We start from the raw sequence: 71,519 nt of genomic DNA, 5'->3' as shown, positions 1-71,519 counted from the left end.
GACTGTGGGAGGAAACCGGAGCACACGGAGGAAACCCACGCAGGCACGGGGAGAACGTGCAGACTCCACGCAGTCACCCGAGGCCGGGAATCGAACCCTGACACAGTCAGTGACCCCCAAAGTGAATCTGTGAAACTCCTCAGAGAGCAGTGGACCCAGGGTTAATGACTCCCTTGGCCATCCAGAATCGAAGGTTAGCAAGGAGAGAAAAGTGGAGTTCAGGCCACACTCCTACTCCTCGGCCTACTTCCGGGCCTTATTTGTATGTTTGAAACACAGACATCGCATCATAGGAGGTTTACAGCATGGAAACAGGCCCTTCGGCCCAACTTAGAATCATAGAAACCCTACAGTACAAAAAGAGGCCATTTGGCCCATCGAGTCTGCACCGACCACAATCCCACCCAGGCCCTACACCCATATCCCTACATATTTACCCAATAATCCTTCTAACCTATGCATCTCAGGACACTAAGGGGCAATTTTAACATAGCCAATCAACCTAACCTGCACATCTTTGGACTATGGGAGGAAACCGGAGCACCCGGAGGAAACCCATGCAGACATGAGGAGAACGTGCAAACTCCACACAGACAGTGACCCGAGCCGGGAATCGAACCTGGGTCCCTGGCGCTGTGAAGCAGCAGTGCGAACCACTGTGCCGCCCCCACGCGGCACTTGTCCATGCCACTCTTTTTTTTTAAAGCCACTAAGCTAGTCCCAATTGCCTGCATTTGGCCCATATCCCTCTATACCCATCTTACCCATGTAACTATCTAAACGCTTTTTAAAAGACAAAATTGTCCCTGACCCTACTACTGCCTCTGGCAGCTCGTTCCAGACACACCACTGTTGTCCCCATGTCTGCGTGGGTTTCCTCCGGGTGGTCCAGTTTCTTCCCACAGTCCAAAGATGTGCGGTTTAGGTGGATTGGCCATGCTAAATTGCCCCTTAGTGTCAGGGGGACTAGCAGGGTAAGTATGTGGGGTTATGGGGATAGGGCCTGGTTGGGATTGTTGTCGGTGCAGGCTCGATGGGCTGAATGGCCTCCTTCTGCACTGTTGGGATTCTATGACCCTCTGTGAAAAGATTGCCCCTCTGGACCCTTTTGTATCTCTCCCCTCTCACCTTAAACCTATGCCCTCTAGTTTTAGACTCCCCTACCTTTGGGAAAAGATATTGACTATCTAGCTGATCTGTGCCCCTCATTATTTTATAGACCTCTATAAGATCACCCCTCAGCCTCCTACGCTCCAGAGAAAAAAGTCCCAGTCTACCCAGCCTCTCCTTATAACTCAAACCATCAAGTCCCAGTAGCATCCTAGTCAATCTTTTCTGAACTCTTAAAATAAAACTGAAAAATAGGAATTCAACTTTGTACAAACTTTATTTTATATATTTATATACAAAATAGCACAAATAACCAACATCATGTGTTAACAGTAGCGAATACTTCAGAATGTGCAAGCAGTTTTGGTTTATTAACCAGAGGAACCACAGTTTCAGCCTGCCTCTCTCAAAGCGATTTTTCCCACCCGCTTATCAGAAGCAGTTCATTAGCAACAATCACTTCCCTTTCACAGCTCAGCTCCACTCAAAGCTGACCGGCTCGCGGTCAAATCACTGATAGCATGCACCCTCGATAAAAGGTCGAGAGAGAGAGAGAGAAAGAGGAGAGAGAGGAGGAAGAAAGTAAAGGGTCCTCTCTTTAGCTGGCTGTCCACCCAAAACCCTGGGCCTTCACATGTCCTCTTTCTGAAGGTGGTGTCCAGTCGCTCACCATCGGACGATGGCCGGGGGGGGGGTAACGCTCTTGGTGCCAGCTACACGCCAGTGCCAAAATCAAAGAGAGAAGGGCAAGTGCAGGTGATTTCTGACTGAAGTGATCTACTCACCCGCAGCCTCCACGCGAGGAAACCAGACAACCCGCAAGCACATCGGCGAAAGGGGCTCGAATCGAGAAAGGTGCGACCTCCAGATCTCACACCTCACCTCCCCCCCCCTTCCTACTCACTCAGTGCGAGGGCGGGAGCCACCTATCCGCACTGGAGACACCCTCTCCCACAATTCCCCCCCCCTCAAACCAGTGGCCATGCCAACAAGTCCAGGCAATAGAACAACCCCTCCGGTCATGGGGGTAGCACAGCCCACCCTCGGCCTAACCTCAACCGGTGTTTAAAAACCTACTGATAGCCAAGACTGCACGATCCCCATCTAAGAATCTTCAATATGAAGAAGTCGCTGACGGACACAGGAAGAGCGATCACCGACTCAGCCCGACCATTCCCGACAGGCTGCCCTGCAGGCTTCAAGGTGTGGGGTAGGCCCCACCACCGCAGAGGTGCACCTGTTGCTATGGGAACCGCAGCACCATTCGACCCGTATCTGCAATAATCACTTCAATTCAACTGCCATCAATTCTCCCAGTTTCATCGGCAACACTTGCATCGCCGTTGGGAAGGGGGGGGGGGGTGGAAAACACCTTACGCGGACATTCACAAGATTAAAGCATCCGTCAAAGCTCAGGGATAGAACTCAATCGAAGGATGCGTGTGTTAAAGCGAGGGATGGGGGGAAAATAAAGCTCAGGACTCTCCCCTGCCCTCAAATACTGGGCCAAAAAAAAAAAATCAGACAACTGAGGACATCTCAGTGACTGGCAATAAAAACCCCTGCCCGTGCTTGGCATGGGATGGGGGAAGATTTCAGAGAGAGATGTCAAGGCCCGGTCAGAATGAGATGAAAACCAACGTGGGGCAGTGGAGGGACACAAAAGAGATGGGGAAAACAAAACTCTTGATTTCCTTTTTCAAGTAACGTCTTGCACATCAGACAGGGCAACAAACGGAGAGATGGAGACCTCTCAAAAGGTGTGGGTGGGGCCTGTGATAAAGTGGTGGTCCCGGAGTACTGGAACGGAGGGGGAAAAAAAACTAAAACAACCTCCAAGCTGACAACCGTCATCGACTGACGGTTCCAAACGCCACCAGCTGTTGTGAAAATCTCCCAAGCTTTGTGTTGGGAAGTGCAGTGTGGCAATGGGAAGGGAGAAAGAAAACGTGATTCTCACAAGCAACGCGCACTCAGATGCACAAAACACCATTTATTTCCAAATACACGCGCCCAATTTTGGCTTGTGGGTCTATAAGTAGGCGACCTGCGCGTGCAAATCGAGTTCCGTTTGTGGCGACGCTTACACGTGTTGGAGGGGAGAAAGAAGGTGAAGGATTAGCCCGGATACATTTTCTGTTGTGGAATATCGCACCTATTCCAATTGTCCCCTTCTCTCCCGAGTGCAAACCGCGAGTGAACAATCTCTTCTCCTTCCTCAGACAGGGCGGTCGGACGGGCTCCTTCAACCCTTGGCTTTGAGGTGACGTGAAGCAGCGGGAGGACGGCGGCCATCTTGAAAATGGGAAAGCGCTTGTACATCGCTTTCCCAAAGTGGCAAAATCGTATCGTGTCGGCCTCCGGTCGATGACGAGCACAGCGGTGGGTGCTTTAACGGACACCGTCGTGGTAAAACAGTCAAAACGGCCTATTTAAAAAAAGAAACGCACACACCAGGCGGTCGGAAATATTTACCAATGTCCGCCATTGTCAAACCTGCCCCAGCTTTGCCACTGGGAGAATATGACATTGACCGATCTGGGACTGCCGAACTGCTCCAGCTCTCCATCCTGGGCCTTGCCTCGGAAGTGATAGGGGGAGGAATCGTCAGACGGGGACTCTGCCCCGCTCCCGGATTTCCCGCAAGAGATCCGATAGTTGGCCTCGCCGTTGTTGTCCCAGAAGGTGAGTGGGCCGCACTGGAAGGAGACGCACAGCTCGATCCCGTCCCGGGGCCGGGGGCCCTTGGGCAGGTCCGTCCGGAAGGAGAAGGTGTCCGTATCCGGGCAGCCGTACACCTGGTTGGAGTAGGCGCACTCCACGTCGCGGTGACTCTTCCAGCCGTTGAAGGTGATCCGCACCGCCACCTTCTTCTCGTAGCCCAGGTTCTTGACCTTGACGGTGCCGGAGATGGAGGCCTCCTGCACCAGGCAGCTCTCGAGACAGACGGAGTTCTTGTGCAGACGCGACCGGAAGTTTAAATAATCGGCCGAGGGCTGGGGGAAGTCGAGGGTGAACTTCGCGGCGTGGGCAGACTGGGACGCGCAGTCCGCCAGGTCCGACAGCTCGAACTGGAGATCCAACAAGTCTTCCTCAAACTCGGAGAACACCCGCACGGCCGTGAGCGAGAAGCCTTTGGCATCGGCAAACACCACTTTCTTTTTCTTCACGCCACCGCCATTGGCGCCGCACTCCACGCGTGGCTTGCTGGACGGGCGCAGGTGGTGGCTTCTGGGATTCAGGCAGGGCCGCAGCGGCTGGAGGCGGGAAACGTTCACGGCCCGCAGTTCCGGATAGCTCAGGAAGCTGCGGATGGGCGGCGAGTGGCTGAGGCAAAGGCGCATGGCAATGTCAACCGGCATGGCTGCAGGAGGCCAGAGATAAATCCAACACTTATCGGCAAGATCCTGAGAGGCGGGAAGACGGGGAGGGGAAGGTGGGAAGAGAGAGAGAGAGAGAATTAATTATAAGAATCATACAATCCCAACAGTGCAGAGGAGGCCATATGGCCCATCATATCTGCATCGATTCTCGACATATATCCTAGCCAGACCCTCTCACCTTAACCCCACACATTTCCCAAGGCTAATCAATCGAACCTACACATCTCGGGACAACTTAACATGGCCCATTCCCCCCTAACCCGCACATCTTTGGACACTAAGGGACAATTTAGCATGGCCAATTCCCCCCTAACCCGCACATCTTTGGACACGAAGGGGCAATTTAGCATGACCAGTCCACCTAACCCGCACATCTTTGGACACCAAGGGACAATTTAGCATGGCCAATTCCCCCCTAACCCGCACATCTTTGGACATGAAGGGGCAATTTAGCATGACCAGTCCACCTAACCCGCACATCTTTGGACACCAAGGGACAATTTAGCGTGGCCAATCCACCTAACCTGCACATCTTTGGACACTAAGGGACAATTTAGCATGGCCAATCCACCTAACCCGCACATCCTTGGAGTGTGGGAGGAAACCGGAGCACCCGGAGGAAACCCCACGCAGACACGGGGAGAATGTGCAAACTCTGCACAGACAGTGACCCTAACCGGGAATCGAACCCGGGTCCCCGGCGCTGTGAGGCAGCAGTGCTAACCACTGTGCCAGCCCCAAGGGCTTCTCAAATTGTCAATGAATGTCCCAAATGAGAATCTTTTGGAGCCCTCCCAACGTTGAGAGCCACGCACATCTAGAGTAAAAATAACAGGAGAAGATTAGCCCAAGTCACTGATTCTCAGACATGTTTGTGCACTGCAGTAACGTCCCAGCAGTGGTACAGTGCGCTGGTCAGATTGAGGCTGCCTGCGGTGACTGGGATGACTGGTATCCCGCCAAACGTCACGGGGCTCGAGAAGTAGAACAGCTAAGCCCCAATGGACCTCCCTTATATTAAGTTAATCTCTCTCTCCACCCTAGCTATGACTCACAGAATCATAGAAACCCTACAGTACAGAAAGAGGCCATTCGGCCCATCGAGTCTGCACCGACCACCATCCCACCCAGGCCCTATCCCCACATCCCTATATATTTACCCACTAATCCCTCTAACCTACACATCTCAGGACTCTAAGGGGCAATTTCTTTTTTTAAGCATGGCCAATCAACCTAACCCGCACATCTTTGGACTGTGGGAGGAAACCGGAGCACCCGGAGGAAACCCACGCAGACACGAGGAGAATGTGCAAACTCCACACAGACAGTGACCAAAGCCGGGAATCGAACCCGGGTCCCTGGAGCTGTGAAGCAGCAGTGCTAACCACTGCGCTACCGTGCCGCCCACAATGTAGTGACTGTAACACTACATTCTGCACACTCTCCTTTCCTTCTCTATGAACGGTATGCTTTGTCTGTATAGTGTACAAGAAACAATACTTTTCACTGTATCCCAATACATGTGACAATGGTGACACAGTGGGTTAGCACTGCTGCCTCAGCGCCAGGGACCCGGGTTCGATTCCCGGCTTGGGTCACTGTCTGTGTGGAGTCTGCACATTCCGCCCCCGTGTCTGCGTGGGTTTCCTCCGGGTGCTCCGGTTTCCTCCCACATCCGAAAGATGGGCTGGTTAGGTGCTAAATTCTCCCTCAGTGAACCCAAACAGTGTGGCGACTCGGGGATTTGCACAGTAACTTCATTGCAGTGTTAATGTAAGCCTACTTGTGACACTAATAAATAAACCTTAAAACACACCGAGACTGGGTTATCAATCTGTGGCAGTGCCACGCATCATTGGCAACAATGCATCTTCACTTTGATCCCAGTGGTCTAAACCAAAGCAACATCTGGGGCACTGAGGTAAAACAGTTCACTCCCGAGTTCAGATTAACCGCTGCACGTTCATCTGGGAGTGAGAAACCGTGTCAAGGTTCATAGAAACCCTACGGTGCAGAAGGAGGCCATTCAGCCCATCGAGTCTGCACCGACCACAATCCCACCCAGGCCCTATCCCCGTAACCCCATACATTTACCCCAGCTAGTTCCCCTGACACAAAGGGGCAATTTAGCATGGCCAATCCACCTAACCCGCACATCTTTCGTACTGTGGGAGGAAGCCGGAGCACCCGGAGGAAACCCACGCAGACACGGGGAGAACATGCAGACTCCGCACAGACGGGAATCGAACCCGGGTCCCCAGCGCTGAGAGACAGCAGCGCTAACCAGTGCTGCTCCCAATGCAAGGTCAAATCTGCTGACGCTCCCTCCACTGGAGGTGTGGGAGGGGGTGGGGGGGGTGGGGGGGTGGGGGGGTCCCGTGGATACCCCCCAAACGGAGGAAAGGGGGTAAGCGATTAGCCCAAGTCCCGAACAGCGACCAGACTGGAAAATGCCCATATTTGGAGGTCAGGTGAGAGAGGAAGAGAGAAAGAAAGTGTAGAGAGAGAGAGAAAGGGAGAGAGTGTAGAGAGAGAAAGAAAGAATATAGATAGAGAGAGAGAGAATAAGGAAGTGGAGAGAGAAAGCGTATAGAGAGAGAGAGAGAGAGAGGAAAGAGAGGTCTTACTGGGCCTGAGATGACGCACTGGTTTAATTTCTGCTGTCTGGCCCAGATGCCTGCAGTCCACAATCCTGACCGACAAGCAGAGAGGAGACCTTGTGCCAACTCCGCCTCCGAATGGTGCCAATGGAATTGTGGCCATTTCAACACTCCGTGCCTGGCCCACTGCCCGAACGCGACGGTGACCCACCTCCCCACCGACGGCAAGCAGTTCAATATCCCCATCGAGATGCACAAACACAACTTTGCCCTCAACCCTCACAGCCTTTTAAAAATAGCAACAATTCAAATATAGGTCACATGTGGGGAGAGAGAGAGGGGGGGGCGGGGGGAGTTCAAGTTACAACACGTAACCCAGCTCAGCACTCTGTCCCAGATGCACACTCACCCCCCCCCGCATCCCCAGCTACACTTGGTCTTATATTTCAGTGAATAATTCATTACTTTGATTGATTCCACAGAGAGCCGCCCAGATATAAATAGCTCCATGTTCATTGCAGGGACGATCCCAATACCACCACCCCCTCATTCAATTGTTTAATTTGATCGCATTCTGCTTTATTCAAAATATTATAACCCAGCTGGCCTGCTGCCCAATCGCCCTTCACACTTCCTGGATTAGATACTCAGCGAACCGTGCGATCAAAGAGTCCCTGCAGTGCCGAAGGAGGCCATTCGGCCCATCGAGTCTGTACTAACTCTCCAAAAGAGCATCCTACCCAGGCACACCACTCCACCCTATCCTGAGAACCCCAAGCATTCAGCATGGCCAATCCCCCTAACCTACACATCTTTGGACACTAAGGGGCAATTTAACATGGCCAATCCACCTAACCTGCACATCTTTGGACACTAAGGGGCAATTTAGCATGGCCAATTCACCTAACCCGCACATCTTTGGACACTAAGGGGCAATTTAACATGGCCAATCCACCTAACCTACACATCTTTGGACTGTGGGAGGAAACCGGAGCACCCGGAGGAAACCCATGCAGACGCGGGGAGAATGTGCAAACTCCACACAGACAGTGACCCAAACCGGGAATTGAACCCGGGTCCCTGGCGCTGTGAGGCAGCAGTGCCAAGCCACTGTGCCACCGTCAGAAATGGGAAGTTGGGGACCATGATCCTGGGGTTTGTGCGCTCAGAGGACAGAGGAATTCCCACGGGGTGTTCTGGGAAAAATGGGCACAGATTGGGGAGAGGTTGACAGCATATTTGAGGATTTTTAAGGTTGGGGATGGTAGGGTGGGGTTAGGGTATATTTATGAAGCGAGGGGTGATGGGGACAGGACAGGAGGAGAGACAACTGTTCCCCACATCAGCAAACACTGGAGATACTGGGGAGGTCTGGCAGAAACGGAGTTAGTGCTTCAGGTCCTAAAACCTTTCATTAGGGCAGAGGGAAAGTCTGAAAAGTAACAGGCTTTGAGCAAGTGAAAGGGGCGGCTTGGGAATACAAAAAGAAGATGCCTGTGATAGGTTTTAAGTTTATTTATTGGTGTCACAAGTGGGCTTACATTAACACCGCAATGAAGTTACTGTGAAAATCCCCCCAGTCGCCACACTCCTGTTCGGGTGACACTGAGGGAGAATTCAGCACCTAACCAGCACGTCTTTCGAACTGTGGGAGGAAACCGGAGCACCCGGAGGAAGCCCACACAGACACGGGGGAGAACGTGCAGACTCTGCACAGACAGTGACCCACGGCTGGGAATCGAACCCGGGTCCCTGGGAGGCAGCAGTGCTAACCCACTGTGCCACTCCAAAGTGCGTTTGGGGCCTTGGACAGCGGGAGGGGAGAACTGAAAAGATGTTGCGTCACTTGGGTGGAAATGGACAGCGTGTTGGGGAGGCGACTGAGGCACGGACCGAGGCGTTGGAGGGAACGATCCCTCCAGAATGTTGCAAGGGGAAAGTGGTGTTGGGGGGGGGGTTTGCGAAAATGGCAGATCCATTGAGGGGTGGGAGGGGAGGGGGGGGGGGAGAGGGGGGGGGGGAGTAGAGGCCGATCGTGGCTCTGGAAGAGAAGGCAAGGGATAGGAGCAGAAATACGCGAATTGGATTCGACTCAAAGGCCCCGCTGGTTGAATTGGCAATGGAGGGCAAAGGCAGACATCTGGGAAGCGCTGCCCAGGAAGGTGGCATCCATTGGTACACTGGCGTCTAATGGTAACCATTGTGCCATCGTGTCGCCCCGGGCGACAATGAGAAGGCACTCTCCCGCCAACCCAATACGACTGAAACAAGGAATGTTTCTCCACAGAAAGCCAGATGTCGTGAGGACCTCCCCTTTGCATGTTTCCATCACAGCATCTCACTCAGGAGGGAGCAGTTGGAGTTGGGGGGGGCGGGCGGGGGGGGGGGAGTTGGTGCTCTCAATGGGGCCTGTTCCACTTTGGGGGAGGCCAATCACAGACTGGCTTGCTCCTTCGCCCCATCGGGTCAGGCCGCAAGTGTGACGTCCAGTCTCCCGCCATCTTAATTCTCCCACAGACTTCCCACTCTGACCTCCTCTCTCTGTCCTTGGCCTGTTTCCCAGCAAGCTTTAACGATGGAGGCCTCATCTTCGATGGGGCACTTAACAGCTCACCAGACTCAACACAGAGTTCGACAACCAGAGATCATAACCTCTGCTGATCATTTTATTGCTGTCTTGTTTTTCTCCCCCCACCCCCTCTCACTTTCAGAGAGCAGTTACTCAAGCCTGTCCATTCACATCTCCTTCATTACTTACCCACGACACTCACCTCAGGCTTGCAATGTTAATCCTTTTGTTTTTTAATCTCCCCTGCACCCCTCCCCTCAACTCACACAATCATTGCACCCTCCAACTCTCTGTTGCAGCTTTATAGACCCTTAGTCAAGCCGCACTTGGAATATGGTGTTCAATTCTGGTCGCCACACTACCAGAAGGATGTGGAGGCTTTGGAGAGGGTACAGAAAAGATTTCCCAGGATGTTGCCTGGTATGGAGGGCATTAGCTATGGGGAGAGGTTGGAGAAACTTGGTTTGTTCTCACTGGAACGACAGGGGTTGAGGGGCGACCTGATAGAAGTCTACAAGATTATAACAGGCATGGACCCATGTCCCACAAATGAATAATAAAAAAGTGACTGAATGAAGGATTGAGTAGGCAACATGACTAGAATCGAACCATGGGCAGCATGGTGGCACAGTGCTTAGTGCTGCTGCCACACACAGTGCCAGGGACCCAGGTTGGGTCACTGTCTGTGTGGAGTTTGCGCGTTCTCCCAGTGTCTGTGTGGGTTTCCTCTGGGTGCTCTGGTTTCCTCCCACAGTCCAAAGATGTGCAGGTTAGGTTGATTGGCCATGCTAAGTTGCCTGCCACAGCAACCTCTGCAAGACGTGCCGGATCACCGACACGGATGCCATAATCTCACACGAGAACACCATCCACCAGGTACACGGTACATACTCTTGCTACTCGGCCAACGTTGTCTACCTGATACGCTGCAGGAAAGGATGTCCCGAGGCATGGTACATTGGGGAGACCATGCAGACGCCATGACAATGGATGAATGAACACCGCTTGACAATCACCAGGCAGCAGTGTTCTCTCCCTGTTGGGGAACACTTCAGCAGTCACGGGCATTCAGCCTCTGATCTTCGGGTAAGCGTTCTCCAAGGCGGCCTTCACAACACACGACAGCGCAGAGTCACTGAGCAGAAACTGATAGCCAAGTTCCGCACACATGAGGACGGCCTAAACCGGGATATTGGGTTCATGTCACACTATCTGTAACCCCCACGACTGTCCTGGCTGGAGACAATACACATCTCTTTAACCTGTGTTTTACCCTCTCTCCACTCACATTGTCTGTACCTTTAAGACTTGATTACCTGGAAAGACTCGCATTCCAACCACTATCTTGTAATTGAGTTTGTGTCTATATATGCCCTGTTTGTGAACCCAACTCCCACTCACCTGATGAAGGGGCAGTGCTCTGAAAACTCATGCTACCAGATAAACCTGTTGGACTTTAACCTCATGTTGTGAGACTACTGACTATGCTAAATTGACCCTTAGTGTCAGGGGGATTAGCTAGGGTAAATGCATATAGTTATAGGGATAGGGCCTGGGTGGAACTGCAGTCGGTGCAAACCCGATGGGCCGGATGGCCTCCTTCTGCACTGTAGGATTCTATGACAGAGTGGATAGTCAGAAGCTTTTTCCCAGGGTGGAAGAGTCAATTACTCGGGGGCACAGGTTTAAGGTGCGAGGGGCAAGGTTTAAAGGAGATGTACGAGGGTGGTGGGTGGTGGGTGCCTGGAACTTGCTGCCGGGGGAGGTAGTGGAAGTGGATACGATAGTGACTTTCAAGGGGCATCTGGACAAATACATGAATAGGATGGGAATAGAGGGATATGGTTCCCAGAAGGGTAGAGGGTTTTAGTTCAGACGGGCAGCATGGTCGGTGCAGGCTTGGAGGGCCGAAGGGCCTGTTCCTGTGCTGTAATTTTCCTTGTTCTTTGCCTTATCACAGCCCACTCACTGGCTGAAAACATTTCTAGCTCCTTGCTCAACTCTGTTGAGGACCACAGAGCTAAAAGGCTAACTCCGATTCCCTCTCCGACAGACAGACACTCGACCTGCTGAATGTTTCCAGAATATCCTGCCTACATTTCAGATTTGCAAAGTTTTGCTTTCGTGTGAGAGGCAGAGAGGGGAGCTGAGGGGGTAGGGGAGAGGACTGGGAGGGTGGCCAGGGGCAGGAGGGATGGAGGGGGATTTGAGGGAATGAGGGAGGTAGTCAGGGGAGGGGAAGAGGAGGAGAGTGGGTCCTTTGCAGAGATACATATGATCAATATTCACAGCAGTGTAACGACGGAAGCACAGATCCAGAGGCAAATCTTCGTCAGACAGGAGGGTGAACCCCCTGCCACCCTCGAACCAGACAATCCCACTCCCCAACAAACCTGGTCTATAAACATTCCCAGTTACACAGGTTACACACACACACACTGGGAAGGAGCAGGTTACACACACACACACTGGGAAGGGACAGGTTACACACACACTATAAAGATGCAATGACATGTATATTTCTCTATATATATACATGTACACAGAGATTGGGAAGCAGGCTATAGATTGATATCTAAAACATATCTGTACAGATACAGTGAGCCAGTGCTCCTCTTACCTGTTCAGTTACAGCGCTGCTGCTTTCTCCGCTCCCGCAGCTCCGGACTCTCCGCACTGAGTCACCCAGTCCCACCCCCAGCTCCAGCTCCAGCCCCGCCTCTGCTGCCAGCACCGCACCAATGGCAAGAGGCAAACCTGACCCCCCCCCTCCAGCCAATCACTGCCCTGACCCCCCTCCAGCCAATCACTGCCCCTCCTCCACCTCCAGCCAATCACTGTCCTCCTCCCCCCCCCAGCCAATCCACTGCCTTCCTCCCCCCTCCCTCCAACCAACCAGCACCTTCTGCAAATCTTTGGCCAGATGTTCAGTTGCTCAGGTGTGTGTCCACCTATCCCAGATGTGTGGGTCCACCCACAGGTAAGGCAGACAAGACCCTCCCCACCTCTCCCAGATGTATGTGTCCAACACAGGTCAGGTAGACAAGACCCTCCCCACCTCTCCCAGATGTGTGGGTCCACCACAGGTAAGGCAGACAAGACCCTCCCCACCTCTCCCAGATGTGTGGGTCCACCACAGGTCAGGCAGACAAGACCCTCCCCACCTCTCCCAGATGTGTGGGTCCACCACAGGTCAGGCAGACAAGACCCTCCCCACCTCTCCCAGATGTGTGGGTCCACCACAGGTAAGGCAGACAAGACCCTCCCCACCTCTCCCAGATGTGTGTGTCCACCACAGGTCAGGCAGACAAGACCCCCCCCCCACCTCTCCCAGATGTGTGTGTCCACCACAGGTCAGGCAGACAAGACCCTCCCCACCTCTCCCAGGTATTTGCCTCAGGCCCAGCGGGCCAGTTTAAAAAGAATTGAGTCCAAACCCATTTCAACTGCACTTTAGTCATTTTTTCCTCCATTCCCTGAGCCATTCCAAAATGCATCAGGAAACAGTTCACACAGCCAGTAAACCAAGAGTCACTCATTTGTTTCATTCTTTAACAGGGAATGTCTGCGTGGGTTTCCTCCAGGTGCTCTGGTCTCCTCCCACACTCCCAAGATATGTAGGTTAGGTGGATTGGCCATGCTAAATTGCCCCTTAGTGTCCAAAGATGTGCAGGTTAGGTGGATTGGCCATGCTAAATTGCCCCTTAGTGTCCAAGGATGTGCAGGTTAGGTGGATTGGCCATGCTAAACTGTCCCTTAGCGTCCAAAGATGTGTAGGTTAGGTGGATTGGTCATGCTAAACTGTCCCTTAGTGTCCAAAGATGTGCAGGTTAGGTGGATTGGCCATGCTAAATTGTCCCTTAGTGTCCAAAGATGTGCAGGTTAGGTGGATTGGCCATGCTAAATTGTCCCTTAGTGTCCAAAGATGTGCAGGTTAGGTGGATTGGCCATGCTAAATTGTCCCTTAGTGTCCAAGGATGTCCAGGTTAGGTGGATTGGCCATGCTAAACTGTCCCTTAGCGTCCAAAGATGTGTAGGTTAGGTGGATTGGCCATGCTAAATTGTCCCTTAGCGTCCAAAGATGTGTAGGTTAGGTGGATTGGTCATGCTAAACTGTCCCTTAGTGTCCAAAGATGTGCAGGTTAGGTGGATTGGCCATGCTAAATTGTCCCTTAGTGTCCAAAGATGTGCAGGTTAGGTGGATTGGCCATGCTAAATTGTCCCTTAGTGTCCAAGGATGTCCAGGTTAGGTGGATTGGCCATGCTAAACTGTCCCTTAGCGTCCAAAGATGTGTAGGTTAGGTGGATTGGCCATGCTAAATTGTCCCTTAGCGTCCAAAGATGTGTAGGTTAGGTGGATTGGTCATGCTAAACTGTCCCTTAGTGTCCAAAGATGTGCAGGTTAGGTGGATTGGCCATGCTAAATTGCCACTTAGTGTGATGTGGGCATCGCTGGCTGGGACAACATTTGCTGTCCAACCCTACTTGCCCCTTGAGAAGGTGGCAGTGCTTCTTGAAGCCCTGCCGTGCATTACGGAACTCTTGCTGGATGCTCTTCAGTGGCTGTCCAAGCACTGAGCTCTTCGTAAATCGGATTGAGACCCTGACACTTGTCTTCTACAACCGAGGGGTGGTGAGATTTAATGTAGCATTGCTCATGGCAACAACAGAGACCAAGAGGAATCTTCTGAGGTTTACAGTTTCACGTTACACTGGGCAGACACTGCATTAACCAACAGAGTTTTAGGAGTGTTCCCAACAGATCCATTTGGGAATAATCACTCCAGAATTGTCTGTGCTTCTCTAACCTAGATGTCCAGGTCACCAACAACCTGTCCTGGTCCCCCCATGCCGACACTATAGTTAAGAAAGCCCCACCAACGCCTCTATTTTCTCAGAAGACTAAGGAAATTTGGCATGTCAGCTACGACTCTCACCAACCTTTACAGATGCACCATAGAAAGCATTCTTTCCGGATGTATCACAGCTTGGTATGGGCTCCTGCTCTGCCCAAGACTGCAAGGAACTGCAAGAATGTAGCCCAGTCCATCACGCAAAATGTAGCCCAGCCTCCCATCATTAGACTTCACCTGCACTTCCCGCTGCTTCGGAAAAGCAGCCAGCATAATCAAGGACCCCACGCACCCCGGACATTCTCTCTTCCACCTTCTTCCGTCGGGAAAAAGATACAAAAGTCTGAGGTCACGTACCAACTGACTCAAGAACAGCTTCTTCCCTGCTATCATCAGACTTTTGAATGGACCTAGCATATATTAAGCTGATCTTTCTCTACACCCGAGCTATGACTGGGGTGGCACTGTGGTCGTCATGATGTGGAGATGCCGGCGTTGGACTGGGGTAAACACAGTGGGTGGGAGCTCCCACCCACCTGACGAAGGAACAGCCTGTTCCGAAAGCTCGTGGCTTTTGCTACCAAATAAACCTGTTGGACTTTAACCTGGCGTTGTTAGACTTCTTACTGTGGCACAGTGGTTAGTACTGCTGCCTCCCAGCGCCAGGGACCCAGGTTTAATTCCGGCCTTGGGTGACTGTCTGCGTGCACACAGTAAGTAGTCTCACAACACCAGGTTAAAGTCCAACAGGTTTATTTGGTAGCATGAGCTTTCGGAGTGCTGCTCCTTCATCAGGTGAGTGGGAGTTGGGTTCACAAACAGGGCATATATAGACACAAACTCAATTACAAGATAGTGGTTGGAATACGAGTCTTTACAGGTAGTCAAGTCTTAAAGGTACAGACAATGTGAGTGGAGAGAGGGTTAAGCACTGGTTAAAGAGATGTGTACTGTCTCCAGACAGGACAGTTAGTGAGATTTTGCAAGCCCAGGCAAGTCGTGGGGGTTACAGCTCATGCTATCAAATAAACCAGTTGGATTTTAACCTGGTGTTGTGCGACTACTTACCGTGCCTCGCCCAGTCCAACGCCGGCAACTCCACATCATGCCTGTGTGGAGTTTGCACGTTCTCCCCTAGTCTGTGTGGGTTTCCTCCGGGTGCTCCGGTTTCCTCCCACAGTCCAAAGATGTGCAGATTAGGTGTATTGGCCGTGCTAAATTGCCCCTTAGCGTCAGGGGGATTAGAAGGGTAAATGCATGGGGTTACAGGGATCGGGCCTGGGTGGGATTGTGGTCTGTGCAGACTCGATGGGGGGATTCTATGGATTTCATGTATCACTATATTCTGCGCCCTCTCCTTTCCTTCTCCCCTATGTACTCTATGAACGGTGTGCTTTGTCTGTATAGTGCGCAAGAAACAATACATGTGACAATAATAAATAAAATCAGATAACCTGCTCTGCCTTGCTTTGAGACTACACACACATTCCTGCTGAAATGCACCCTCTCTGTTACAAAATCCAGCCCAATTGTCCCACTTTCTCCGAGCAGCTTCTGAATGTTACAGCTTCCTTTATTGAACGCGACTCCCCTAGGAGGCAGCTAACTGCGTAGACTAAGCAGAGGGCTCCTCCACATTGACTGGCCTGTGTGAAAGGTTGCTGCCAGCAGCCATGTGACAATGATCCTCCATCTGTCCAGTCTTGGTAGTTGTTACCGGGATTTGATGGAGAGGCTGGATAGGCTGGGACTTTTCTCTCTGGAGTGTAGGAGGCTAAGGGGTGATCTTATAGAGGTCTATAAAATAATGAGGGGCACAGATCAGTTCGATAGTCAACATCTTTTCCCAAAGGTAGGGGAGTCTAAAACGAGAGGGCATGGGTTTGAAGTGAGAGGGGAGAGATACAAAAGTGTCCAGAGGGACAATTTTTTCACACAGAGGGTGGTGAGTGTCTGGAACAAGCTGCCAGAGGTAGCAGTAGAGGCGGGTACAATTTTGGCTTTTAAAAAGCATTTAGACAGTTACATGGGTAAGATGGGTATAGAGGGATATGGGCCAAATGCGGGCAATTGGGACTAGTTTAGTCGTCTGCACCGACTCTCTGACAGAGAATCTTATCCAGGCCTACTCCCTGCTCTATCCATGTAACCCCACACATTTACCCCGCTAATCCACCTAACCTGCAAATCTTTGGACACAAAAGGGCAATTCAACATCGCTAATCCACCTAACCTATACATCTTTGGACACGAAGGGGCAATTTAGCATGGCTAATCTGTCTGACCTACAGGTATTTGGACACTAAGGGGCAATTTAGCATGGCCAATCCACCTAACCTACACATCTTTGGACACTAAGGGGCAATTTAGCATGGCCAATCCACCTAACCTGCACATCTTTGGACTGTGAGGGGAAACCGGAGCACCCGGAGGAAACCCACGCAGACACGGGGAGAACGTGCAGACTCCACACAGACAGTGACCCAAGCCGGGAATCGAACCCGGGTCCCTGGCGCTGTGAGGCAGCAGTGCTAACCACTGTGCCACTGTAAGGGTGGGAGATGGTGACCTGTAATTGGAGGATCTGGAGTTGATATCCTGGATGTCAAAGCTAACATGCTGGAATGTGGAACTTTGACATTCTCCAGGGACCGAGAGAAGAAAGGGGAAAGGAAATGGGTATGGAGGACATAGTTTAAAACTCCGTCACACGACCGTCACTGAGAATGGTGGGGAAAAACCAGCATCTAGAAGGCCCACCCCATTTTAATTGTCCTTTATTGCCTGAAGAGAAATTAGTGATGGCCCAGTGGTATTGTCACTGGGCTAGTAATCGAGAGACCCAGCCAGGGTGATGCCCTGGTTCAAATCCCACCCTGGCATATCTACTTCAATAAAAATCCAGAATTATACATGACAAGAACAAAGAAAATTACAGCACAGGAACAGGCCCTTCGGCCCTCCAAGCCTGCACCGACCATGCTGCCCATCTGAACTAAAACCCCCTACCCTTCCGGGGACCATATCCATCTACTCCCATCCTATTCATGTATTTGTCAAGACGCCACTTAAAAGTCACTATCGTATCCGCTGCCACTCCCTCCCCCGGCAGCGAGTTCCAGGCACCCACCACCCTCTGGCTAAAAAACGTGCCTCGTACATCTCCTTTAAACCTTGCCCCTTAAACGTATGCCCCCGAGTAATTGACTCTTCCACCCTGGGAAAAAGCTTCTGACTATCCACTCTGTCCATGTCTCTCATGATCTTATATCAGGTCGCCCCTCAACCTCCGCCGTTCCAGTGAGAACAAACCGAGTTTCTCCAACCTCACCTCATAGCTAATGCCCTCCATACCAGGCAACATCCTGGTAAATCTTTTCTGTACCCTCTCCAAAGCCTCCACATCCTTCTGGTAGTGTAGCGACCAGAATTGAACACTGTATTCCAAGTGCGGCCTAACTAAGGTCCTATAAAGCTGCAACATGACTTGTCAATTTTTAAACTCAATGCCCCGGCTGATGAAGGCAAGCATGCCGTATGCCTTCTTGTCTACCTTGAAACCATTGCAATCCGACAGTGAAGAAAGAGGCCATTCGGCCCATCGAGTCTGCACCGACTACAATCCCACCCAGGCCCGATCCCCATAACCCCATGCATTTACCCTAGCTGGTCCCCCCTGACACCAAGGGGCAATAAAGATCTATCTGGTTGACTAATGTCCTTTTAGGGAAGGAAATCTGCCTTCCTTACCTGGCATGGCCTACATGTGACTCCAGCCCCCACAGCTGACTCTTAAATGACCTCGCAAACCACACAGTTCAAAATGTGAGGCAATTCAGGATGGACTGGCCCAGCCACATCCCACGTAAAAATACATAAAGTAAGATTTAGAAGAACAATTGTTATTATTACACCACAACATTGGGTATTGCGCATAACAACCTTCTGCCCATAAATACGGTGACGTAACTTCAACGCATTATTGCAGAACGCTTCTGCTTTCCTCTGATTTCGAGTCATAGAGGTTTACAGCATGGAACCAGGCCCAACTTGTCCATGCGGCCCAGTTTTTACCACTCAGCTCATCCCAATTGCCCGCATTTGGCCCTCTTGTATCAGGAATAATTGCCATCGCGAATTCTCAACCAGTTCTTCAGGTCTGACCCCCCCGAGTGGAGAGCACCATCAAATGTAAGAATGTAGATAACAGGACCACAAATATAGCCCCTCAGGTCTGCTCCGCCAATGGCCAATCCAAATTTGATTGATTTAATCCAAAATGGCCGCCCTTCCTTATCCTGAGCCTAAACTATGTAGTCGCAGACTCCCAGCCAGGAGAAACAGCCTCCTCGCATTGATCTGGTCAAACCCGCTCAGTCTTACATGTTTCAGTAAGTCAACTCTGACCCTGTGCTGAACTGACGTAGACAGACGTAGACTCTTCTGGGATAGGATTCAAAAACTGCTCTCTAACCCAACAACCACTTGCATCTATTCATAGAAATTCATAGAATTCATAGAAACCCTACAGTACAGAAAGAGGCCATTCGGCCCATCGAGTCTGCACCGACCACAATCCCACCCAGGCCCTACCCCCATAATCCCTACATATTTTACCCGCTCATCCCTCTCATCTACGCATCCCAGGACACTAAGGGGCAATTTTAGCATGGCCAATCAACCTAACCCGCATATCTTTGGACTGTGGGTGGAAACCGGAGCACCCGGAGGAAACCCACGCAGACACGAGGAGAATGTGCAAACTCCACACAGACAGTGACCCAAGCCGGGAATCGAACCCAGGTCCCTGGAGCTATGAAGCAGCAGTGCTAACCACTGTGCTACCGTGCCGCCTTTTTTGCCGCCTTTAAGGCCCAGCATCCTTTAAATTCTACATGGCCTTGTGGGATTTGAACCCTTGTCCCCAGAGCATTAGCCTGGGCCTCTGGATTACTAGTCCAGGGCAGTTGTCAAAGTGATAAGAGTTTAAAAGTTTTTTGGGGCTAGCATTGCTGCCTCAGAGCGCTAGGGATCTGGGTTTGATTCCCAGCTTGGGTTACTGTGTGTGCAGAGTCTGCACGTTCTCCCCGTGTCTGCGTGGGTTTCCTCCGGGTGCTCCGGTTTCCTCCCACAGTCTGAAAGACTTTGATTTGATTTATTGTTGTCACATGTATTAAGATACAGTGAAAAGTATTGCTTCCCGCACGCTATAAAGACGTGTTGGTTGGGTACAATAATCTGACTACAATAATCCCATGGGTGGCACAGTGGTCAGCACTGCTGCCTCACAGCGCCAGGGACCCGGGTTCGATTCCCGGCTTGGGGTCACTGTCTGTGTGGAGTTTGCACATTCTCTCCGTGTCTGCGTGGGTTTCCTCCGGGTGCTCCGGTTTCCTCCCACAGTCCGAAAGACGTGCTGGTTAGGTGCTAAATTCTCCCTCAGTGTAACCCGAAAGGCGCCAGAGTGTGGCGATGGGGGGATTTTCACAGTAACTTCATTGCAGTGTTAATGTAAGCCTACCTGTGACACTAATAAATAAACTTTAAATGATAAGTGTCTTTTTATGCTTTTGTTTTTGAGTCAATCAACTAAGCTAATTAACCGATGAAGCATCCCTGGAAAACGTACTTTAAGAAAACTCAAAAGGTACAGCACGGTGGCGCAGTGGTTAGCACTGCTGCCTCACAGCGTCAGGGACACATGTTCGATTCCCGGCTCGGGTCGCTGTCAAGTGTGGAGTCTGCACGTTCTCCCCCGTGTCTGCGTGGGTTTCCTCCGGGTGCTCCAGTTTCCTCCCACAGTCTGAAAGACGTGCTGGTTAGGTGCTAAATTCTCCCTCAGTGTAACCCGAAAAGGCGCTGGAGTGTGGCGGCTCGGGGAATTTCACAGTAACTTCATTGCAGTGTCAATGTAAGCCTACTCGTGACTAATGAATAAACTTTAAAAGAAAAGGAAGCTGATCAAATCAAAATAACGTTTCCCAAGGCTGATAATGAATTCCAGCCCCTACGACGGTCTCTCTTTACATGTGCTCAATATACTTACTCAATCAATGCTCTCTACCTGGGCTGATTTAACCTTGCTCGCACAGTGACTGAGACATGAGCAACAAAGACTGCAGGATCAGATTCTAGCAGAAGTAGGCACGATCCGGGAAGCAGGCAAGACCACAGAGGAGGAAGTATTGTAATGACCTTTCGAACTGGGCAGCAGGGTCAATGATGCCACACCGACAAACCGATGACCACAATACTGTAAGATTGGTGCTGAAAGTGGTGTAGTTGCCATCATTTCTCAAACGAGTACTTGGGGGAATTTTCACTAAACCGCTTGCGTCATCATTCCATCGTCAATTTTCTTTTTTTTTAGCAGAAGTCCTTCTTGGTGCTGCTTCTGAGAAAGTTACCAGAGATCTTTATCAGCTTTTATCTTGCCAGGATGCAGCAACGCAATTTGAGTTTCCTCGATTTGGTAATACCCGCCGACATTTTGTCAGTCTGTGGGACACGGATTGTAAACATACTGGGGAACCCATTCCAGGAATTATTAATAAAACAGCGTGGTGGGAGATTTCACCCATTGCTTAATGCTTCACTTCTTTAAGACACTCCTTAAAACCTACCTCTTTGCCCACGCTTTTGGTCATCTGACCTAAGATCGCCCTCTGCGACTTCATAGAATCCCTACAGTGCAGAAGTTTTAAACTTTATTTGTTAGTGTCACAAGTAGGTTTACATTAACACGGCAATAAGTTCATAAGTTCATCCGGTATAGGAGCAGAATTAGGCCCATCGAGTCCGCTCCGCCATTCGATCATGGCTGATATGTTCCTCATCCCCATTTTCCCACCTTCTCCCCATAACCCTTCAACCCATTACCAATTAAAAATCTGTCTAACCCCTCCTTAAATTTACTCACTGTCCCAGCATCCACCGCACTTTGGGGCAGCGAATTCCACAGATTCACAACCCTTTGGGAGAAGTAGTTTCTTCTCAACTCTGTTTTAAATTTGCTGCCCCTTATCCTAAGACTATGACCTCTCGTCCTAGAATGCCCTACAAGAGGAAGCATCCGCTCCACGTCTACTTTATCCACATCTTTTATCATCTTGTATACCTCAATTTGATCTCCCCTCGTTCTTCTAAATTCCAGAGAGTATCGGCCTAAACTGTTCAATCTCTCTTCATGATGTGGAGATGCCGGCGTTGGACTGGGATGGGCACAGTAAGAAGTCTCACAACATCAGGTTAAAGTCCAACAGGTTTATTTGGTAGAGTCACCTGATGAAGGGGCCACGCTCCGAAAGCTCATGCTACCAAATACACCTGTTGGACTTTAACCTGGTGTTGTGAGACTTCTTACAATCTCTCTTCAAACGACAAACCCTTCAATCAATAAGGATAGGCAACAACACCTCCTCCATGATCATCCTCAACACCGGTGCCCCACAAGTCTATGTTCTCAGCCCCCTACTATACTCCTTATACACCTATCACTGTGTGGCCAAATTCCCCTCCAATTCGATTTTCAAGTTTGCTGATGACACCACCATAGTGGGTCAGATCTCAAACAATGACGAGACAGAGTACAGGAATGAGATAGAGAATCTGGTGAATTGGTGCGGCAACAATAATCTCTCCCTCAATGTCAACAAAATGAAGGAGATTGTCATCGACTTCAAAAAGCGTAGTGGAGAACATGCCCCTGTCTATATCAATGGGGACGAAGTAGAAAGGGTCGAGAGCTTCAAGTTTTTAGGTGTCCAGATCACCAACAACCTGTCCTGGTTCCCCCCATGTCGACACTATAGTTAAGAAAACCCACCAACATCTCTACTTTCTCAGGAGACTAAGGAAATTTGGCATGTCAGCTACGACTCTCACCAACATTTACAGATGCACCATAGAAAGCATTCTTTCTGGTTGTATCACAGCTTGGTATGGATCCTGCTCTGCCCAAGACCGCAAGAAACTACAAAGGGTCGTGAATGTAGCCCAATCCATCACGCAAACCATCCATTGACTCTGTCTACACTTCCCGCTGCCTCGGCAAAGCAGCCAGCATAATTAAGGACCCTACGCACCCCGGACATTCTCTCTTCCACCTTCCTTCAGGAAAAAGATACAAAAGTCTGAGGTCACGTACCAACCGACCCAAGAACAGCTTCTTCCCTGCTGCTGTCAGACTTTTGAATGGACCAACCTCGCATTAAGTTGATCTTTCTCTACACCCCAGCTATGACTGTAACACTACATTCTGCACTCTCTCCTTTCCTTCTCTGTGAACGGTATGTTTTGTCTGTATAGCACGCAAGAAACAATACTTTTCACTGTATCCCAATATATGTGACAATAATAAATCAAATCAAATCAAAAATCAAAATCTCTGGAATCAATCTAGTGAACCTCCTCTGAACTGCCTCCAATGCCACTGCATCCTTCCTCAACTACGGAGACCAATGAAGTTACTGTGAAAATCACCTAGTCGCCACACTCCGGCGCCTGTTCGGGGACACTGAGGGAGAATTTAGCACCTAACCGGCACAACATCGAGGGCTGAAGGGCCTGTACTGCGTTGTAATGTTCTATGTTCTAACCGGCGCATCTTTCGGACTATGGGAGGAAACCGGAGCACCCGGAAGAAACCCACGCAGACACGGGGAGAACGTGCAAACTCCACACAGACAGTGACCCAAGCTGGGAATCGAACCCGGGTCCCTGGCGCTGTGAGGCAGCAGCGCTAACCACTGTGCCACTGAAATGCCCTCCAAGGGCAACTAGGGATGGGCAATAAATGTTGGGCAGCCAGCGATGCCCATGTCCCATGAAAGTTTCCTGTTTGGGGTCTGCGCTGACCAGCGGCTGTTAGCGTTGCTGCTCCTCACCACTGGTCCCGTAACCTGATCGGTCGGTGATTTGAACTGACTGACCTCCAAAGAGTTGACGGAGGTTACCGCGTACCCTGTGAGGGGAGATGAGCGTTGGGCGTCTTGGAGCTCTGGGACAGCTGTTAGTCACAGTTGTTTCCAATCGCTATGGCAGCAGTCACGGCTGAGGGTGCACACAAAGGGCAAGAACTCAAGGTCGACGCCTGTCCCAAAATTGCTGAACAACCGAGCCAGTTCCGGTGTTAACACAGATCAATGGCTGTCCCCTCTCCTGAAAACCAGCCATTGCACAGTGGGTTAGCACTGCTGCCTCACAGCACCAGGAACCCAGGTTCCATTCCCGCCCTGGGTCACGTGGAGTTTGCACGTTCTCCCCGTGTCTGCGTGAGTTTCCTCCGGGTGCTTCGGTTTCAAAGAACAAAGAAAATGACAGCACAGGAACAGGCCCTTTGGCCCTCCAAGCCTGCACCGACCATGCTGCCCGATTGAACTAAAACCCCCTCCCCTTCCGGGGACCATATCCCTCTATTCCCATCCTATTCATGTATTTGTCCAGACGCCCCTTAAAGGTCACTACCGTATCTGCTTCCACTACCTCCCCCGGCAGCGAGTTCCAGGCACCCACCACCCTCTGTGTAAAAAAACCTGCCTCGTACATCTCCTTTAAACCTTGCCCCTCGCACCTTAAACCTGTGCCCCCTAGTAATTGATTCTTCCACCCACAGGCCGAAAGACGTGCTGGTTAGTGCATTGGGCCATGCTAATCGGTGTTACCTGGGCACAGCTAAAGGGATCAAGGGGTATGGGGAGAAAGTGGGAGTGGGATACTGGAAATGCATGATCAGCCATGATCACATTGAATGATGGTGTGGGCTCAAAGGACCGAATGGCCTACTCCTGCATCTGTTTCCTATGAGACTGGTTATCAGAATGAGGGCAGACAGGGTGAAGTGGGCAGTGGCAGCACAAGTATAAATCCAGCTCTCTGCCCAGAGGCAGGTCTGACCCACAGTGCCACAACTGCCGGCGGGTAAGGAGGCCGATGCAGAATCCGCCCCAACCAGGACCAGGGTCGAACCCAGTGCTATTGATACCGATCTGATCCACACCGACCCTCTAGCCAACCCAAGCCGACCACCCCAGCACCCCCACCGCAAATGGATGGGGGATACATTCAGTAGCAGCCTTCAGTAGGAATTGGTTAAATACTTTGCAAGACTCGGCAGGGATAAGACTGGGTCTAACCGAACTGTTCTGTGAAAGAGCAGGGCTGAATAGCCTTTTTCTGTGTCATACTATCCTATCATTCGATAGGATTTTCTCTCGCTTCTTGTTCTTCCCTTGGCCTCCACTCCACAAGTGACAATGTGACCAAGTTGAATCAGGGATGTGGCAAAGAATCACTGCATGGCGATTCATTCCACAACTCTTGATACTCTCGTCACAAAAGCTCAGTCTGGCTTCCCTTATGCTTCCTGATTTCCTGAGAGCTTGAAGTTTTTCGGTGTCCAGATCACCAACAACCTGTCCTGGTCCCTCCATGCCGACACTTTAGTTAAGAAAGCCCACCAACGCCTCTACTTTCTCAGGAGGCTAAGGGAATTTGGCATGCCCGCTACGACTCTCACCAATTTTTACAGATGCACCGTAGAAAGCATCCTTTCCTACCCCAACATCTCTCTGACCAAGACCGCAAGAAACTACAAAGGGTCATGAATGTAGCCCAGTCCATCACGCAAACCAGCCTCCCATCCATTGACTCTGTCTGCACTTCCCGCTGTCTCGACAAAGCAGCCAGCATAATTAAGGACCCCACGCACCCCGGACATTCTCTCTTCCACCTTCTTCTGTCGGGAAAAAGATACAAAAATCTGAGGTCACATACCAACCGACTCAAGAACAGCTTCTTCCCTGCTGCCATCAGACTTTTGAACGGACCTACCTTGCATTAAGTTGATCTTTCTCTTCACCCTATTGTTTGTACGTTCTCTCCGTGTCTGCGTGGGTTTCCTCCGGGTGCTCTGGTTTCCTCCCACAGCCTAAAGATGTGCGGGTTAGGTTGATTAGATATGGTAAATTGCCCCTTAATGTCAGGGGGACTAGCAGGGTGGGGTTTCAGGGATAGGACCTGGGTGGGATTGTGGTCGGTGCAGGCTCGATTTAAGTGCAAAGGTACAGCAGGCAGTAAAGAAGGCAAATGGTATGTTGGCCTTCATAGTGAGAGGACTTGAGTATCGGGATAGAGATGTTTCGCTGCAATTGTATAGGGCGTTGGTGAGGCCACACCTGGAGTATTGTGTTCAGTTTTGGTCTCCTTATCTGAGGAAGGATGTCCTTGCTATAGAAGGAGTACAGCGAAGGTTTACCAGGCCGATTCCTGGGATGGCAGGTCTGTCATATGAGGAGAGACTAAGTCGGTTAGGATTATATTCATTGGAGCTGAGAAGAGTGAGAGGGGATCTCATAGAAACTTATAAAATTCTAACAGGGTGAGACAGGGTAGATTCAGAAAGAATGTTCCCGATGGTGGGTGAGTCCAGAACTAGGGGTCATAGTTTGAGGATAAGGGAAAAACCTTTTAGAACTGAGGTGAGGAGAAATTTCTTCACCCAGAGGGTGGCGAATGTGTGGAATTCACTACCACGGAATGAAGTTGAGGCCAAAATGTTGTGTGATTTCGAGAAGAAATTAGATCTAGCTCTTGGGGATAAAGGGATCGGGGGATATGGGGGCGGCGCGGTGTCACAGTGATTAGCACTGCTGCCTCACAGCGCCAGGGTCCCAGGTTCAATTCCAGCCTCAGTTCACTGTCTGTGTGGAGTCTGCACATTCTCCCCGTGTCTGCGTGTGTTTCCTCCGGGTGCTCCAGTTTCCTCCCACACACCAAAGATGTGCGGGTTAGGTTGATTGGCCATACTAAATTGACTCCAGTGTCAGAGGGACTACCTAGGATAAATGCATGGGGTTATAGGAATAAGGCCTGGGTGGGATTGTGGTCGGTACAGACTCGATGGGCCGAATGGCCTCCTTCTGCACTGCAAGGATTCTATGATGCTATGATATGGGGGGAAGGCAGGATCAGGATATTGAATTTGATGATCAGCCATGATCAAAATGAATGGCGGAGCAGGCTCGAGGGCCGAATGGCCTCCTCCTGCTTCTGGTTTCTATGTAACACTACATTCTGCACCCTCTCCTTTCCTTTTCCCCGATGTACTCTGTGAACGGTATGCTCTGTCTGTATAGCGCGCAAGAAAAAATACTTTTCCCATATCCCGTGACAAAATCAAATCAAATCAAATTTGTAATGTATGTTCTGTAATCGTTCATCCCTGGGCGGCACGGTGGCACAGTGGTTAGCACTGCTGCCTCACAGCGCCAGGGACCCGGGCTCGAGAGTCTGCCTTCCCTTCCACTATAAGGAACAATGTGCTTAGATCAATTTGTCAATTCTCTTCATTACACTCGAGTCTCTCTTCTCTGCAGCAAACTAACTCAATGTTCTGTTACATTTAACCTTAAAACATCACCTTGCTCTTTGGGAACGAAAGAAGTTGATACATGGGCTGAAATCGGGAGAATTATGTGGAGGAGAAGTTGGCCAAAAATGCCAAGAGGGAGGAACTGACTTGGTTCTCCTCAACTCTTGAGCTAATCATTACTGCAGGGATTGCAAAATGTTACACAATATCACTGCAGATAAATGGCAAGGCAGTTTATCGTTAGACAGGAGGTTAAATCGGACAATCGCAACCTGATTCCTAATTCTGTCACCGTCACATTGTGCAATTCTCCACCCTGTGCCAGAACCGGCTGAGTGTAGCTTCAATCTCCGCCATCTTGCTCTGCTCTCGGGCGTGGCTCACTGCTCGCACTCACACCTGAATCAGAAGGTTCTGCGCTCGAGACACATTCTGGAAACCCGAGTAGGCTGATAGTCCTGGGAGGTGGTGGCCCAGTGGTATTGGGAGGCACGGTGGCACAGTGAGTTAGCACAGCTGCCTCACAGCGCCAGGGAACCCGGGTTCGATTCCCGGCTCGGGTCACTGTCTGTGTGGAGTCAGCACATTCTCCCCGTGTCTGCGTGGGTTTCCTCCGGGTGCTCCGGTTTCCTCCCACAGTCCGAAAGACGTGCTGGTTAGGTGCTAAATTCTCCCTCAGTCTACCCGAACAGGCGCCGGAGTGTGGCGACTAGGGGATTTTCACAGTAACTTCATTGCAGTGTGAATGTAAGCCTATTTATGACTAATAAATAAACTTAACTTGATCACTGGATGAGTAATCCACCATAATACACTGGGGACCTGGGTTCGAATCCCACCGCAGCAGATGATGAAAGTTGAATTCAATAAAAAATATTTGTAATTAAAAGTCTAATGATGACCGTGAAGCCATTGCCGTAAAAGCCCATCTGGTTTAGGGAAGGAAATCTGCCGTCTTTACCCGGTCTGCCACCATGTCTCCCAAAAATCAGCTAAATATAAGGTAAGTCCAGTCAAAAGTCTGACGGCAGCAGGGAAGAAGCTGTTCTTGAGTCGGTTGGTGCGTGACCTCAGACTTTTGTATCTTTTTCCCGATGGAAGAAGGTGGAAGAGAGAATGTCCGGGGTGTGTGGGGTCCTTGATTATGCTGGCTGCTTTTCCCAAGGCAGCGGAAAGTGTAGATAGAGTAAATGGATAGAACATAGAACACAGAAAAGCTACAGCACAAACAGGCCCTTCGGCCCACAATTTCTTTACCTTCTAGGCTCATCTATAACCCTCTAGCTTACTCACCTCCATGAACCTATCCAAAAGTCTCTTAAAAGACCCTATCGAATCCGCCTCCACCACCACTACCGGCAGCCGATTCCACGCACCCACCACCCTCTGAGTGAAAAACTTACCCCGAACATCTCCTCTATACCCACTCCCCAGCACCCTAAACCTGTGGCCTCTCGTGACAACCATTTCAGCCCTGGGTAAAAGCCTCTGAGAATCCACTCTATCAATACCTCTCAACATCTTATATACCTCTATCAGGTCACCTCTCATCCTTCATCTCTGGGGGGCTGGTTTGTGTGATGGACTGGGCTACGTTCACGACCCTTTGTAGTTTCTTGCGGTCTTGGGCAGAGCAGGAGCCATACCAAGCTGTGATACAACCAGAAAGAATGCTTTCTATGGTGCGTCTGTAAAGGTTGGTGAGAGTCGTAGCTGACATGCCAAATTTCCTTAGCCTCCAGTGCCCGATTGTAAACCCTGCATTGGGTGAGATCGAGTGTCTCTCCCTGTCTGATTTCCCTCTCGACTCCCAAAGATTGGCAAACTGGTTAGGATGCTGCTGATACCCAATGGTACCTCACCTTAACCTCATAGAATCCCTACAGTACAGGAGGAGGCCATTTGGCCCATTGAGTCTGCACTGACCACAATCCCACCCAGGCCCTATCCTTCTAACCCCATGTCATCCCCCTGCACTAAGGGGCAATCCCACCCAGACCTATAGTCCCATAGAGTATTTACCCCATTAATCCCCCTAACCTACAAATCTTGGGACACAAAGGAGCAAGAAAGCATGGCCAATCCATCTAACCCGCACAATTTTGGACACTAAGGGGCAATTTAGCATGGCCAATCCACCTAACCTGCACATCTTTGGACACTAAGGGGCAATTTAGCATGGCCAATCCACCTAACCTGCACATCTTTGGACACTAAGAGGCAATTTAGCATGGCCAATCCACCTAACCTGCACATCTTTGGACACTAAGGGGCAATTTAGCATGGCCAATCCACCTAACCTGCATAGCTTTGGACACTAAGGGGCAATTTAGCATGGCCAATCCACCTAACCTGTACATCTTTGGACACTAAGGGGCAATTTAGCATGGCCAATCCACCTAACCTGCACATCTTTGGACTGTGAGAGGAAACCGGAGCACCCGGAGGAAACCCAATGCAGACAAGGGGGAGAATGTGCAAACTCCGCACAGACAGTGACCCCCAAGCTGGGAATCGAACCCGGGTCCCTGACGCTGTGTGGTAGCAGTGCTGACCACATTGTCATTGTGCTGTCCAGACAACCTGTACAAGAGCCGCTGGGTATGTGTGCGCGTAGGCCCCTTGAGCTTGGGTTAGATCATGGCAATGTTTCAGAAAGCACTGTGTTGGAACCTCAGAGACTACGGCTTAATAAGGGAGAGATGTGACTTGGACATGCCGTTTGGTAGACCCTGACAAAAGGGGTGGGTAAGGGAATTCAGAGAATCTACAGTGCAGAAGGAGGCCATTTGGCCCATCGAGCCTGCACAATCCCACCCAGGTCCTATTCCTGTTACCCCATATTGTTATCCTCCTAATCCCCCTGACACGAGGGTTAATTTAGCATGGCCAATCAACCTAACCCGCACATCTTTGGACTGTGGGAGGAAACCGGAGCACCCGGAGGAAACCCACGCAGACACGGGGAGAACGTGCAGACTCCGCACAGACAGTGACGCGAGCCGGGAATCGAACCCGGGTCCCTGAGGCAGCGGCGCTAACCCACTGCGCCACCGTAATTCACCATTAATTTGGACCACTTTGGACTTGGTTCTGCAACAACTATCTGTAAGCTTGCCGAACCTGTGAGCCGACAAATAGGTCAGTGAGAGCATGAGCGATTGCAGCAGGATTTAGATCAATTGGGCAAACAAAGGTTGGATTACATTTTATACTGGCTGATGTGCAATCAGGCAAATTGAGTATAAACTGCCTCGCGCTGGTGTCCAGTGAACAGAAGCACTGCCTGGAGATAAGCTGGCAGAGTCGGCAAAGCTCCCTCATTGTGTCAAGTGGCATCAGTGAGCTATCTCGGGCAGTGACGGCAATAGGAGTACGGTGACCGGGGGTTAAAATGTAGGAACTAAATTTAGACAGTGAGGTGAGTAACAAATGGCCTTAGGTCACAGGCCTAGACAGCACCGGTTTGGAATGACTTCAGTGCGCAGTTAATGATTGACATTAATCAGGAGCAGCTCATGTACAATTTCGTCTCATCCACTCTGTAAGCCTCCGAGAATCTATCGACTCGAAAACAGCTACTTGTCTGGAATTAACTCGCAGTTGGGGGGTCACGGGGACAGATCTCCAGCATGTGGAAAGGCTGGGGAATTTGGAACATGATGAGGAGTCGAAAGGCCTTTTCCAGTGTTACTGAGATGGCATCAGGTCCCTCTCGCCCAGTCAGTCGTAGAAATCTAATAAACTCTACAGTGCAGAAGGAGGCCGTTCAGCCCATCGAGTCTGCACTGACAGCAGCCCCACACATTTACCCCGCTAATCCCTCTAACCTACACATCCGGGGACACTAAGGGGCAATTTTAGCACGGCCAATCAACCTAACCCGAACATCTTTGGGCTGTGGGAGGAAACCGGAGCACCCGGAGGAAACCCACGCAGACACGGGGAGAATGTGCAGACTCCGCACAGACAGTGACCCAAGCCGGGAATTGAACCCGGGTCCCTGGCGCTGTGAGGCAGCAGTGCTAACCACTGATACACGGATGGGAAAGGTTTAGAGGGATAAACGCAGGTGAATGGGACTAGTTCTGTTTAGGAAACTTGGTCGACATGGACGAGATGGGTGAAGAGCCTGTTTCCGTGCTGGATATCTCTATGTGACAATAATAAGTCAAATAAATTCAATTCAAACATTTCTCCCTCCACTCATTTGGGAGTCTTGGAATGGAAGTGAGAGCAGGGGTGGCAGGCAAAGCGTTTAATCTTTTTTAAAAAAACTTTTCACTGGCTATATTAGGCAGGAATCAAAGATCGACGAAGCGTATCTTTTAAAAAACACAAAGCGAGGATTTAAACCAGATGTTCGCGTTCAGTTGTGAGGCCATGGCAGCCATTGGCGCCTCAGAGTTCACCTTAGAATCTTGTCCCGTGACCCCTCTCAGTGGGGGCTGCGACCCACAGTGTGGGAAGCTCCCCCGAAATCGGGATTCGCTCAATAGAAGGAAGCCCAAAAGTCAGCCGCTGTCTCCAGGGGACGAGGTGGCACAGTGGGTTAGCACTGCTGCCTCACAGCGCCAGGACCCGGGTTCGATTGCCGGCTTGGGTCACTGTCTGTGCGGAGTCTGCACATTCTCCCCGTGTCTGCGTAGATTTCCTCCGGGTGCACCGGTTTCCTCCCACAGTCCAAAAGACGTGCTGGTTAGGTGCTAAATTCTCCCTCAGTACTGTACCCGAACAGGCACCAGATTTGATTTGATTTGATTTATTATTGTCACATGTATTGGGATACAGTGAAAAGTATTGTTTCTTGCACACTATACAGACAAAGCATACCGTTCATAGAGAAGGAAAGGAGAGAGTGCAGAATGTAGTGTTACAGTCATAGCTCGGGTGTAGAGAAAGATCAACTTAATGCAAGTTAGGTCCATTCAAAGGTTTGATGGCAGCAGGGAAGAAGCTGTTCTTGAGTTGGTTTGTACGTGACCTCAGACTTTTGTATCTTTTTCCTGACGGAAGAAGGTGGAAGAGAGAATGTCTGGGGTGCGTGGGGTCCTTGATTATGCTGGCTTTTTTCCCGAGGCAGCGGGAAGTGTAGACAGAGTCAATGGATGGGAGGCTGGTTTCATAGAAAGAATCATAGAAACCCTACAGTACAGAAAGAGGCCATTCGGCCCATCGAGTCTGCACCGACCACAAACCCACCCAGGCCCTACCCCCATATCCCTACATATTTACCCACTAATCCCTCTAACCAATGCATCTCAGGACACTAAGGGCAATGTTTAGCATGGCCAATCAACCTAACCCGCACATCTTTGGAATTTGTTTTGTTTGTGTGATGGATCAGGCTTTATTCATGATCCTTTGTAGTTTCTTGCGGTCTTGGTCAGAGCAGGAGCCATACCAAGCGGTGATACAACCAGAAAGAATACTTGCTATGGTGCATCTTTTAAAGTTGGTGAGAGTCGTAGTTGACATGCCAAATTTCCTTGGCCTCCTGAGAAAGTAGAGGCGTTGGTGGGGCTTTCTTAACTATAGTGTCGGCATGGGGGGGACCAGGACAGGTTGTTGGTGATCTGGACATCTAAAAACTAGAAGCTCTCGACCATTTCTACTTCATCCCTGTTGATGTAGACAGGGGCATGTTCTCCTTTACGCTTCCTGAAGTCAATGACAATCTCCTTCATTTTGTCGACATTGAGGTAGAGGTGTGTGGCGACTGGGGGACTTTCACAGTGACTTCATTGCAGTGTTAACGTAAGCCTGCTTGTGACACTAATAAATAAACTCGAAAGTTTAATTGCAACGCCCTCAGGGTGACACTGGCCAACAAGAGCTACCTCACCACCAAACTGCTGATCGGGTCTGAGCTCTGCCCAGGTCAGTCACTCCCTAATCAAGCCACCGAGGGAGTTTTAAGAGATACGGGAGATTAGGAATTGACCCAACAGAATCATTGACTAAGCATTTCCTGACTGGCACACAAGGAGATAAAAAGACAGCAGAAGCTGTATTGATTTGAATTTCAGGCTGAGATTGGACTGGAGGCCGAGAGAGCTGGGATTGGGTGGGAGGTGGTCATCAGATCTGTTCTGTTAAAATTTACAGCCTCAGTCGATTCTTGGCATGTGGCCCCCGAGCACGGAGCAACTTGTAATTTGTACCCTGCCTGGGCTAAAGGGAAAATCATTCATCCGCCACTCCGAGACCGGCCAGTCTGAGTCAGACTTTACACATTGCAACAGAATCAGCAGAGCAAACTTCCACAAATACAGCCAAACCTGCTGACAAACTCCTTCACCCCAAGTTACCTTCCAATATCACAGAATCATACAATCCCCGACAGTGCAGAAGGAGGCCATTCAGCCCATCGGGCCTGTACCGACCCTCCGACAGAGCGTCTTGCCCAGACACTATCCCCGTAACCCCAAGTATTTACACCACCATTCCCCGAACCTGAACATCTTGGGACACTAAGGGGCAATTTAGCATGGCCAATCCCCCTAACCGGCACAACTTTGGACACTGAGGGGCAATTTAGCATGGTCAATCCACCTAACCTGCACATCTTCGGACACTGAGGGGCAATTTAGCATGGCCAATGCATCTAACCTGCACATCATTGGACACTGAGGGGCAATTTAGCTAGCCTCCCATCTATTGACTCCGTCTACACTTCCCGCTGCCTCAGCAAAGCAGCCAGCATAATCAAGGACCCCACGCACCCTGGACATTCTCTCTTCCACCTTCTTCCGTCAGGAAAAAGATACAAAAGTCTGAGGTCACGTACCAACCGACTCAAGAACAGCTTCTTCCCTGCTGCTGTCAGACTTTTGACTGGACCTACCTTGCATTAAGTTGATCTTTCTCTGCACCCGAGCTATGACTGTAACACTACATTCTGCACCCTCTCCTTTCCTTCTCTATGAATGGCATGTTTTGTCTGAAAAGTGCGCAAGAAACAATACTTTTCACTGTATGTTAATATATGTGACAATATTGAATCAAATCAAATCAATTTAGCATGGCCAATCCACCTAACCCGCACATCTTCGGACACTAAGGGGCAATTTAGCATGGCCAATCCACCTAACCCGCACATCTTTGGACACTAAGGGGCAATTTAGCATGGCCAATCCACCTAACCTACACATCTTTGGACACTAAGGGACAATTTAGAATGGCCAATCCCCCTAACCTACACATCTTTTCCGGAGCCTTCAACATGTCACTGATGAAGACGAACATCTCGCCAAGGCCATTCCCACACCCCCACTTCTTGCCTTCAAAAAACTGTGCATCCTCAAACAGACCATTGTCCGCAGCAAACTACCCAGCCTTCAGGAGAACGGTGACCACGACACCACACAACCCTGCCACAGCAACCTCTGCAAGACGTGCCGGATCATCGACACGGATGCCATCATCTCGCGTGAGAACACCATCTACCAGGTACACGGTACCTACTCTTGCAACTCGGCCAACGTTGTCTACCTGATACGCTGCAGGAAAGGATGTCCGGAGGCGAGACCATGCTACGCTACGACAACGGATGAAAGAACACCGCTCGACAATCACCAGGCAGGAGTGTTCTCTACCTGTCGGGGAACACTTCAGCGGTCACGGGCATTCAGCCTCTGATCTTCGGGTAAGCGTTCTCCAAGACAGCCCTCAAGACACACAACGCAGAATCGCCGAGCAGAATCTGATAGCCAAGCTCCGCATACATGAGGACAGCTTCAACTGGGATCTTGGGTTCATGTCACACTATCTGTAACCTCCTCCCCACCCCCCACGACTTGCCTGGGCTTGCAAAATCTCGCTAACTGTCCTGGCTGGAGACAATACACATCTCTTTAACCTGTGCTTAACCCTCTCTCCACTCACATTGTCTGTACCTGTAAGACTTGATTACCTGTTGAGACTCGCATTCCAACCATTATCTTGTAATTGGTTGGAGAAACTTGGTTTGTTCTCACTGGAACGACGGAGGTTGAGGGGTGACCTGATAGAAGATTATGAGAGGCATGGACAGAGTGGATGGTCAGAAGCTTTTTCCCAGGGTGGAAGAGTCAATTACTCGGGGGCACAGGTTTAAGGTGCGAGGGGCAGGGTTTAAAGGAGAGGCAAGTTTTTTACACAGAGGGTGGTGGGTGTGTGGAACTCGCTGCCGGGGGAGGGACTGGAAGCGGATACGATAGTGACTTTTAAGGGGGGTCTTGACAAATACATGAATAGGATGGGAATAGAGGGATATGATTCCGGAAGGTTAAGTCGGGCAGCATGGTCGGTGCAGGCTTGGAGGGCTGAAGGGCCTGTTGTAATTTTCTTTGTTCTTTGAGTTTATGTCTATATGTGCCCTGTTTGTGAACCCAACTCCCACTCACCTGATGAAGGAGCAGCGCTCCGAAAGCTCGTGCTACCAAATAAACCTGTTGGACTTTAACCTGGTGTTGTGAGATGACTTACTGTGCCCACCCCAGTCCAACGCCGACATCTCCACATCTCGTGATTCCAAATAAATCGAACCCGGGTCCCTGATGCCGTGAGGCAGCAGTGCTAACCCACTGTGCCACACAAAGCCATTCGACCACACACAAACACCCACTTGTGAAGGAGATGGTCTTCGATAATGACTTGGCATTTTTTGAAACAACATTTGCTGTTTGTGTGACTGTTTAAGAAGTCTCACACCAGGTTAAAGTCCAACAGCTTTATTTGGAATCACGAGCTTTCGGAGTGCATCAGGCAATGTTAATGTAAGCCTACTTCATAAATGAATAAGTAAAATAAATAAATAGATGTGGTTGCTGTGGAACACACTGGTGTCCACTAGCACCCACATACTACAGCTGCAACACATCACCTGATGAAGGAGCAGTGCTCCGAAAACTCCTGATACCAAATAAACCTGTCGGACTTTAACCTGGTGTTGTCAGACTTCTTACTGTGTCCACCCCAGTCCAACGCCGGCATCTCCACATCATGGGTGACTCTCTGTCTCTTTCGCATGCACTCTTCCCCAAACATCCACTGTGGCAAAGCTGTTTGGCCAGGAATTCCTGTTCACCAACCCCTGTCAACCAAAGAGTATGTGGTTCCTGCCAGCACCATCAACCCCCCTCCTGTCCGACTGTGGAGGTGGGACCCACATATCCCAATGGGAGTTGCAGCAAAGAAAAAGGAACGAAAGTTGATGGCAAACAGGAATGGGGATGGGGGCATTGTCAAACTGGATTACACTCTTGGGCGACTCTCCAATCCTGTAGCCTCTCCCCTTTGGGGCATTCACTCTGATATCTCAATACTGGCAAAGAGTCCGAACCAACAACAACTGGATCTGCCCCTCCCACTCCAGGGCCTTCTCCAGGCCCGAGTTGTCCTTACCCCTGACCCCGGGCAGGTAACACAGCCTTCCGGCTCTCACTGTGGAGAACAATATCAATCCCCCTAATGTTGCTACTCCCTATAACTGCGTTGTTTTGGACATAATGGCTCCCTGCACCATGGTGCGGTGGTCAGTTTGCTCTTCCTCCATTCAGTGCCTCCCCAGTCGCAAGGCAGAAACATAGAAGATAGGAGCAGGAGGCCATTCGGCCCTTCGAACCTGCTCTGCCATTCATTATGATCATGGCTGATCGTCCAACTCAATAGCCAATTCCTGCTTTCTCCCCATAAGACCATAAGACATAGGAGCGGAAGTAAGGCCATTCGGCCCATCGAGTCCACTCCACCATTCAATCATGGTTGATTTCAACTCCATTTACCCGCTCTCTCCCCATAGCCCTTAATTCCTCGAGAAATCAAGAATTTATCAATTTGTCTTGAAGACGCTCAACGTCTCGGCCTCCACAGCCCTCTGTGGCAATGAATTCCACAGACCTACCACTCTCTGGCTGAAGAAATTTCTCCTCATCTCTGTTCTAAAGTGACTCCCTTTTATTCTAAGGCTGTGCCCCCGCGTCCTAGTCTCCCCTGCTAATGGAAACAACTTCCCTACGTCCATCCTATCTAAGCCGTTCATTATCTTGTAAGTTTCTATCAGATCTCCCCTCAACCTCCTAAACTCCAATGAATATAATCCCACGATCCTCAGACGTTCATCGTATGTCAGGCCTACCATTCCTGGGATAACCTTTGATCCCATTCGCCCCAAGTGCTATATCCAACCACCTCTTGAATACATTCAATGTTTTGGCATCAACTACTTCCTGTGGTAATGAATTCCACAGGCTCACCACTCTTTGGGTGAAGAAATGTCTCCTCATCTCCGTCCTAAATGGTCTACCCCGAATCCTCAGGCTGTGACCCGTGGTTCTGGGCTCCCCCCACCATCGGGAACATCCTCCCTGCATCTACCCTGTCTAGTCCTGTTAGAATTTTATAAGTCTCTATGAGATTCCCCCCTCATTCGTCTGAACTCCAGTGAAAACAATCCTAACCCAGTCAATCTCTCCTCATACACCAGTCCCGCCATCCCCGGAATCAGCCTGGTAAACCTTCGCTGCACTCCCTTGAGAGCAAGAACATCCTTCCTCAGAAAAGGAGACCAAAACTGTACACAATATTCTAGGTGTGGCCTCACCAAGGCCCTGTATAATTGCAACAACACATCCCTGCTCCTGTACTCGAAACCTCTCGCAATGAGGCCAACATACCATTTGCCGCCTTTACCACCTGCTGCACCTGCATGCTTACCTTCAGCGACTGGTGCACAAGGACACCCAGGTCCCGCTGCACACTCCCCTCTCCCAATTTACAGCCTTCGAACCTGATGGATGATTGCAAGGGCTGAGGTTCCTCCATCGCTTTGGACCTCATGTCTACACCTCTCACAATCAGACCTGGACAGACCAAACCTGCAGTGCTTCGCCTCCTGAAACAAAATGTCCAGGTAGCTCTCCCCCCTTCCCAGGGCATCACAGTTTCCGAAACTCCCCAACTCAAGAGTCAACATTTCTCAGGATGCAAACCCGCACTACGATGGGCGGCACAGTGGTTGGCACTGCTGCCTCACAGCTGCCAGAGACCCAAGTTCGATTCCCGGCTTGGGTCACTGTCTGTGCAGAGTCTGCACCTTCTCCCTGTGTCTGCATGGGTTTCCTCCGGGTGCTCCGGTTTCCTCCCACAGTCTGAAAGACGTGTTGGTTAGGTGCTAAATTCTCCTTCGGTGTACCCGAACAGGCGCCGGAGTGTGGCGACTAAGGGATTTTCACAGTAACTTCATTGCAGTGTTAATGTAAGCCTACTTGTGACACTAATAAATAAACTTTAAACCTAAAAAGTTTACCCCTTATCCTCAAACTATGACCCCTAGTTCTGGACTCCCCCCACCATCGGGAACATTCTTTCTGAATCTAACTCTGTCTAACCCTGTTAGAATTTTATAAGTCTCTATGAGATCCCCTCTCACTCTTCTAAACTCCAGTGAATTTAATCCTTACCGACTTAGTCTCTCCTCATATGACAGACCTGCCATCCCAGGAATCAGCCTGGTAAACCTTCGCTGTACTGAACTCCAGTGGCTGGACTTGCGGATAGCGAAGAGCATTGTCGGGCAATACAGCAGGATATAGATAGGCTGGAAAATTGGGCGGAGAGGTGGCAGATGGAGTTTAATCCGGATAAATGCGAAGTGATGCATTTTGGAAGAAATAATGTAGGGAGGAGTTATACAATAAATGGCAGAGTCATCAGGAGTATAGAAACACAGAGGGACCTAGGTGTGCAAGTCCACAAATCCTTGAAGGTGGCAACACAGGTGGAGAAGGTGGTGAAGAAGGCATATGGTATGCTTGCCTTTATAGGACGGGGTATAGAGTATAAAAGCTGGAGTCTGATGATGCAGCTGTATAGAACGCTGGTTAGGCCACATTTGGAGTACTGCGTCCAGTTCTGGTCGCCGCACTACCAGAAGGACGTGGAGGCGTTAGAGAGAGTGCAGAGAAGGTTTACCAGGATGTTGCCTGGTATGGAGGGTCTTAGCTATGAGGAGAGATTGGGTAAACTGGGGTTGTTCTCCCTGGAAAGACGGAGAATGAGGGGAGATCTAATAGAGGTGTACAAGATTATGAAGGGGATAGATAGGGTGAACGGTGGGAAGCTTTTTCCCCGATCAGAAGTGACGTTCACGAGGGGTCACGGGCTCAAGGTGAGAGGGGCGAAGTATAACTCAGATATTAGAGGGATGTTTTTTACACAGAGGGTGGTGGGGGCCTGGAATGCGCTGCCAAGTAGGGTGGTGGAGGCAGGCAGGCTGACATCGTTTAAGACTTACCTGGATAGTCACATGAGCAGCCTGGGAATGGAGGGATACAAACGATTGGTCTAGTTGGACCAAGGAGTGGCACAGGCTTGGAGGGCCGAAGGGCCTGTTTCCTGTGCTGTACTGTTCTTTGTTCTTTGTACTCCCTCTATAGCAAGGATATCCTTCCTCAGATAAGGAGACCAAAACTGCACACAATACTCCAGGTGTGGCCTCACCAAGGCCATGTACAATTGCACTTGGACTATAATACACTAAGACAATTAAATATATGAATTACTAAACACTTTTGTTTTGATTTATTTTTGTCACACATATTAGTATACAGTGAAAAGTATTGTTTCTTACGCATTACACAAAGCATACCGTTCATAGAGAAGGAAAGGAGAGGGTGCAGAATGGAGTGTTACAGTCATAGCTTGGGTGTAGAGAAAGATCAACTTAATGCAAGGTAGGTCCATTCAAAAGTCTGACAGCAGCAGGGAAGAAGCTGTTCTTGAGTCGGTTGGTACGTGACCTCAGACTTTTGTATCTTTTTTCGAAAGGAAGAAGGTGGAAGAGAGAATGTCCGGGGTGCGTGGGGTCCTTGATTATGTTGGCTGCTTTCCCTGGGGCAGCGGGAAGTGTAGACAGAGTCAATGGATGGGAGGCTGGTTTGCGTGATGGATTGGGCGACATTCACGACCTTTTGTTCCTTGCGGTCTTGGGCAGAGCAGGAGCCATTACCAAGCTGTGATACAGCCGGAAAGAATGCTTAAACCAAAAGAGAAAATGCTGGAAAATCTCAGCAGGTCTGGCAGCATCTGTGAGGAGGGAAAGGAGCTGACGTTTCGAGTCCTGACGACCCTTTGTCAAAGCTCAAACTGTAAAAGTTGATGCGAGTCTCATAGAAACTTCTAAAATTCTGACAGGGTCGATTCAGACATAATGTGGGTGGGTGAGTCCAGAACTAGTTTGAGGATAAAGGGGTAAACCTTTCAGGACTGAGGTGAGGAGAAACGTCTTCACCCGGAAAGTGCAGGATGTAGTGTGACAGAGTTTGAGAGAGTTAGAATTAAGTTTTCGAAGCAGAGAACGAGAGTAAAAGATAGAACTGGAAGGTGAGCAGGGCACAGGCTTGTAAGAGGTTGCCTCGCTCCTAGGCCTCGCTCCTAGGCCTCGCTCCAAGGCCTCGCTCCAAGGCCTCGCTCCAAGGCCTCGCTCCTAGGCCTCGCTCCAAGGCCTCGCTCCTAGGCCTCGCTCCAAGGCCTCGCTCCTAGGCCTCGCTCCAAGGCCTCGCTCCTAGGCCTCGCTCCAAGGCCTCGCTCCAAGGCCTCGCTCCTAGGCCTCGCTCCAAGGCCTCGCTCCAAGGCCTCGCTCCAAGGCCTCGCTCCAAGGCCATCACACAGTTTGTATAGAAATTACCCCTTGTTCCAAAGTACATATCTACTGTAGCAGCATGTAACTGCTCAGATAAAGTGGAATCATTGTACGGGAAGTGGCCGCAGATCGCCAGGAGGCCAGGGATACGAGCACGGCGAGCTGACATAAAAACGGGGCACAGAAATTGGCCTAAAAGCAAGGTATGCTGGGATTACTGCAGTCCAAATGTACCATTCTGCTTGGAGACAGGCTTTTGGGAAGATCCAAGCGCAGGCTTTCGACAGCCAGAGGTGCACCAGGACACATTAGCAAGTGTGAAAGGGCAGCTTCCTGACAAACACATCAGCGTAAGAAGTCTAAACAACACCAGGTTAAAGTCTGACATCACCACCAGGATACACGGGGCAGACGTCGGTCAGTAAAACAAAGACTGGGTGCGCATTCGAAGCTGAAACCAGACGTCCAGCAGACAAGGGCCCATCACTGAAACTCGTTCACACTCCCATCAACAATGGTGTGAAACTCATCAGAACAAAACACCCCATCGGTCAGATCCTCGGAACATGCCGGAAGATAACCAGAAAGGTTTACGAACCCTGCGCTGGCAGGGTTTGACCCTCCCCCCCCTCCCCTCCAACTAGAGAGGGGGAAACAGAGAGTCAGAAAGAGACAGAGAGAGAGAGAGACACACAGAGAGGGAGAGAGACAAACAGAGGGGGAGGGGGAGACAGAGAGAGACAGAGGGAGAGAGAGAGACAGAGGGAGAGAGAGACAAACAGACAGAGAGAGAGACAGAGAGAGAGAGAAAGACAGAGAGAGAGACAGTGAGAGAGAGAGAGGGAGAGAGAGAGAGAGACAGAGGGAGAGAGAGAGAGAGAGAGAGACAGAGAGAGAAAGGCACAGAGAGACAGACGGGGAGACAGACAGGGAGACAGACAAAGAGACAGACAAAGAGACGAGAGACACAGAGAGACGAGAGACACAGAGAGACGAGAGACACAGAGAGACGAGAGACACAGAGAGACAGAGTTAGAGCGAATGTTTAAAGCTTATTTATTAGTGTCGCAAGTCGGCTTACATTGGCACAACAATAAAGTTACTGTGAAAATCCCCGAGTCCAGTGGATCCCTGGCGGTGTGAAGCAGCAGTGTTAACCACAGTGCCACCATGTCAAACAGGGACAGAGAGGGGCGGGGGGGGGAGGGGTCGGAGAGGCGGGGGGGGGGGGGGGGGGGGACAGAGAGGCGGGGGGGGGGACGGAGAGGCGGGGGGGGGACGGAGAGGCGGGGGGGGGACGGAGAGGCTGGGGGGGGACGGAGAGGCGGGGGGGGACGGAGAGGTGGGGGGGGGGACGGAGAGGTGGGGGGGGTCGGAGAGGCGGGGGGGGACGGAGAGGCGGGGGACGGAGAGGTGGGGGGGACACGGAGAGGCGGGGGACGGAGAGGCGGGGGGGGACGGAGAGGCGGGGGGGACGGAGAGGCGGGGGGGGGACGGAGAGGCGGGGGGGGGGACGGAGAGGCGGGGGGGGACGGAGAGGTGGCGGGGGGACGGAGAGGTGGCGGGGGGACGGAGAGGTGGCGGGGGGACGGAGAGGCAGGGGGGACGGAGAGGCGGGGGGTGATGGAGAGGCGGTGGGGACGGAGAGGTGGGGGGGGGACGGAGAGGTGGGGGATTGATAGGTAAAGGGATCTGGGTGTACAGGTGCACAGGTCACTGAAGGTGGCAATGCAGGTGGAGAAGGTAGTCAAGAAGGCAGACGGCATGCTTGCCTTCATTGGCCAGGGCATTGAGTTTAAAAATTGGCAAGTCATATTGCAGCTTTATAGAACCTTAGTTAGGCCACACTTGGAATATAGTGTTAAATTCTGGTCGCCACACTACCAGAAGGATGTGGGGGCTTTGGAGAGGGCACAGAAAAGATTTACCAGGATGTTGCCTGGTATGGAGGGCATTAGCTATGAGGAGAGGTTGGAGAACACAAGAACATAAGAAATAGGAGGAGTAGGCCATCTGGCCCTTCGAGCCTGCCCCGCCATTCAACAAGATCATGGCTGATCTGAAGCGAATCAGTTCCACTTCCCCGCCTGCTCCCCATAACCCCTAATTCCCTTATCGATCAGAAAACTATCTACCCGTGATTTAAACATATTCAACGAGGAAGCCTCCACCACTTCAATGGGCAGAGAATTCCAGAGATTCACCACCCTCTGAGAGAAGAAGTTCCCCCTCAACTCTGTTCTGAACCGGCCCCCCCTTATTTTGAGGCTGTGCCCTCTAGTTCTGGTTTCCCTTCTAAGTGGAAAGAATCTCTCCACCTCTACCCTATCCAGCCCCTTCATTATCTTATATGTCTCTATAAGATCACCCCTCATCCTTCTAAACTCCAACGAGTACAGACCCAATCTGTTTAATCTCTCCTCATAAGCCACACCCCTCATCTCCGGTATCAACCTGGTGAACCTTCTCTGCACTCCCTCCAAGGCCAATATATCCTTTCGCAAATAAGGGGACCAAAACTGCACACAGTACTCCAGTTGCGGCCTCACCAGTGCCTTGTACAGTTGCAGCAAGACCTCCCTGCTTTTATATTCTATCCCCCTCGCGATAAAGGCCAACATTCCATTCGCCTTCTTGATCACCTGCTGCACCTGCAGACTGAGTTTTTGCGATTCGTGCACAAGGACCCCCAGGTCCCTCTGCACAGTCGCACAATGTAATTTTTCTCCATTTAAATAATATTCCAATTTACTATTATTTCTTCCAAAGTGGATAACCTCCAACGTTATATTCCATCTGCCAGATCCTCGCCCACTCGCTCAGCCTATCCAAATCTCTCTGCAGACTTTCCGCGTCCTCCACGCAATTCGCTTTCCCACTCACCTTCGTGTCATCAGCAAACTTGAATACCCTACATTCAGTCCCCTCCTCCAGATCATCTATGTAAATGGTAAACAATTGAGGCCCCAGTACCGATCCCTGCGGCACGCCACTGGTCACCAACTGCCAACCAGAAAAGCACCCATTTATCCCAACTCTCTGCTTCCTGTTCGATAGCCTATCCCCAATCCACGCCAACAGCTTACCCCTAACTCCGTGTACCCCAATCTTCTGCAGCAACCTTTTGTGAGGCACCTTATCGAACGCCTTCTGGAAATCTAAAAACACCACATCCACCGGTTCCCCTCTGTCAACCGCACTGGTGACATCTTCATAAAAGTCCAGTAGATTCGTCAAACACGACTTTCCCTTCATGAATCCATGCTGCGTCTGCTTGATCGAACCATTCTTATTCAGGTGCTCTGTTATTTCCTCTTTAAGACTGGATTCTAGCATCTTCCCAACTACGGACATTAAGCTAACCGGCCTGTAGTTACCCGCCTTTTGTCTACTTCCTTTTTTAAACAGCGGCGTAACAGTAGCTGTTTTCCAGTCAGCCGGCACTACCCCAGAGTCCAGCGAATTTTGATAAATTACTACTAATGCATCTGCTATTACCTCAGCCATTTCTTTCAGTACCCTGGGATGCATTCCATCCGGGCCCGGGGACTTGTCTACCTTCAGTCCTTGGAGAAACTTGGTTTGTTCTCACTGGAACGACGAAGGTTGAGGGGACGACCTGATAGAAGTCTACAAGATTATGAGAGGCATGGACAGAGTGGATAGTCAGAAGCTTTTTCCCAGGGTGGAAGAGTCAATTACTAGGGGGCATAGGTTTAAGGTGCGAGGGGCAAGGTTTAAAGGAGATGTATGAGGCAGGTATTTTACCCAGAGGGTGGTGGGTGCCTGGAACTCGCTGCCGGGGGAGGTAGTGGAAGCAGATACGATCGTGACTTTTAAGGGGCGTTTTGACAAATGCATGAATAGGATGGGAATGGAGGGATATGGTCCCCGGAAGGGTAGGGGATTTTAGTTAAGTTGGGCAGTTTGGTCGGTGCAGGCTTGGAAGGCCGAAGGGCCTGTTCCTGTGGTGTAGTTTTCTTTGTTCAAATGCAGCTTATAGTTACCACACAATACAAGGCAGATGAGCATGTCTGGGAAACATATTTTCCTGGCCCAACAAAGATAAACTGCCTTTACGAAGATTTGTGCACTCATTTAGGTTTGTTAGATATTAAACTGGCCTCTCCACTGTGAGATGTTAAACTGGCTACTCGGCTCTGAGATGCGACAACGCCTTCTTGGTTCCTCTTTCTCTCTCTGTGTATCTGGTCTGTCTACATCTCTCCCGTTCTGACTCTCAAAATTAGCACCTCTTTATCTCTACTAATCTCTCAGTCATCTGATGACAGGGCTATTTACACCCGAATCTGTCTCGATGTCTGTTAATCTCGTTACTGGGAAAGGTCACATCCCATCGTCCCCTTTGAATGCTGGCTATTGTTGTCGCGACACAGGTTTGTACCTGTTGCTAGGCAGATCATATCCTCATCATTCATAGAATCCCTGCGGTGCAAGAGGCCATTCAAGTCTGCACAGACCACACTCCCACTCAGGTCCGATCCCCTCAACCCATCTATTTACCCCGCTAATCCCACTGACACTAAGGGTCAATTTAGTATGGCCAATCCACCTAACCTGTACATCTTTGGACTGTGGGAGAAAATCGGAGCACCCAGAGGAAACCCACGCAGACATGGGGAGAATGTCCAAATTCCACACAGTCACCCAAGGCCAGAATTGAACCCAGGTCCCTGGTGCTGTGAGGCAGCAGTGCTAACCACCGTGCCGCCCATGTTAAATTCTTGTTCTTGCTGTTACGAGGCAGGTCCATGACAAACTGCACTATCTGAGAAACTACAGACCCAAGAGCCTGCCATCAGTAGCAGGGAACATGTTTGAATCTATTATAAAAGATGTGGTAACTAGGCTGATGATACAAAGATTGGAGGTGTAGTGGACTGTGAGGAAGGTTTTCAAAGCTTGCAGAGGGATTTGGACCAACTAGAAAAATGGGCTGAAAAATGGCAAATGGAATTTAATGCAGACAAGTGTGAGATATTGCACTTTGGAAGGACAAACCAAAGTAGAACGTACAGGGTAAATGGTAGGACTCTGAAGAGTGCAGTTGAACAGAGGGATCTGGGACTACAGGTACAGAATTCCCTAAAAGTGACGTCACAGGTGGATAGGGTCGTAAAGAGTGCCTTTGGTACATTGGCCTTTACAAATCGGAGTATCGAGTATAAAAGTTGGAGTGTTATGGTAAGGTTATATAAGGCATTGGTGAGGCCGAATTTAGAGTATTGTGTACAGTTTTGGTCACCTAGTTACAGGAAGGATGTAAATAAGGTTGAAAGAGTGCAGAGAGGGTTCACAAGGATGTTGCCGGGACTTGAGAAGCTGAGTTACAGAGAGAGATTGAATAGGTTGGGACTTTATTCCCTGGAGCGTAGAAGAATGAGGGGAGATTTGATAAAGGTGTATAAAATTATGATGGGTATAGATAGAGTGAATGCGAGCAGGCTTTTTCCACTGAGGCTAGGGGAGAAAAAAAACCAGAGGACATGGGTTGAGGGTGAGGGGGGAAAAGTTTAAAGGGAATATTAGGGGGGGCTTCTTCACGCAGAGAGTGGTGGGAGTGTGGAATGAGCTGCCGGATAAAGTGGTAAATGCGAGGTCACTTTTAACATTTAAGAAAAACTTGGACGGGTTCATGGATGAGAGGGGTGTGGAGGGATATGGTCCAAGTGCAGGTCAGTGGGACTAGGCATAAAATGGTTCGGCACAGACAGGAAGGGCCAAAAGGCCTGTTTCTGAGCTGTAATTTTCTATGGTTCTCGACATAGAATCACAAATAGTAGGAATGGAAAAAGTCAACATGGATTTTTAAAAATTTAATCGATGGGATGTGGGGCATCGTTGACTAGGCCAGCATTCATTGCCCATTGAGAAGGTGGTGGTGAGCCGCCATCTTGAATTGCTGCACTCGGTTTGATGTAGATACACCCACAATGCTGCTGGGCAGGGAATTCCAGGATTTTGACCCAGCGACTACGAAGGAATAGCAATATATTTCCAAGTCAGGACGGTGAGTGGCTCGGAGGGGAACTTGCAGGCGGTGGTGTTCCCCAGTTATCTGCTGCCCTTGTCCTGTTAGTGGTCGTGGGTTTGGAAGGTGCTGTCTAAGGATGAGTTGCTGCAGTGCATCTTGTAGATGGTACACACTGCTGCTACTGAGCGTCGGTGGTGGAGGGAGTGAGTGTTTGTGGATGGGGTGCCAATCAAGCGGGGCTGCTTTGTCCTGGATGGTGTCGAGCTTCTTGAGTGTTGTTGGAGCCGCACCCATCCAGGCAAGTGGGGAGTATTCCATCACACTCCTGACTTTTATGAAAAGAAAATCATGTTTGACAAACCAGTTGGGAATTGTTTTTAAGAGGATGTCACTCTCAGAATAGATTTTGGAGAACCCAGTGGATGAGGTGTGCATGGATTTTCAGAAGGCTTTCGATAAGGCCCCACACTGCAGGTTAATAAACAGAATTAGAGCACAAGATTGGGGGATAATAATCTAGTCTGGATTGACAGTTGGTGAACGGACAGAACACAATGACATTACCAAAGATGTGCGGGCTAGGTGGATTGGCCATGCTAAATTGCCTCTTGGTGTCCAAAGATGTGTAGGTTAGGTGGATTGGCCATGCTAAATTGCCCCTTAATGTCCTCAGGTGTGTAGATTAGGGAGATTAGCAGGATAGGTGTGTGGGGTGACGGAGATTGGGCCTGGTGGTGTGCTCTGTTTGAGAGTCGGTGCAGACTCGATGGGCCGAATGGCCTCCTTCTGCACCGTAGGGATTCCACGCTTCTACACTGGTCCAGTATCTGGAGGGAGAAAATCGTTTTATCACTTGGGTTATTCTTTGCAATCTGTGAGGAGAGACTGAGTAGACTGGGGCTATACTCATTGGAATTCAGAAGAATGAGGGGAGATCTTATGGAAACATATAAGATTATGAAGGGAATAGATAAGATAGAAGCAGGGAAGTTGTTTCCACTGCCGGGTGAAACTAGAACTTGGGGGCATGGCCTCAAAATAAGGGGAAGCAGATTTAGGACTGAGTTGAGGAGGAACTTCTTCACACAAAGGGTTTTGAATCTGTGGAATTCCCTGCCCAGTGAAGCAGTTGAGGCTACCTCACTGAATGTTTTTAAGGCCAGGATAGATACATTTTTGAACAGTAAAAGAATTAAGGGTTATGGTGAGCGGGCGGGTAAGTGGAGCTGAGTCCACGAAAAGATCAGCCATGATCTTGTTGAATGGAGGAGCAGGCTCGAGGGGCCAGATGGCCTACTCCTGCTCCTAGTTCTTGTGTGACTGATTTTGATTGATTGACAATAAAGGCTGGAATCCAAAAGTAACAAAGAATTTTATTAGCTCTTGCACACTCAATAATAGGGCTATTTTCCCAGGACAGAACGTGGGCCCCAATTCCTGAGGTTCATGTAGGTAACAGACTCTGAAAGAAAACAGAAAATGTCACTCGCTTTTCCTCGCCGCTGAGAGTCAAAACATCTGTCAACCCCCATTCCTCTGGATTCGAGTCCTCGTCCCCGAAACCCCCCCCCCCCCCGCCTGCCACCTCACGCCTTGCATTTCCTACCGACGCAGAGAGAATTACATCCACCACAAACCTCACCAAAATGACCAGGGAAAGGAGAAACTGCAAATGTGATGAAAATTTACTGATCGCGGTGCAAGGGGGGGGCACCATGACTTCCCACTTTGAACAGCCATTTGGTGAAGGACAACAGGAATCATTCTTTACTTGGTCCTGATCTATTCGCAGAGTGAAACATTATGGGTCTCTCGCTGCTAACTCTGCTACCCTCTGCCAGGGTCAAAAAGGGCATCTTTCTAACGCACTCAAATCATTGAATGACCTTTTATAGAACGTTGCCATTCAGCCCGCTGTGTCCGCACCAACTCTCTGACAGAACGTCTTCCCCAGGTTCACCACCCTGCCCTATCCCCGTAACCCCACACACCTATCCCGCTAATCCCCCGAAGCTGGACATCCTGGGACACTAAGGGGCAATTTAGCATGGCCAATCCCCCTAAACTAAACATGTTTGGACATTAAGGGACAATTTAGCATGGCTAATCCCCCTAACCTACACATCTTTGGACACTAAGAGACAATATAGCATGGTCAATCCACCTAACCTGCACATCTTTGGACACTAAGGGTTAATTTAGCATGGCCAATCCCCCTAACCTGCACATTTTTGGACACTAAGGGTTAATTTAGCATGGCCAATCCCCCTAACCTGCACATTTTTGGACACTAAGGATTAATTTAGCATGGCCAATCCACCTAACCTGCACATCTTGGGACTGTGCGAGGAAACCGGAGCACCTGGAGGAAACCCACGCAGACATGGGGAGGACGTGCAAACTCCACACGGACAGTGACCCTCGGAATCCAGCCCGGGTCCCTGGGTCTGTGAGGCAGCAGTGCGAACCACTGTGCCACCCTAAAATCCTTCTGCTTAATTCCTACAATTAACACCCAACAACCTTCTGCCCTCTTTTGCGTGGCCTCGGGAGGCTAGCATGTGCACAGCCTGCACAGGGACACTGGGTTTACAATGTAGCCCCCGGAGCAAACATCAGCCAGGGTTAGCGTTCCCGCTTTGGGATCGATTGATGCTTTAGACTCAAACTGTGGCCTTTTCTTCCCCAGTTTGTATCTATGATCACGGAATGCAAACCCCCGATGTGTAGCAGTTTAAATATCAGAGAACTCCAGCAGTGCTCTCCCCAGGGCCCTCTAGAATTGGAGCAAACCCTCTTTACTCATACACCAATCCCTTCATAACACAGGCAAACGCACCATTTGTCTTCCGAACTGCACACTCTCATCCTTTGCCTGAAGGAATCACGTCAGGAGTCAGTGTTCTCAAGTGGAGTTTGATCCCCCCCTCTGAGAATTACCGAAACACCCTAAGAGGGGTACCTCACCGTATAATCTGTAAAAGGTGTGTGTGAAGTGGTGCGACCTGCTCTTCAGCGACTCCTAGTGGTGAAATCAAAATAACTCCCTGACACTCTCTCTAAAATCAACACGTAACAATTTATTTATCTAACTAACTAGTGAGCAAATTAATTAAACTATTAACAAGCCGAATAAATCCCTTCTAACTATTAACTATTCCCGAATAAAACAAGATTCTAATGATCTGCTGTTCAAATAAATACAATCCCCACTTATTCACAAAAAACAGAATTTAGTCACTCGAGATTACAACCAGGTTTTGTGTCCTCTGGAATGTTCTGGGCCTTCTGTTGATTCCTCCGCCTGGAACTTCTTTCTTTGGTACCTTTGCTATCTGGATGGTGCTTTGAGCTGTGAGTTGCAGCAGATGCTCTCTCCTTTTGTCCCACTGCCCCCTCCTTCTTTTATACCAGTGATAACACATCAATATCCCCCACAATACCTTCAGTGGTTAGCACTGCTGCTTCACAGCTCCAGGGACCCGGGCTCGATTCCCGGCTCGGGTCACTGTCTGTGTGGAGTTTGCACATTCTCCTCGTGTCTGCGTGGGTTTCCTCCAGGTGCTCCTCCCACAGTCCAAAAGATGTGCGGGTTAGGTTGAGTTGGCCATGCTAAAATTGCCCCTTAGTGTCCTGAGATGGGTAGGTTAGAGGGATTAGCGGGTAAATGTGGAGGGATGTGGGAGCAGGGCCTGAGTGGAATTGTGATCGGTGCAGACTCGATGGGCCGAATGGCCTCTTTCTGCACTGTAGGGTTTCTATTCTATAATAGGATTGGTGCCAGGTTGTCAAAACCATCAAGTTTAAATTTAATAGGTTCTTGGTTTCTAAGTGCCGACTGCAAATTGATTGGCTAAATTCAAAAGTCTGTTGTCTTGGTCACAGTTCTGCTTGGCCTTTCGATATAAATGTTTCAGTTTGGGTACTCTGTGGACTTGCATTTTTTAAAACTCTCTCAGCACAGAAAAAGCACCACCTCCCCATGCAATGCTTTCTCCCCTGGTATTCGACAAACGCCAATCTACAATTACTCCACCCCACTTTGCAACAGTCAGCCATCAGGCGTGTTTCATCTTACCTCTCCGGGTCTCCCTTCATATCAGCTGTACTGCCCCACTGGCCACAAGAGGGGCTATCGTCCTGTATTTCATCAAGTGCTGGGACCCTTCCTCCAGGTCAACGGTGTACTCCCTGCAGAGGAAACCAGAAAGTCGAAGACTGAGAGAATCCCAGTGGTCACCGGACGCAGGCAAACCCCTGCTGACAGTTCAAACCCCAGGAACAGGAGCAGACCCCTTGACATTGGGAGGAGGGGGGGGGGGGGGGGGCATGGGGTAATATCACTTCACTTGCAATCCCGAGGCCCGGGCTAATGCTCAGGGGACACAGGTTCAATTCCCCCCATGGCTGGTGGATGGGTGGCACGGTGCTTAACACTGCTGCCTCACAGCACCAGAGACCCGGGTTCGATTCCCGGCTTGGGTCACTGTCTGTGCGGAGTCTGCACATTCTCCCCGTGTCTGCGTGGGTTTCCTCTGGGTGCTCTGGTTTCCTCCCACAGTCCAAAGATGTGTCGGTTAGGTGCATTGGCCATGCTAAATTCTCCCTCAGTGTACCCAAACAGGCGCCGGAGTGTGGCGACTGGGGGATTTTCATAGTAACTTCATCGCAGTGTTAAGGCAAGCCTACTTGTGACTTATAAAGAAACTTTAACTGGAATTAGATTAACGAATTTGGAATGGTAATCACCATGGCAAGTCATGTTGCAGCTTTGCAGAACCTTAGTTAGGCCACACTTGGAATATAGTGTTCAATTCTGGTCGCCACACTACCAGAAGGATGTGGAGGCTTTGGAGAGGGTACAGAAAAGATTTCCCAGGATGTTGCCTGGTATGGAGGGCATTAGCTATGAGGAGAGGTTGGAGAAACTTGGTTTGTTCTCACTGGACCGACGGAGGGGGCGACCTGATAGAAGTCTACAAGATTATGAGAGGCACGGACAGAGTGGATAGTCAGAAGCTTTTTCCCAGGGTGGAAGAGTCAATTACTCGGGGGCATAGGTTTAAGGTGCGAGGGGCAAGGTTGAAAGGAGATGTACAAGGCAGATTTTTTACACAGAGAGTAGTGGGTGCCTGGAACTCGATGCTGGGGGAGGGAGTGGAAGCAGATACGATAGTGACTTTTAAGGGGCATTTTGACAAATGCATGAATAGGATGGGAATAGAGGGATACGGTCCCTGGAAGGGTAGGGGGTTTTAGTTCAGTCGGGCAGCATGGTCAGTGCAGGCTTGGAGGGCCAAAGGGCCTGTTCCTGTGCTGTAATCTTCTTTGATCTTTGTTCACTTCAACTATCGTTGATCTGTTGTTAAAAACCCCATCTGGTTGACCAATGTCCTTTAGGGAAGGAAATCTGCTGTCCTTACCCAGTCTGGCCTACATGTGACTCCAGAGCCACAGCAATGTGGTTGACTCTCAACTGCCCTCTGAAATGGCCTAGCGAGTGACTCAGTTCGAGGGCGACTAGGGCTGGGTTACTGACGCTGGCCCAGACAGCGACGTCCACATCCCATCGAAGGGCCGAATGGCCTCCTCCTGCTTTTTAATGAAATGTACCAAACCATTTAAAATCAGTCATGCAAAAGCTCCATAGAGCTCCCTCCTTCCCCTCATGGTGTGTGTGTGTGTGTGTGTGTGTGTGTCAGGGGGAGGGGGCTCTGCGCTGCGAAGGAGACGTTAAACTCAAACCCTGGTTCTCCGAGGGTGGGGGTGTTGCTGCAGGAGCCGACGCACACATACAGGCCCCGTCCCGCCTCACCAAACCCTGCCGAACAGCAAGCCGCACCCCGCAAGGTGGCCAAAAATATACCCCCCTGCTCTCCCCCCTTACCTCTGCTCCTCCGTCTCCGGCTCCACGAGAACATTCTCCTGCCTGTCCTTCACCGTCAGGAAGACAAAGGAATCCAGGTTGGGCTTGGGAACTGAGCAGGGGAAGAGAAAACCAACAGGTCTGATTACAAACACAGGTACGCAAAACCTCACTGGGCCGTAGCCACAGAAGGAAAGGTTAACCTTGTCATTATTACATTAACAAGACTATCTTAGACATCTTTGGACATTAAGGGGCAATTTACCATGGCCAATCCATCTAACCTACAGTCCTTTGGACACTAAGGGGCAATTTAGCATGGCCAATCCACCTAACCTGCACATCTTTGGACACTAAAGGGCAATTTAGCATGGCCAATCCACCTAACCTACAGTTCTTTGGGCACTAAGGGGCAATTTAGCATGGCCAATCCATCTGACCGACAGTTCTTTGGATACTAAGGACCAATTTTGCATGGCCAATCCATCTAACCTACAGTCCTTTGGACACTAAGGGGCAAATTTAGCATGGCCAATCCACCGAACCTACAGTTCTTTGGACACTAAGGGGCAATTTAGCATGGCCAATCCACCTAACCTGCACATCTTTGGACACTAAGGGGCAATTTAACATGGCCAATCCATCTAACCTACACACCTTGGGATTGTGGGAGGAAACCCACGCAGACACGGGGAGAACGTGCAGACTCCGCACAACAGTGACCCAAGCTGGGAATTGAACCCGGGTCCCTGGCGCTGTGAGGCAGCAGTGCTAACCACTGTGCCGCCCCTGTGTTGAAGGGGAGAGTCTCAGTGGGCTCCCTGGGAGTGAGGAGATCCCGAAAGAGTTAACGCAGGATGGAAGGGGTCACTCATAAAAACAAATCATTTCCATGGAACTTACTACTTCCCACTGCGCATCATCACAGGTGAAGTATCTTCAATCGAGAATCGGCAACTGAGAGGCACTCACCAGCTTTTAAGAGGTCCACTGCTTGCAAGTTAGGAGGCATGTGTTTCAGGGCGAGGCTTTTCAGGTAGGCCTCACAGTTGGTCGTGTATCTGCAGAACAAAACAAAAAAAAAGCCCACTACAGCAGTTGAGGGGGGGCAACTGACAAGGAGTTGAGGCTAAGGGGTAAACCTTTTAGAACTGAGGTGAGGAGAAATTTCTTCACCCAGAGGGTGGTGAATGTGTGGAATTCACGACCACAGAAAGTTTTAGTGGAGGCCAAAACATTCTGATTTCAACTGGATATAGCTCTTGGGGCTAAAGGGATGGGGGGGGGGGGGGGGAGAGGGGAGGGGAATCAGGATATTCACAGAATAGTACAGTACCCTTCGGCCCATCGAGTCTGCATCGACACACGAAATGCCCTGACCTGCCCACCTAATCCCACTTGCCAGCACTGGGCCTGTAGCCTTGAATGTGATGATGTGCCAAGTACTCATCCAGGTACTTTTTAAAGGATGTGAGGCATCCCGCCTCCACCACCCTCCCAGGCAGCGCATTCAAGGCCCTCACCACCCTCTGGGTAAAAAAAGCTTTTCCTCAAATCCCCCCTAAACCTCCCACCCCTCATTTTTAACTTGTGTCCCCCTCGACCCTTGAACTAAGGGGAACAGCTGCGCCCTATCCACCCTGTCCATGCCCCTCATAATCCTGTACACCTCGATCAGGTCGCCCCTCAGTCTTCTCTGCTCCAGAGAAAACAACCCAAGCCTATCCAACCTCTCTTCATAACTTAAATGTTCCACCCCAGGCAGCATCCTGGTGAATCTCCTCTGAACCCCCTCCAGTGCGTTCACATCGAATATTGAATTCGATGATCAGCCATCGGAGCGGAGCAGGCTCGAAGGGCCGAATGGCCTCCTCTTGCTTCTAGTTTCCGTGTAACACATGCAGCTTGAGGCAAGTTAGGTTCCAGAGTGAGCCAGTAATCCCGTTTAGACCTCCGCAAATGTCCTATTCCTCGATCTACAATAACATGCTGTCGCCCCAACTGTCCTCCCGTCTGCCTATCGCTTCCATTTCTGTGGGGCAGGGAGTCACTGTTACCCGACTGCTTGCCTGACAGAGTATCTCTGTTCCAATCCCACACGATTACCCCCTTCCTCCTCCGGATATCTATCCCTTTCCTTCTCTGAGATTTTTAAAAATGGATTCTCCTTCCAACAGCGCAGGGCCAGCCCGGAGCCGAACCCCTCTGCGTTCAAAACCTCTCCCCACCTTCCCACTGATTTTCAGCTGAGCCAAGAGCTGGTGGGAATGGCTCTTATGTCTATTCAAAAGGACTCATCAGATCACAGATTTACCCTTCCCTGCCTGGCGATAACAGCCCCGCGTAACAAAGATTTCTCTGCACACCCGCCCCGCTTTGAGCCTTGACAGAGAGAGCCGCAAGCTTGAACTCACAGGAGGAGGCCATTCGGCCCCTCAATCCCGCTCCAAGACCGCAAGAAACTACAAAAGGTTATGAATGTCAATTTTTTTTTTTACACAGGGGTTGGTGGGTGCCTGGAACTCGCTGCCGGGGGAGATAGTGGAAGCGGATATGATAGTGAGTTTTAAGGGGCATCTGGACAAATACATGAATAGGATGGGAATAGAGGGATATGGTCCCCGGAAGGGTAGGGGGTTTTAGTTCAGTCGGGCAGCATGGTCGGTGCAGGCTTGGAGGGCCGAAGGGCCTGTACCTGTGCTGTAATTTTCTTCGTTCTTTTGTTAGCCCAATCCATCAGGCAAACCAGCCTCCCATCCATTGACTCTGTCTACACTTCCCACTGCCTCAGAAAAGCAGCCAGCATAATCAAGGACCCCACGCACCCCGAACACTCTCTCTTCCACCTTCTTCGGATAGTGATGGCTAACACGAGGGGACATAGCTTTAAATTGAGGGGTGATAGATATAGGACAGATGTTAGAGGTAGGTTCTTTACTCAGAGAGTAGTAAGGACGTGGAATGCCCTGCCTGCAGCAGTAGTGGACTCGCCAACATTAAGAGCATTCAAATGGTTATTGGATCAACATATGGATGATATTGGAATAGTGTAGATTAGAGGGGCTTTAGATTGGTTCCACTGGTCGGCGCGACATCGAGGGCCGAAGGGCCTGTACTGCGCTGTAATGTTCTATGTTCTTCCTTCAGGAAAAAGATACAAAAGTCTGAGGTCACGTACCAACCGACTCGAGAACAGCTTCTTCCCTGCTGCCGTCAGACTTTTGAATGGACCTACCTTGCATTAAGTTGATCTTTCTCTACACCCGAGCTATGACTGTAACACTACATTCTGCACTCTCTCCTTTCCTTCTCTATGAATGGTATGCTTTGTCTGTATAGCGTGCAAGAAACAATACTTTTCACTGTATGTTAATACATGTGACAATAATAAATCAAATCAAATCCACTATTCTCCTCAATTCTCGAGAAGCCTCAACCAACAGAAATCTATTAACCTCAATCCTGAAAGCCTGATCGAAGGGATCCTGAGAGATATCGCGACTGACAAGATGTACCCTGGCCTGACAGACTCCGATGTTCCCCATCACACTCACTCTTTTGCAAAGGCGAATTCCTGCGTAGACAAATATGAAGGCTCTGCTTCAAGACGGGACTTCTCCTTCTCCAAGATGTGAGGGAAGAACTTTTCGATCTAGAAATTCGAGGGATAAGAAGAAGAGACAGTGTATTTGGTCTAAGCACTTTAAAATTTAAAGCAAGTTCTCGGGTGAAAGGGTGACAAGTTTAAGAATCACATAAGCTGCAAGCTGCCTCTCAGTCTCACACTATGTGAAAAGCAGAGGTCTGGTTTACACCAGACCCAGGTAAGAATCAAGGACCATTTAATGGAATGATATGCAGCTACAGCTCACATTTGCCCATTAAAAGTTTAAAGTTTATTTATTAGTGTCACAAATAGGCTCACATTAACACCGCAATGAAGTTACTGTCAAAATCCCCCTAGTGGCCATACTCTGGCACCTGTTCGGGTTACACTGAGGGAGAATTTAACATGACCAATTCACCTAACCAGCACGTCTTTCGGACTGTGGGAGGAAACCGGAGCACCCGGAGGAAACCCACGCAGACACGGGGGAGAACGTGCAAACTCCACACAGACAGTGACCCAAGCCAGGCATCGAACCCGGATCCCCGGTGCTGTGAGGCAGCAGTGTTAACCACTGTGCCACCAGAAACAATGGAAAGGAGGACCCTATACCATTGGTCAGAGATCTGGCTATCATTTCTTGATGAGGTAACATGCATAAGTTATAATTGGACACTATACCCTAAAGTATGCATGATGTAACCTTAATCAATAACTGTGAGTGGATAGAGATAACTCCTATACTTTCATTGGTATATGCCAATTACTTGTATTCAAATGTATTTTGATAGTATAATTGTTTGTGCATTTCTGAATTCTGCACTGTTGGCTGGTCTTGAAGATTTACTCAGAGTTCTCTCGCTACAGTTGTCAATAAATCATCTTAAACCACTTTGTGCCTTTGTCTGGCTATTTGAGGGGAATGATATTTTGAACTGCAGAAGAAAAACATTGTGACGGCCCTGTAATATCACGCAAATCACTTCGATCAAAATGGGGGTCGGTTGCAGAGTGGTATTGTTCCTAGACTAGTAACTCAGATGCCAGGGTTGATGATTCAGAGATCGGAGTTCAAATCCCACCACCACATCTGGGGGAATTTAAATTTAATAAACAATCAGCAGTAAAATGAGAGTCTCATTATTGACTATCCTAGATTGTTGTAAAATCCTAGCTGGTTCAGTAATGTCCTTCAGGGAAAGAAATCTGCCGTCCTTACCTGGTCTGACCTACATGTGACTCCAGAGCCACAGCAATGGGGTGACTCATCTGCCCTGTGAAATGGCCGAACGAGACACTGAGTTGTAACACACTGCTGGAGAGAAAGCACCCACGTGATCGTTCGAGAAGGAAGCTGGCCACCATCTTCTCGAGGGCGGTTCAGGATGAGGAATAAATGCTGGCTCCGGCAATGTCATTTACATCCCAACGTAAGGAACCACTGAACATCCTCACCTCATAATGTTCAGTCACTGGCTCAGGCACTCTACAAATCAGAGAGGTGGACTTTGAGCTAACTCTGGGGCGGCACGGTGGCACAGTGGTTGGCGCTGCTGCCCCACAGCGCCAGGGGCCCGGGTTCGATTCCCGGCCTCGGGTCACTGTCTGTGCGGAGTCTGCACGTTCTCCCCGTGTCTGCGTGGGTTTCCTCCGGGTGCTCCGGTTTCCTCCCACAGTCCAAAGCTGTGCGGGTTAGGTGGATTGGCCATGCTAAATTGCCCCTTAGTGTCAGGGGGACGAGCTAGGGTTGTGGGGATAGGGCCCGAGTGGGATTGTGGTCGGTGCAGACTCGATGCGCTGAATGGCCTCCTTCTGCACTGTAGGATTCGATGATAATCCCTCTCACTCAGCTCCTACAGTGAACGAGGAAGGGAGATCAGTTAACTCTATCCACTCACAGTTATTGATTAAGGTTACATCATACATAAGGGTATAGTGTCTGATTATAACTTGTGCACGTTATATCATCAAGCAATGATAGCTCTATCTCTGGCAAATAGTATATCAACCTCCCTTTCCATTGTTCCTTGTTCTAATGGGCAAACATGATCTGCAGATCATTCCATTAAATGGTCCTTGACTCTTATCTGGGTCTGCTTTAATCCAGACCTGTGGTTTGCACACAACACAGAGCTTCCCTGTGTGAGGGAAGTGGAGAAAGGTTTCACCTCGAGGACTCCGAAGCGTGAATCCTGTACCTTTTGTAGTCGTGACCTCAAGTAGCTGCTGAGAATGTAGCGGATTCTCTCCATCTCCATCCGGTGAATGGTGACTTTTAGATCTCCCTTTCTCGCTCGCTGTAGATTCTGCTCCTGTGGATTGCATTAACATACACGCGCCTGGTGAAACTCTGGTCTCAGACTTACCAGCTCACAGTTATTTCATTTTAAATTTGTGCGTTGGCGTATGAGGAGAGATTGAACAGTTTAGGCCGATACTCTTTGGAATTTAGAAGAATGAGGGGAGATCAAATTGAGGTAATTTTCAGGTAAAGAACTAATGTTCAGTTAAGAGTTAAAGCTCATTAAAAGAGTTAAAGTCTTGCAACTGTTTAAGTTCATAGAAATCATAGAAACCCTACAGTGCAGAAGGAGGCCATTCGGCCCATCGAGTCTGCACCGACCACAATCCCACCCAGGCCCTACCCCCACATATTTTACCCGCTAATCCCTCTAACCTACGCATCTCAGGATTCTAAGGGGCAATTTTTAACTTGGTCAATCAACCTAACCCGCACATCTTTGGACTGTGGGAGGAAACCGGAGCACCCGGAGGAAACCCACGCAGACACGAGGAGAATGTGCAAACTCCACACAGACAGTGACCCGAGCCGGGAATCAAACCCAGGACCCTGGAGCTGTGAAGCAGCAGTGCTAACCACTGTGCTACCGTGCCGCCCCGAAGTTTGAGTTGGTACTTAGAGTGTTAAGTAAAGGAAGATTGTTAAGAGTATTAAGCGTTGACTCCTGTGTACAGTTCTGGTCACCCATAAGAACATAAGAAATAGGAGCAGGAGTAGGCCATCTGGCCCCTTGAGCCTGCCCCGCCATTCAATAAGATCATGGCTGATCTGAAGTGGATCAGTTCCACTTACCCGCCAGATCCCTATAACTCCTAATTCCCTTACCGATCAGGAATCCATCTATCCGTGATTTAAACATATTCAACGAGGTAGCCTCCACCACTTCAGTGGGCAGAGAATTCCAGAGATTCACCACCCTCTGAGAGAAGAAGTTCCTCCTCAACTCTGTCCTGAACTGACCCCCCTATATTTTGAGGCTGTGCCCTCTCGTTCTGGTTTCCTTTCTAAGTGGAAAGAATCTCTCCACCTCTACCCTATCCAGCCCCTTCATTATCTTATAGGTCTCTATAAGATCCCCCCTCAGCCTTCTAAATTCCAACGAATACAAACTATTCTAGAAAGGATATTATAGAAAGGATATTATTAAACTAGTAAGAGTGCAGAAAAGATTTACTTGGATGCTACCGGGACTTGATGGCTGTGTTATAAGAAGAGGCTGGATAGACTGGGACTTTTTTCCCTGGAGAGTAGGAAGCTTAGGGGTCTATAAAATAATGAGGGGCATCGATCAGCTAGATAGTCAATCTTTTCCCAAAGGTAGGGGAGTCTAAAACTAGAGGGCATAGGTTTGAAGGGAGAGATACAAAAGTGTCCAGAGGGGCAATTTTTTCACACAGAGGGTGGTGAGTGTCTGGAATGAGCTGCCAGAGGCAGTAGTAGAGGCGGGTACAATTTTGTCTTTTAAAAAGCGTTTAGACAGTTACATGGGTATGATGGGTATAGAGGGATATGGGCCAAATGCGGGCAATTGGGACTAGCTTAGAGGTTAAAAAAGGGGCGGGGGGAGAGAGTTAACGTCGAGTCTGATATGACTTCCTCAGAGCTGTCCGATGGTACTGCTCTCTGTCTGTCACCCAGCCAACTTTGCACCCACACTGCCACCATCCCTTTAATCCCACGGGCTTCACACTCGCTATCCAGTCTATTATGTGGTGCTTAATTAAATACCTTTCGAAAGCCCACCTACACATTAATGGCATTACTCTCATTAATCTTTGTTCGTTTATCAAACAACTCAAGGGCAATGAGTTGGGACATTACGTTACAGTCGCTGGTCAGGCCACACTTGGGAGTATTGTGTACAGTTTTGGTCAACCTGTTATAGGAAAGACTTTGATAAACTGGAAAGAGTGCAGTGAAGATTTCCGAGGATGTCGCCAGGACTAGTGGATCAGGGAGAGGTTGGCCAGGATAGGGTATTATTCCTTGGCTTTGCTGCACTGTTCATTCCCTATGGTTCAAGAGCCTGCGGACACAGGGAAATCAGCCAGTGGATGGAATCCCAGACAGCGATCTTTTGAACCACATTATGTTCAAGAAATAGCACACTGGGGAGAGAATAGAAACGTCATAGATTATCCCTACAGTGCAGGAGGAAGCCATTCAGCCCATCGAGTCTGCACCAACTCTCCAAAAGAGTATCTCACCCAGGACCTTAACTCCGCCCTATCCCCATAACCCCATGCATTTAGCATGGCCAATCCACCTAACCTGCACATCTTTGAACACTGAGGGGCAGTTTAGCATGGCCAATCCACCTAACCTGCACATCTTTGGACACTAAGGGGCAATTTAGCATGGCCAATCCACCTAACCTGCACATCTTTGGACACTAAGGGGCAATTTAGCATGGCCAATCCACCTAACCTGCACATCTTTGAACACTAAGGGGCAATTTAGCATGGCCAATCCCCTTAACCTACACATCTTTGGATACTAAGAGGCAATTTAGCATGGCCAATCCACCTAACCTACACATCTTTGGACAGAGGGGCAATTTAGCATGGCCAATCCACCTAACCTACACATCTTTGGACACTAAGGGGCAATTTAGCATGGCCAATCCCCCTAACCTACACATCTTTGGATACTAAGAGGCAATTTAGCATGGCCAATCCACCTAACCTACACATCTTTGGACAGAGGGGCAATTTAGCATGGCCAATCCACCTAACCTGCACATCTTTGGACACTAAGGGGCAATTTAGCATGGCCAATCCCCCTAACCTACACATCTTTGGATACTAAGAGGCAATTTAGCATGGCCAATCCACCTAACCTGCACATCTTTGGACACTGAGGGGCAATTTAGCATGGCCAATCCACCTAACCTACACATCTTTGGACACTAAGGGGCAATTTAGCATGGCCAATCCCCCTAACCTACACATCTTTGGACACTGAGGGGCAATTTAGCATGGCCAATCCACCTAACCTACACATCTTTAGACACTAAGGGGCAATTTAGCATGGCCAATCCATCGAATCTACACATCTTTGGAGTGTGGGAGGAATCCGGAGCACCCAGAGGAAACCCACGCAGACACGGGGAGAACTTGCAAACTCCAGACAGTCATCCGAGGCCGGAATTGAACCTGGGACCCTGACGCTGTGAGGCAGTAATGCTGACCACTGTGCTGCCCTTAAACGTTGCTGGAACAAGAGACACATTGACGAAGTTTTTCACCTTGCACTCATCAGGACAAGGCCAGGAATACCAAATTTCAAACAATCCTGAGTGCGCTAATAGCTGCACGAACAACCAGTTTCAAAGAATTTGCTGAGCTCATAAAGTGGCTCATTTACACTTGCTGGAAGCGAAATGCATTCATAGACAGGGATACATTCTCTGCAAGCAAAAGGGATCTGTTCAGGCCGTGTGACTTTTTTTGAATTACAAGGGAGCCTATTGCTTTTTCCATGACAATGCCTCAGCCGGAGTCAACTTGCCAACCAATCAGCATCCGTTTATTCTGTAGCGTAAATCATTGCGATTGTTTGAAATTTGGTATTCTTGTGCTTGTCCCGATGAGTGCAAGGCAGGAAAAATTGAACAACATATTCCTCTTTCCAGCAATGTTCAAGTTCTGTAACACTGCTAACTGTTTTAAAGTTTATTCATTGGTGTCACAAGTAGACATACATTAACACTGCAGTGAAGTTATTGTGAAAATCCCTTAGTCGCCACACTCCGGCGCCTGTTCGGGTTGCACTGAGGGAGAATTTAGCACCTAACCAGCGCGCCTTTTGGACTGAGAGAGGAAACCGGAGCACCTGGAGGAAACCCACGCAGACACGGGGAGAATGTGCAAACTCCGCACAGACAGTGACCCAAACCGGGATTCGAACCCGGGTCCCTGGTGCTGTTTTGAACAGTTAAAGGGTCATCGAGATATACAGCATGGAAACAGGCCCTTCGGCCCAACGCATCCATGCCGACCAGGTTTCCTAAACTGAACTGGTCTAATTTGCCTGCGTTTGGCCCATATCCCTCTAAACCTTTCCCATCCATGTATCTGTCCAAATGTCTTTTAAATGTTGTAATTGTACCCACCTCTTCCACCTCCCCTGGCAGCTCATTCCACACACGCACCACCCTCTGGGTGAAAGGGTTGCCCCTCGGGTCCCCTTTCCCCTCAAACCTGTCCCCTCTAGTTTTGGACTCCCTGGGGAAAAGACCTTGGCTATTCACCTTATCTACGCCCTTCATGGTTTTATATAAACCTTTATACGCTCACCCCTCAACCTCATGCGCTCCAGGGGAAAAATGTCCCAACCTGTCACGAATGAGGTGGGATCTCATGGAGACTTTTCAAATTCTAACAGGACTACACAGGGTGGATGCAGGGAGGATGTTCCCGATGGTGGGGGAGTCCAGAACCAGGGGTCACAGTCTGAGGATTCGGGGTAGACCATTTAGGACGGAGATGAGGAGATGTTTCTTCACCCAAAGAGTGGTGAGCCTGTGGGATTCATTACCACAGGAAGTAGTTGATGCCAAGACATTGAATGTATTCAAGAGGCGGCTGGATATAGCACTTGGGGTGAATGGGATCAAAGGTTATGGGGAGAAAGCAGGATTAGGCTATTGAGTTGGACGATCAGCCATGATCGTGATGAATGGCGGAGCAGGCTCGAAGGGCCTCCTCCGGTCTTCTCTGTTTCCACCCAGCCTCTCCTTATCATTCACATCTTCCAGTCCCAGTAACATGCTTATAAGTCTTGTTTGCACCCTTTCCAGTTTAATAACATCCTTCCGAAAGCAGGTTTGTTACCCGCACGGCACCAGGTTGTTACCATGTGATCCAGCTGTTCCATTACACACTCCACAATCTCCGACTTGTTTTCCAGGAGGTCAGGAGAAAACTTCTCATTCAGCCAGGCCTGTGGAGAGATGAAAGATAAGACGTGGATCAGCACAAGAACCAGACTCGGGTCAAATTACAATTAATGGGTAAACTAAAATTCCGACAGCTTTTAAAGTTTATTTATCAGTGTCACAAGTCGGCTCACATTAACACTGCAATGAAGTTACTGTGAAAATCCCTGAGTCGCCGCACTCCTGTTCGGCTACACGGAGGGAGGATTTAGCACCCTAACCAGCACGTCTTTCGGATTGTGGGAGGAAACCGGAGCACCCGGAGGAAACCCACGCAGACACGGGGGAGAATGTGCAAACTCCGCACAGACGGTGACCCAAGCCCGGGAATTGAACCCGGGGTCCCTGGCGCTGTGAGGCTAACCTGGCGCTAACCACTGCGCCACCCAGCGAACATCTGTGGCAGGCGATGGCCGAGTGGTTAGGCTATTAATCCAGAAACTCAGCTAATGTTCTGGGGGACCCGGGTTTGAATCCCGCCACGGCAGATGGTGGAATTTGAATTCAATAAAAAATATCTGGAATTAAGAATCTACTGATGACCATGAAACCATTGTCGATTGTCGGGAAAACCCCATCTGGTTCACTAATGTCCTTTAGGGAAGGAAATCTGCCGTCCTTACTTGGTCTGGCCTACATGTGACTCCAGAACCACAGCAATGTGGTTGAATCTTAAATACGCGGTGGAGATGCCAGCTTGGGCACAGTAAGAAGTCTCGTGATTCCAAATAAACCTGTTGGACTTTAACCTGGTGTTGTTAAAACTCTTACTGTGTTCACCCCAGTCCAACGCCGGCATCTCCACATCATAATAAATGCTGGCCAGCCAGTGACGCCCATGTCCCACGAATGAATTTTAAAAATATTCAAGTTCTTCAGGGCAGATCCTCATTGGTGGCTCTTACTCTACTCAACATGGCTCTCTGTGCCCTCTGCAAGCGGCCAAGGCTGAGTGAAGGGAGTCCGCTATCACATCCGGAGAGTAACCAGGGGCAGGCAATCAATGTTAGTGAGCAAGATTCCAGAGACATAACTCGCAGATAAATCTTTCAGCAAGTCTACGTGGGGGTCGATCTCAGCAACAAACAGTGGCAAAAAGAGAGGCATGTGTAGGGAGGGACACAATGACGGTGAAGGAACGGCCAAAATATTTCCAAGTCAGGATGGTTAGTGGCTTGGAGGGGAACTTGCGTTCCCATGTGTCTGCCCTTGTCCTTCTAGATGATAGAGGTCGCGGGTTTGGAAGGTGCTGTCTAAGGGTGAGTTGCTGCAGTGCATCTTGTAGATGGTCCACACTGCTGCTACTGAGCGTCGGTGGTGGAGGGAGTGAGTGTTTGTGGATGGGGTGCCAATCAAGCGGGGCTGCTTTGTCCTGGATGGTGTCGAGCTTCTTGAGTGTTGTTGGAGCTGCACCATCCAGGCAAGTGGGGAGTATTCCCTCACACTCCTGACTTGTGTCTTGTAGATGGTGGACAGGCTTTGGGGAGTCAGGAGGTGAGTTACTCGCCGCAGTATTCCTCGCCTCTGACCTGCTCCGGGAGACACAGTATTTACATGGCTGGCTCCAGCCAGAAACTCAGCGGTAATCCCCAAGATTGTTGTATTACTGAGCAGTGGGCAATGCAGTATGGAATGCTCCCCAACATCGTGCCTAAAGGGGGGGAGGGGGGGTATTTCCACCGCCACATCACAAGGTTATGAATTCGGGTCTCTCGCTCTGGGCAGAAATCCTGGCTGACTCTCCCGGAGAGTTGAAACCAGACGTTGAGGCAAGTCTGCCCCCTGGACGGTGGGTGAGGGACTCCCGATGCAGCCCCCTGGGGAGAGCGGTGGGTATTTAGGGACCCGTCCCCCCCAGTGCCCAATGGGCAGTGCCACCCCCTGGGGAGAGCGGTGGGTGTTCAGGGACCCCCCGGTGCCCAGTGCAGCTCCCTGAGGAGAGGGGTGGGTGTTCAGGGACCCCCCAGTGCCGCCCCCTGGGGAGAGCGGTGGGTGTTCAGGGACCCCCCAGTGCCGACCCCTGGGGAGGGCGGTGGGTGTTCAGGGACCCCCCAGTGCCGCTCCCTGGGGAGGGCGGTGGGTGTTCAGGGACCCCCCGGTGCCCAGTGCCACCCCCTGGGGAGGGCAGTGGGTGTTCAGGGACCCCCCCCGGTGCCCAGTGCCGCCCCCTGGGGAGGGCGGTGGGTGTTCAGGGACCCCCCCGGTGCCCAGTGCAGACCCCTGGGGAGGGCGGTGGGTGTTCAGGGACCCCCCCGGTGCCCAGTGCAGCCCCCTGGGGAGGGCAGTGGGTGTTCAGGGACCCCCCGGTGCCATCCCCTGGGGAGGGCAGTGGGTGTTCAGGGACCCCACGGTGCCCAGTGCCGCTCCCTGGGGAGGGCGGTGGGTGTTCAGGGACCCCACGGTGCCCAGTGCCGCTCCCTGGGGAGGGCGGTGGGTGTTCAGGGACCTCCCGGTGCCACCCCCTGGGGAGGGCGGTGGGTGTTCAGGGACCCCCCGGTGCCACCCCCTGGGGAGGGCGGTGGGTGTTCAGGGACCGCCCCCTGTGGGGAGATTCTCTCTCTCTGGGGATCTTGGCCAATGTTTATCCGGGGGGGGCCCCCCCGGTGGGGGTCACGTGTCTCCTTGCTTGTGGGATCTTGCTGTGTACTCGGGGTCCTTCACCTCCTCCAGTTTGGCGATTAGCTGAGCCGGGGTCAGTATCTCCTCCTCCTCCTCCTCCTCCCGGCTCTCCGGGAACAGCTGAGTGTCCCCCCGCTCCTCCTCCTCCTCCCCCTGCGCGGCCATTCTCCCCCTTAAGCCAAGAGCGGGGCCAAACTTCCCGCCCGCAGGGCCGCCGCCAGGCACGGCGTCTGGCGTCATCACGCCGGGGCCCGCCTGACGTCACCGCGCACGGTCATCGCGCCGCCCTCTGCGACGTCACCACGCACAGCGTCCCTCCTGACGTCATGGGTTTTCACCCTTCTGTGACATCACCACGCGCCGCGTCCCACCCGACCGTCTTCGCCGGCCCTTCTATGACGTCACCACGCACAGCGTCCGTCGTCACCGCGCCGCCCTCCAAACTGACGTCGGCGCTCTCCCTCCCCTATGACGTCAACGCGCCTCACTCTCCCTCTCGCTCCCTACTGACGTCAACGCGCTGCTCTCCCGCCTGACGTCACCTAGCCGCCCCCTCTCCCGCCCTCTCCTTATCCACCGTTGTGACCATATGGAACGTCGCCATCTTTCTTCCAGGCGGTAGCAGCTTGCCAGCATGGTTGGCTCAGTTTGCAAACCTCTTTGTTTTCCATCAATCACCGCTCCCATTTCATGTCATTCGCCTCCAGTTTGTTCTATTTACGATCTGTAAACTCTTTATCCCGCAGCAAAAAGATTGCATCGTGATCAATTTGTCATGCAAACTCTTTTTTAATTATACATTAAAATGTGTGGGGGGAAAAATATCCTCAAAAAGTAACCAGTTCCCTGCAATTTCCCGGTCAGGACCTGGCTGAACCCTTGTTTAAGTTGTTCAGGGTTGCAACATTTGACCAGGGCTCCCCGCACTCTGCTGCTCATCCCCTCCCCTCAATCCCAGAATCAGGATAAGGTTCCCCTTGTCCTCACTTTTCACCCCTCCAGCCTCTGTATTCAAAGGATCATCCTCCGCCATTTCCAGCACGATGCCACTACTCAACACATCTTCCCCTCACTCCTCCTGTCAGCATTCCGCAGGGACCGTTCCCTCCGGGACACCGTGATCCACTCCTCCATCACACCCAACACCTCACCCCCTGTCCATGGCACCTTCCCATGCAATTGTTATGGGCGGCACGGTAGCACAGTGGTTAGCACCGCTGTCTTACAGCGCCAGAGACCCGGCTTCAATTCCCAGCTCAGGTGACTGTGTGGCGTTTGCTCATTCGCCCCGTGTCTGCGTGGGTTTCCTCCAGGTGCTCCGGTTTCCTCGCACTGTCCAAAGATAGAGTCATAGAGGTTTACAGCATGGAAACAGGCCCTTCGGCCCAACTTGTCCATGCCGCCCCTTTTATTATTCCCTAAGCTGGTCCCAATTGCCTGTGTTTGGCCTATAAGCCTCGGTACCCATGTAACTGTCTAAACGCTTTTTATAAGGCAAAATTGTACCCGCCTCTACTACTACCTCTGGCAGCTCGTTCCAGACACTCACCACCCTGTGTGTGAAAAAATTGCCTCTTTGGACCCTTTTGTATCTCTACCCTCTCACCTTAAACCTATGCCCTCTAGTTTTAGGCTCCCCTACCTTTGGGAAAAGATATTGACTATCTAACTGATCTATGCCCCTCATTATTTTATAGACCTCTGTAAGATCAACCCTCAGCCTCCTACGTTCCAGGGAAAAAAGTCCCAGTCTATCAAGCCTCTCCTTATCACTCAGGTCCTGGTAGCATCCTAGTAAATCTTTTCTGCACTCCTTCTAGTTTAATAATATCCTTTCTATAATGGGGTGACCAGAACTGTACACAGTATTCCAAGTGTGGCCTTACCAATGTCTTGTACAACTTCAACAAGACATCCCAACTCCTGTATTCAATGTTCTGACCAATGAAACCAAGCGTGCTGAATGCCTTCTTCACCACTCTGTCCACCTGTGACTCCACTTTCAAGGAGCTATGAACCTGTACCCCTAGATCTCTTTGTTCTGTAACTCTCCCCAACGCCCTACCATTAACTGAGTAAGTCCTGCCCTGGTTTGATCGACCAAAATGCATCACCTCGCATTTATCTAAATTAAACTCCATCTGCCATTCGCCAGCCCACTGGCCCAATTGATCAAGATCCCATTGCAATCCGAGATAACTTTCTTCACTGTCCACTATGCCACCAATCTTGGTGTCATCTGCAAACTTACTAACCATGCCTCCTATATTCTCATTTAAATCATTAATATAAATAACAAATAACACTGGACCCAGCACTGATCCCTGAGGCACACCGCTGGTCACAGGCCTCCAGTTTGAAAAACAACCCTCCACAACCACCCTCTGTCTTCTGTCATCAAGCCAATTTTGTATCCATTTAGATACCTCCCCCTGGATCCCGTGAGATTTAACCTTATACAACAACCTACCATGCAGTACCTTGTCAAAGGCCTTGCTAAAGACCATGCAGACAACATCAACTGCACTGCCCTCATCTACCTTCTTGGTTACCTCTTCAAAAAACTCAATCAAATTTGTGAGACATGATTTTCCACTCACAAAGCCACGCTGATTGTCCCTAGTCAGTCCTTGCATGTCTAAATGCCTGTAGATCCTGTCTCTCAAAATACCTTCTAACAACTTACCCACCACAGATGTGAGGCTCACCGGCCTGTAGTTCCCAGGCTTTTCCCTGCAACCCTTCTTAGAAATCATAGAAACCCTACAGTGCAGAAGGAGGCCATTCGGCCCATCGAGTCTGCACCGACCACAATCCCACCCAGGCCTTAGCCCCTCATATTTACCCACTAATCCCTCTAACCTACGCATCTCAGGACTCTAAGGGGCAATTTTTAACCTGGCCAATCAACCTAACCCGCACATCTTTGGACTGTGGGAGGAAACCGGAGCACCCGGAGGAAACCCACGCAGACACGAGGAGAATGTGCAAACTCCACACAGACAGTGACCCGAGCCGGGAATCGAACCCGGGACCCTGGAGCTGTGAAGCAGCAGGGCTAACCACTGTGCTACCGTGCCGCCCTGTTCTTCAACAAAGGCACAACATTTTCCACCCTCCAATCTTCAGGCATCTCACCTGTGACTATCGATGATTCAAATACCTCTGCTAGGGGACCCGCAATTTCCTCCCTAGCCTCCCACAGTGTCCTAGGATGCACTTCGTCAGGTCCCGGGGATTTATCTATCTTGATGCGCTTTAAGACTTCCAGCACCACCTTCTCTGTTATATGTACACTCCTCAAGACGTCACTATTTATTTCCCCAAGTTCCCGAACATTCATGCTTTTCCCAACAGTGAATACTGATGAGAAATATTCGTTTAGGATCTCACCCATCGCTTGTGGATCCGCAAATAGATGACTTTGTTGATTCGTAAGAGGCCCTACTCTCTCCCTAGTTACTCTTTTGCCCTTTATGTATTTGTTGAAGCTCTTTGGATTCTCCTTTGCCTTAGAACATAGAACATAGAAAAGCTACAGCACAAACAGGCCCTTCGGCCCACAAGTTGCGCCGAACAATTTCCTTACCTTCTAGGCTCGTCTATAACCCTCTATCTTACTAACCTCCATGAACCTATCCAAAAGTCTCTTAAAAGATTCAATCGAATCCGCTTCCACCACCACTACCGGCAGCCGATTCCACGCACCCACCATCCTCTGAGTGAAAAACTTACCCCGAACATCTCCTCTATACCTACACCCCAGCACCCTAAACCTGTAGCCCCTCGTGACAACGATTTCAGCCCTGGGTAAAAGCCTCTGAGATCCACTCTATCAATACCTCTCAACATCTTATACACCTCTATCAGGTCACCTCTTATCCTTTGCCTCTCCAAGGAGAATAGACCTCGCTCTCTCAACCTATCCTCATAAGGCGTACCACTTAATCCCGGCAACATCCTCGTAAATCTCCTCTGCACCTGTTCTATGGCTTCCACATCCTTTCTGTAATGAGGCGACCAGAACTGGGCACAGTACTCCAGGTGGGGTCTGACCAGGGTCCTATACAGCTGCAGCATTATCTCCCGATTTCTAAACTCAATTCCTCTATTGATGAAGGCCAGTAATCCATAGCCTTCTTAACCACAGCCTCTACCTGCGACGCCGCTTTGAGCGTCCTATGAACCTGGACCCCAAGATCCCTCTGTTCTTCCACACTGCCAAGCGTCTTACCCTTAATATTATATTCTTCCAACCTATTCGACCTGCCAAAATGAACCACCACACACTTATCTGGGTCTGCCAAAACAATCTCGTGACCCCTTTTTTGCCCTCCTGATTTCTTTCTTAACTCCATTCCTACACCCGCTATACTTTTCAAGTTTCCACTTGATCCCAGCTGCCGATGCATGTCATGTACCTCCTTCTTCTTCTTGACCAGGGCCTCAATATCCCGAGTCATCCAGGGTTCACACTTCTACCAGCCTTGCCCTTCACTCCAAGAGGAATCTGCTTACCCTGAAACCTGATTAACACACTTTTGAAAGCCTCCCACTTACCAGACGTCCCTTTGCCTCCCCACAGACTCCCCCAATTAACTTTTGAAAGTTCCTGCCTGAGACCATCAAAATTGGCCTTGCCCCAATTTAGAATGTTAACTTTTGGGCCAGACCTATCATTCTCCATAGCTATCTTAAAACTAATAGAATTATGGTCATTGGTCCCAAAATGATCCCTCGCTAACACTTCTGTCACCTGCCCTTCCTTATTTCCCAAGAGGAGGTCATGTTTTGCCCAAGTTTGCTAAATTAACCTGAGTGTCAGGTGGATTAGCAGGGTAAATATGAGGGGTTATGGGAATAGAGCTTAGGTGGGATTGTGGTTGGTGCAGACCTGATGGGCCGAATGGCCTCCCTCTTTACCTCCTCCCTGACCATCCCAGGGCCCGATCCCTCTTTTCAGGTGAAGCAGTGCTTCTGACGCACGTCCTTTAATCTGGTCTATCGCATTCGCTGCTCCCAGTGTGTTCTACTCTACATCGGAGAGACCAAACGCAGACCGGGTGACCGCTTTGCAGAACGCCTTCGATCCGTTCGTAAGGGGGAGCCAGACCTTCCTGTCGCTGGCCACTTCAACACACCACCCTGCTCTCCTGTCCACATGTCCATCCTTGGCCTTTTGCAATGTTCTAGCGAACCCCAACCCAAACTGGTGGAACAACACCTCATCTTCCGATTGGGCATTTTACAGCCTTCTGGACTGAACGTTGGACAGGATTTTCCGGCCGCGATCTCCCCAAAACCGGATGATCCTGCCCGAGGTCAACGGCCCTTAGCATGGTCTGCCCCCCGCCTGCTACTTTCCCTTGGCGGGCAAGATGGGAAAATTCCCCCCATTGAGTTCAACAACTTCACAGCATGATCTCTCCTCCCCCTCTGCTCCATCTCCATTTATTTTATTTCATTTCTTCTTTACACCATATTCATCCATTTTTATTACTTTATATTCCTTTTTTTCCACTTCTAACATTTCGCTTCCCATCTTGTTCACCTCCCCCCCCCTCCCATCCCCACGCTACTTTGCCCACTGCCGCGTTCCTCCACTCTGCACCTTTGTTCTTCCATTCACACGTTCCGATCTCATAATGGACGCTGTTAGCACCATTCTCAGTCTTAATCATC

At 50.2% G+C, this 71,519-nt stretch overlaps 2 protein-coding genes across 6 annotated transcripts; both read right to left on the bottom strand.

The window, feature by feature from the left end:
• Positions 1-3,083: 3,083 nt before the first annotated feature.
• On the bottom strand, positions 3,084-12,352 carry LOC144510089 (protein phosphatase 1 regulatory subunit 3C-B-like). Of its 5 annotated transcripts, none has more exons than XM_078239343.1 (2): positions 12,283-12,352; positions 3,084-4,517 (listed from the first exon to the last, which is right to left on the bottom strand). In XM_078239343.1, exon 2 carries the CDS (start codon positions 4,470-4,472, stop codon positions 3,582-3,584), a length of 891 nt encoding a protein of 296 aa, XP_078095469.1. In that variant the 5' UTR covers positions 4,473-4,517; positions 12,283-12,352; the 3' UTR covers positions 3,084-3,581. The 5 variants fall into 5 exon arrangements, with proteins under 5 accessions (XP_078095469.1, XP_078095466.1, XP_078095470.1 ...); XM_078239340.1 differs by lacking the exon at positions 12,283-12,352 and adding an exon at positions 7,121-7,398; XM_078239344.1 differs by lacking the exon at positions 12,283-12,352 and adding an exon at positions 7,305-7,396.
• Positions 12,353-47,857: 35,505 nt separating this feature from the next.
• Positions 47,858-66,083, bottom strand: gins4 (GINS complex subunit 4 (Sld5 homolog)). The gene is made up of 8 exons (XM_078239362.1): positions 65,880-66,083; positions 63,137-63,223; positions 58,176-58,289; positions 55,925-56,022; positions 53,343-53,431; positions 52,392-52,482; positions 50,583-50,695; positions 47,858-47,966 (listed from the first exon to the last, which is right to left on the bottom strand). The coding sequence occupies exons 1-7, from the start codon at positions 66,075-66,077 to the stop codon at positions 50,599-50,601; spliced, it is 774 nt and encodes a 257-aa protein (XP_078095488.1). The 5' UTR covers positions 66,078-66,083; the 3' UTR covers positions 47,858-47,966; positions 50,583-50,598.
• Between the last annotated feature and the right edge of the window lie 5,436 nt (positions 66,084-71,519).

Source organism: Mustelus asterias, chromosome 22, assembly GCF_964213995.1.
Source record: "Mustelus asterias chromosome 22, sMusAst1.hap1.1, whole genome shotgun sequence".
Taxonomy (NCBI): Eukaryota; Metazoa; Chordata; class Chondrichthyes; order Carcharhiniformes; family Triakidae; genus Mustelus; species Mustelus asterias.
This window is presented reverse-complemented; position numbering and strand designations above follow the sequence as displayed.

What these genes read in the sequence shown, in the direction of transcription:
- gins4 (XM_078239362.1), bottom strand. Translation starts at nt 66,077, where the DNA reads ATGACGCCAGACGCCGTGCCTGGCGGCGGCCCTGCGGGCGGGAAGTTT. An exon ending in TGGAACAGCTGGATCACATG is followed by an intron (nt 58,290 to 63,136) that starts GTAACAACCTGG and finishes TGCAATCCACAG; the next exon opens with GAGCAGAATCTACAGCGAGC. An exon ending in GAATTCGCCTTTGCAAAAGA is followed by an intron (nt 53,432 to 55,924) that starts GTGAGTGTGATG and finishes TTTGTTCTGCAG; the next exon opens with ATACACGACCAACTGTGAGG.
- LOC144510089 (XM_078239340.1), bottom strand. Translation starts at nt 7,339, where the DNA reads ATGGGGATATTGAACTGCTTGCCGTCGGTGGGGAGGTGGGTCACCGTC. An exon ending in AGTGCGTCATCTCAGGCCCA is followed by an intron (nt 4,518 to 7,120) that starts GTAAGACCTCTC and finishes CCCGCCTCTCAG; the next exon opens with GATCTTGCCGATAAGTGTTG.